Source organism: Neopelma chrysocephalum, unplaced genomic scaffold (genome assembly GCF_003984885.1).
Source record: "Neopelma chrysocephalum unplaced genomic scaffold, ASM398488v2 Primary Assembly neopelma1_76, whole genome shotgun sequence".
Classification (NCBI taxonomy): Eukaryota; Metazoa; Chordata; class Aves; order Passeriformes; family Pipridae; genus Neopelma; species Neopelma chrysocephalum.
Genome location: NW_020897737.1, coordinates 575,515 through 647,603, shown reverse-complemented (window position 1 = coordinate 647,603; position 72,089 = coordinate 575,515). Strand labels below are relative to the sequence as shown.

Below are 72,089 nucleotides of genomic sequence, written 5' to 3'. Positions count from 1 at the left end.
TGTTTATCGAGAAACAAAAAAAATATATTGACCGTGTTCCTGAACAGTTGCTGGTGATAAAAATATCAAGAAATATAGCTAAGATATCATTATCTGCAAGCCAGTTTCATGGGCTTGGGTAATTTATTCAGGATTTTTAATCTTGGGAGATGTCAATCTTATAGCTACGCTAATAAAAATCACAATAGATAGTTGAAAAATACTAGGATCACATCTGTTTCTTTTAGTCATGCCCAAACAGTTGCAAGTTTAATTAAAGATATCGCTCTAAATTTGCCACTAATCCCATATAAACAGATAATTATTTCTTTCCCTCCAGTCAGTAGAAACCATATAGTAAATCTTTCTATGTTTATTCCAAATTTTCTTTCTAGACTAAGCCACTAAACTACCATAATCTCTGCTCTTTAGAGCATTTTATTCTTGGTTCTTGGGTACTTCTCTAAAGGAGTCATGTTTGCTAGTTTTTAGCTTTCCTTTTGCCATTCCTGTTTGCAGCTGTTGTGGATTTATTCTCCAGTGTATTCCTAAAGGACCTAGGCCCCATCACCAGCACATAAGATATATTTGGTCTGCAAGTACCTGAAACAGGCACCAGCCAAATGGCCCAGGAAGGCAGAATTCTTAAGGGAGCAATATCAAAACCACATAAAGCAGGAAAGCACCAATCAACTGATTTGACTGACTGTAATGTTGGGTTTGGTGATTTGCCTTGAAGAAAGTCACCTGGCATCTTTCTTTGAAAAGTAGCTGAACTCTACTTTTGTTTCCCTGAATACAGGACTAGATCACTGTAATTCAAACTTGTGTTACCAGTGGGATATGTAACAAACTGATTTTCAGACATGTAGTTCACTCTGCAAAAACGCAAATGATCAAAAGTCATGAGTGCAGGCTATGTCTTGCATTGTTTTACCTCAGAGTTTTGCTAGATCATGTTTCTACTGTTTTACAGATTGTACTACGAGGACTAAGTGAGAGACAAACAAAGTCACCGTTTTGAAGAACTTTCTTCTAGTCAGAAAATAGAAGGGGCTTTAACCGCATTGTATACAGCAACTAGCACACTGTACTGTGAAATCACTAGTCCATCCATCAAATGCCAGATTCAGTTAAAGATTTCAGCTCCTAACTATCCACTGCCAAACTTGATTAGGAAGCTGGGAGCTTGCACATCTTATCAAAGGTACAGGATGAACAAAAAAAGTCACAGTGCAAATGAAAACTGAGCGTGCCAGAATTCTATCCTCTTAGTGATACAGCCTCCCAGTTTGAAGGGATTATAATAAAAAAATAGAGATACTTGAAATGTTTGCAAATACTCTTCAGTTTATGCATACTTGTTCTGGAACTGTAGTTGTGAATTTTTTCATACCATTGTTGTAAGATTTTCTAAAAACAAAATCCCAGGGAATACAAAGGTTCTTTTCTGTATATAGGTGTGCAAGCCCTACTTACTGGGATGACCAATCATATTTTATCAGTTCCTTATCCTGCCTTGGTAATTTTTTGTCTAGTGCCTCTTTTTCTATACTTGGATCATAAGGCTCTTTTGAGCAAGGACTATTTTATGCATGTCTTTAAAGCATCAAGCACAATGACATCTTGGTCCTTTACTTCATTTCTGGTGTAAATATCAATCTGGATTTTAGATCTTGAGTGAAAGAGGGTTTCAATCTTTTTAAAGAGCAATTTAAATATTGTTATTTCTGTAAGCCCAGAAGCATAACCAAGTAGAAAAAAAAAAAAAAAGGAAATAAAAAGGTTGACAATGCTTTCTGCAGAAGCCTAGAAAGATTAAAGGAGAAATGGCTGCCTCATATTACCATTAATTATGTATCTGTCTACCAGGAGGTGCTTTGTCATAACAGAAATCAAAGTGGACTCAGGACAAATGACCAAACCATGATGCTCTTTTAAGCTGGAGTCATGAAAGCTGTTAAAGGCAACTGGAAATGGCCATATTATCTAAAGTTAGTAACAAAGCTGAACAAAGAATTTCAAAAGCATCAAAACAACATTAAGGTGGGTAGATTTTTTACAGAGAAGAATGATATTATATTTGAGCCATCTGTCAAATCAAACTCAAAGACTTCTAAACCCATCTTGCAGGGTGTAGAAATATCATTGGATGCTTTATATTGGCTTGATGTAAGGCTGACTGGGTTAGTTCATTGTCTCCAAGAGTCACTGGCTCTGTTATCTTGCAAATCTAAAAGAGAGAAGCTGTAATCTTTTAAAGTGAGGGTAAAGCAGTGAGAAAAGCAATACATTTTCTGTTGTCTGATAATACCAGCATGATCTTTGATTTTACTTTGGACAGTAAAGTGACTCCTAGTCCCCAAAGCACCCCAGTAAGTTATTTCTGTCGATCCACAAAACATAATCACGAAGTTTTCCATTGCACATATTCTGTGCCACTCTGAATCTTGAAACTATTTATATTATTCTAAGATGGAAATAAATTTCTCAACACCTCAGTATCAAACTGCAGTCAAACTCTTGCTGATAGGAGAAGAAACAAACAAAAATTAAAACTAACTGAACAAAAAACCCTACACCTACACCTCAAAAGGTGGCAGATCTTGCTAGACTTGGTGATGACTCCCTTTGCCCTGGTGCACTCTGCTCCAGTCAAAGGTAAATTGGCATAGAAGTGAGTTGTTGATGGTAAGACACTGCCACCTGGTCCACCAGGAGGGATGAGGGTGGAGAGAAGGTGACCTTTTCCTGCAGCAGGAGAATCAGAAAGCCCTGGTTCCCTAGCCTCTCCTCTAGGATCTCTGACTGATTGCATCCTTTCCCTTTCCAGGAGACGAAGATATGCAGTCAGGTAAGCAGTGTGAGATGCCTGAAAGGGGGCTGAAGAGGCAGCAGGTCCCCACATGAGGTAGAGGATGTATTCTGCTGCCTGACAGGTCTCAGGGGAAGCGGAAGCCCCATATCCCAGGGGGAAATAGGAGGAGGAGGAAAGAAACTTCAGACTCCTGTCCGCAACTCTGCTCTCCAAACTCCCATTCTTTCTTCAAGCCTCCCAAACCCTCCACGGCTCTCTCCAGCCTAAGTCATCCATACTCTTGTTTTGTGTACTCAGTTATCTAAACTTGTCATATTCCCTCTTTTCTCTTTCCTTTACCTACCTGGAGCCCTCTTTGCAGATACTGAGCTTTCCATGCAGAGCTGAATGTCTTAAGCCAACTCTGGCTGTAACTACAATTCAGATGAGGGCTGTACAATCATTTGTCATTTCCCTATCATGTGGTGGAGAGCACCTCTGCTGAAGGAGTTTTCAGAGCATCCCTCTGTTCACAATTCACTCTACTCTGATCTTTGGCTAGTCATTTTAATGAAACCTGGTGGAGAGGAAGGGGAGAAATGGCAACTGCCCCACTGATTCTATTGCACTTAAGCCCTTCCATGGCCCCAAGGCTGTTAGATCAAGACTTGATCCTTATCATTGCTCGTGTTTCCTGTAACGACCATGCTCACACTGGCTTTGTCTGAGCTGCAGCTAGGGGTCAGAAAGTGCCTGGAGCAGGTACCCACACCTTGGAGCTCAGGAACAGGTGCCACATGGCCACTGTCGGCTCAATCCTGACCTTATACACAGGAGGAAAACAGAGGTCAGAGACTTTATCACTAAAACAATGCTTGAAAAAACATTTTTTAGACCTTGACCACCACAGGCAGACACTTGCCTACCCAAGGCCACAACATATTCCCTGGGGTGGATTAACTGGTGGGATTGAATTGGATTGGACCGGACTGGGAGCAAAAGACATAGTGCCCCACTATGCAGTGCCACTAAAATCTGCTTTTCTGCTTTTAATCTATCAGTCTAACTTCCTTTGTCCTTTAATCACTTCCAATACATCTCAGTGATACTTTTCTTTAGTCTCTTCATTATGGTTTTCTTAAAAGATAAATGGATGTCATGGATTTATATCTGCTATCAGACAGGGCTATGCCCTGATTTATTAGTGAAGACAAAATTATGCAATAACAGGCACTTTAAATGATATAAAACGTTTCCTTTCTCACTGTTTAAAGATTGAATTTTTTTTTTTTGGTAAACAATGATTTTCACTAAGCCCAAATGAAGTGAATTAGTCACAGGAAACCTATGAAGAGTCTGGAGAACTTGAGACAGATCCTTTGTTAAATTATAAACCCATTTACTCTGTTTTCATTTGTGACAATAAGTGAGAATATAATATGGATTTCTAAAGACTTTAAATCAGCTAAATCCCTGATACTATCAAACGTGATTCTTGGCTGTCCTGCATGGGACCGGGATTTGGACTTGATGATCCTGATGGGTCCCTTCCAACTCAACATATTCTATGATACTATGATTTGGAATTTACTCTGTGATCTAACTTCATCATTTTCTTTCGAGCATGACTCCTTCCTAATCCTCTGCTCTGCCTTCTGTGCCTGTTTCTGTTCTCTCTCTTCTCCTTTTTCATCGGAGGCATAATGTTGTTTTCCACAGCATGACTCAAAATTTGAAGCCAAAATTTGCATTTGTTTTTTGTTTCCCCACTCCAAGCTCTTCATTCTACTGTTTTTTTGTTCAAATACAAACTGGCTATTTGTTCAAATACATAGCATCATAGAATCAAAGACCTTAAACTTTTCCTTTTCTTGTTATATATTTTTCTCTCTCCAGTGCACTATCAAGGAGATTCACATCTTTGCTGTTCTCTTGCAAGCTGTATGGTACTTCATTCTCAAGCTCAACATTGCTGTCAGAAGTTCTCCTCTTTGCTTCCTGTGGTACTCCACTACTGCTATGGCCAAGAGCAGAAGCACTACAAGATGACATCCAAGTCCACAGGGCTGAGAGTAGTTTCTGAAGGTTCCAAACACCAATCTCATAATGAAAGTAAGATATATGATCTCATAAAAAAAATAGGCAAATATCTAAAGCTAAAATTTGATGTTTAGTTCCATCCCTGAAAAGCAATATTTCTTCCTGGTAAAATCTTCCTGGTAAAAAAGGCTGTTGAAAACACTTTCTGCTACCTGCTAGTGAACTCAAAGAGCAAGGTGTAGATTTAAAAGCCTTTCAGTTCTCAAATGAACCCAAGAAAAATTAAGCATGTGGCCTCTTTCATCACAGTATTGTTATTTAGACCCTTGTTTCTCCTGTGGGAATGTAGCAAACTGAAACTAAGCTCATGCTTGTCTTTTCATGATTTCACTGGGCTTTTTTATATGAAGTTTTTCCTTTGGGAATATCAAGAGCATGCTGTACTGTGGCTTGAGAAGATGCAATCTCCTCCATTGTTGAAAGTTTTCTAAATGTATGCCCAAAATAAGGACGAAACTCCTATCAAAATTTTCACAGGCCCAAAATGCTTCTGTGGCTCCAGCTGGGAGTAAGGGTACAGGTAGAAGTGTTTGCTCTTACTTCATAGTTTCTGGATCAGAATACAGAAAGATATTAAGTTTGTCCAAGAAACAGTGGGTGTTAAGTTTTATCAGTTTTCACAGATAATTTTAGACTTGAAACAGCAACCAAGAAAGCAAAACTTGAACATTTCGGTTGATTCAACAGAGAATAAATTAAATTCATTGTTTACAAAAAATGTCTGTGATGCAGGGAAATATTTAATCCTTTGAAAAAGAAATTACCAGAGAAATAAAAATCAGAATGAAATCCAAGAAAAACTTAAAGCTGTGACTATTTGTAAGCACATTAAGATGCTCATTGGAATATTGAGCCCATAAGATGTTTTCTGTCTTTAAGGGAAAGTAAGTTATCAAGTATGTTATGTTTGTATGTATATATATATATAATATATACATAGGTGTATGAATACATAAGTTGCTTTAAACAGGATGTTCAGAGAGTTATTATATATGGATTTTTTACTAAGATGGAAGAAAATGCTTAAACTCTTTTTGTAAATTTAGTGCTTGTTTTTTCATCCTAGAAGAGGTCCCCTAAAACATTAAGAGCAAAAGCTAATGCCTCCATGTGACTCTTAAAAACAGCATAGTAATACAAGCATCTGGAGAAAAAAAAATATTCAAACAAAGTAAATAGGCCAGATATTTCAGGAGCTAACAAAAATGAGAAAAAACCACCCACAGTAGTTTATATGAGATGGATTTCTTTTTCAGAACTGGATTTTTAAGTTCATGCTGCTCTAATGGTATAAAGAACATTTGGACCCAAAAGCTATGCTTAGATTGCTGAATGCAGCTTGCCTGAAGCTGCTCCCTTACACTGAGATCAAGTGGCATGGAACAGCCTGTATCCATATTATTAAACTCTCTTACCCTACAAAATAGGGTGGCTGCAGCTACACCACACTTGGGAACGGTCCCTGGCCTAGGCTAGCTTCTAGACTGTGCCTGAAAATCATTTGGGAGAGCACCACTTGGCCAAAAGCAAGCCAAGGGGCATTTCAATAATTTAACAATATAAATAATCAAGTCCAGTGATGTGCCCTGGCACCGCTTAATTTATTAGAGCAGACACAGCTGACACAGCCAGCAGCTGATCCCTTAATAGCACAGAGAAAGAACAGATGGCCTTGGACTGCTCTCCTCTCCAAGCAGGGGTGCCGGTAGTGTGCCACAGCATATGCAGGGCTGCACCAGGGGCCAGAGGAAACCCGCTCCATGCAGAGCGAGCCAGGGCTCATGCTGGTAGCAAAGCTGCTGCTTTCCAGCACCGCTGCCTCCCTCGCCTGTGGGGCCATGCAGGGAAACAAGCTACCTTTTGCTTGGTCCCAAGTTCATGGAGGGCTGGAAGATTCTTTAGTAGGCTGCTGGGTCACTGAAGGAGGGTTGGCAGTGGTCCTCTACACGCAGTGGCCAGAGTCTATGCCCAGGGGTCAGAGGCAAAGCTCTCCATGCATATAGACAGGGCATTCCCACCCCCTGCTGTGCTGCTGGGGCTTACTCACTCCAGCATAAACAAAAGCTTTGATATCTGGCTTTTGATTTATAGAAAGGTATGAATCCTTTACTGCTGAGAAACATAGTTCAGCCCAGGCTTGGGAGATGTGCCCCTTGCCAGGGAGCAGTGTGCACCCAGGAGAGAACAGCCCCCCAGGTAGTGGGATCCAAGGGATTTTGTACATCTAGGGACCACTTTTCCAGGTGTCAAAGGCTTGCCGAGGAGCAGGGAGGGAGCTGCTGGGACCTTTCTGTACTGCAGTAGAAACTAGAAGCAGGCTTACAGGAGGAACTGCACTGTGTACTGCAATTTACATTTCTTAGTGGTGGCTTGTTTTGCTCCTGAGTAGTAGTATAAGTATCTGTGGTGTTCATTTTTCAAAAATTATCTACTTTTTAGTAGAATAGTTTTGTTACTGGACTACTCTTATCGTTAATTTTTAATGAATGTTTGGAAAGACGGCAATTACTTTTTGTAGGTCACTGGATAAAACCTGACTTTGCCTTCAAGAGTCTTGTTTAAAGAATTGTAATGAACTAAACCACAAACATTTAAATGACATAAAAATTTAAAAAAAAAAATGCAAGGCAGTCATGCATAGACTAGCTCCCAATGTGAGATTCAAGATTCAAATATTTTGTGTCTGTCCCTATGTTTTTGTCTGGAAGGAAAATAGGCAGCCCTGAGGAATTCAACAACTATTCCTCATTTGCCTCACAGCACTCTTGCTGTTAAGCCTCCGTGGATGAGGCACGTCATGGGCCTCAACTCTTTGTCAACTATCTGGTTAAGGTTGGCACTCAAAACTCCTGGTCACCACTGAAGGCTGACCCTCATCACTAGTGTCCAGCCTCACATCTATCACAGCCTGGATAGTTCCACTCAATCTTCCTGTTAGAAAAATCTGCCCTCCAACAGTCCCCATTGGCAGCCATCGGCTGAGATAGGAAGCATGAATGCCATGCTAAAGTATGGAGACGTCCTCAGAAGCTTGTCTCGACACAGTCTTTATCTTGCCCCCATGAATGGTGGGAGAAAGATTTTGTTTGGACTTTTTCCTCATTCCCATTAATTTGCATTCACATGTTTTGGCTGTTTAGGTTATAGTTGACCCTTCAGAGATCACCATACATCTACAGAATGATTAAAAGGTTTCAGTGAGGAGGGACTGACGTAAACCTGACACTATGGCATGTGGTATGAGGCCTGAGGATCCACCTGGAGCCAGCACATGGAAAGTGTTTCTGAAATCAGCAACACAGGCATGACCTTAGATAATCTGTCTGCAAAATGTGAGGCTGGTCTCAGGCTGCTGACATCTGCAGACAAGTTGGCTTGCCTCAGCTGAAACAACTAGAAAATGAAACAATGCCAATGACACTTAGTGAATGAGCAACTAATTTGTTGGATCTAGGCTGCATTCAAGCCTGTGGGAGCTTTAAAGGCACTGTGAACGCAGGTGTCTGTGTCCTGAGCACTGTGTGCAGAGCCTCCACAGAGGAAAACAGTGGGGTTGTTTCACCTCCCTGATGCCCCAGCCACTGGAACAGATCATCATCAAGGAAAGCCAATTGGAAAGAAGCAGAAGCCCAAGCATCCAAGTGCACAAGCCATTCTCTGGAGTTCCGAAGCAATTTCCTGGGACAGCTCCTAGGGATTTGCTAGGTGGGACACCTGCACTGACTTGAGGCAAGAGCACTGCGTTCACCCAAGCAGTTGGTTTTCAGTTTGGGACTGTGTTCCTGAAAGTGCACCTGGAAACCTCTGTCAGTTACATGGGACCACACTACCTTTTTAACCAAGCTCATTGATCACCCCAACAGAAACACGTTACCGCAATTGCTGAAAATCTCATACCACTAAGCCTCCTGTTTACATGTGCAAGTGTCTTATAAACTGTGAAATGGGAAAAGCTAAACTCTATGAATTTCCTCTCTGCTAACCCAGTTTGCTTTTAGCAATGGTAGAAAATGAAATTATAAAAGAATAACAATTTTTTTTGAAACTGGTGACATAAACAATCTCTTGCTCCAAATGAACCTGAAAAGTGCAGCCACTGTTTTTTCATTTTTTCCTCTATACAGATAGAAATCATTCTGTTCCTGCTCTACTCAGAATTTAAAATCCTGGTAGTCCTAGTAACTGAAAGTCCGAAGAAGCCCATAGAAAGGTCTGAGAAACATCCGAAAAGCTCGGAGCAGAGTTTAAAAGAGAAGCATTCTACTTCATCCTTGACTACCATCTTCTTGTTGCTGAGGAAAGAGGCAAGTCTTCTAACTCTCAATATGATATCTCTGTACATTAACTAGTTAGAAAAAAGACTAAATTACTCAAATAGAAATTCAGGACCTAATTTACTGTAATATTAGGCCCCTGGCTCCTATTCTCTTCAGTTCATAAATGCAGATTGGCTAGAGGGACTGCAAAACACAAAGCAATAACATAAAATAAACTATTAAAGCAAAGGACACTGTGTTCCTTTGATTCTCACACACACCCACACACATACGCCCACACACACTCAAAAGCTCCTCGGGAGTAAGAATTCTGAAATGTGAGAAGTCCAATACACAACAAGGCTGTAAAATAGACTTATTACTTTTTTATGTACATGCCCTCTGTCATTAAGCAACTTTTCTTGAAAAAAGGCCATGACATCTACATGTCTTTTTTGCTGCTGGAGAGGTAATTGCTTTTTCAATAGAAGTCCTTTCAAGCCTCTTGCTATACACTGAGTGGCACACTGGACAAGTAATTTTGTGTTCCTGTAACAGTAAATTAGAAAGGCAGCAGACCAGCAGAGTAACCACAAGACAGTCCTTCTCTTACCTTCTAATTATTGCACAGAAAGCACAAAAAACAGTACAATGTCCATCTATTGATTCCACGGTGGAACATATCTTACCCCAAGCTCCTCTGCAACAGTTCATGTCCACATTGCTTTTAAAAGAATTGCAAATCTCTAGAAGGTTAAATGAGACAGTTGCTACGGTTTGATTTTACAGTGAAGCCTTTAAAAAATTAGACTGCTTTTCCATTTGGAAATATTTTCTTGATTATGTCAGAGGCTTGGTTTGCCCTTTTAAGTTTTTCTGCCCTAACCATCCCTCCATTCAGGCATGTAAATCCAGTTGTGAGTCCCATTCACCAAACCCTCAACTCAAGCTGGTAGTTATTCCTGGATAGCACCTGCCTTCTTATAGCACGTTCCAATGATAATATGCCCATGTAAATGGAGAATTATCTGCACCAGCAAAAAATGGCTTTTACCAGTATCATTATTCTTTCAATTTTTAATTTATTTTTAAATAAAAACTTAGCTGTCTAGAAGCCACCATGAATGTATTCTCACTTTTCACTATAAAGTGTCTGATATTTTTGGACAACTCTCCTGCCAGTCCACCTTTGCAAGTTTGTGTCTATGTTATCTTCAAAGAGAGAGGGCAGATCATCCCAGCTACACCATTTGCATAAGAATAAAGACATGATTTTGTACATGGAAAGCAAAACAAAGATTTTGGGACCTGAAAGGGTTATACAGTTCTGAATAGGAAGGAAAGGATTGCAGTGCTCTTACTGAAAGGCAGGGGGAAAAGGGGTTAAGGAAGTCTGGAGCTGTCACCTCCATATTGGATGTTACAGTGCAGAACTGGATTCAGTGCTGAGCTCAGATTGCAACACTCCCCACATTTCATAGAAGACGCTTTACAGCACTGAGAGAAAGATTGCTGAGAAGGCCGGCTGAGCCAGTTTTGACTGAGGTGATTTTCTTTACAGTGGCTGGTATGGGGCTGTGTTTTGGATTTTTGTTGAGCATAGTATGGATAATACAGAGATGTTATTGCTGAGCAGTGCTTACAGAGAGCCAAAGCCTTGTTTGCTTTTCATACTGCCATGATGGCAAGGAAGTTGGGGGTGCATGGGAAGTTGGGAGGAGGCATAGACAGGACAGGTGACCCAAACTGACCAAAAGGATATTCCAGACCATATGACATCATGCTCAGTATATAAAGTAGGGGGAGGAAGGAAGAAGGGGGGATGTTCGGAGTGATGGCATTTGTCTTCCCAAGTTACTGTTACATGTGATGGGGCCCTGCTCTCCTGGAGATGGCTGAACACCTGCCCAACCATGGGAAGTGGGGAATTAATTGCTTGGTTTGCTTTGCCTGTGTGCATGGCTTTTGCTTTCCCTATTAAACTGTCTTTATCTCAATACACAAGTTTTCCAGCTTTTACCCATCCAATTCTCTCCCTGATCCCACCGGTGGGGGAGTGAGCAAGTGGCTGCGGGGGGCTCAGTTGCTGGCTGGGGCTAAACCACAACACCAGCTAACACCAGTTTTATTCAAAAGCATGTGACTTTTCTCAAGGATTCTCCAATGTCTGGCTAAAACTGACTCAGCCTTTTGAAGAAGGGAAAAGGAGTTAAAGTAGGTTTATTATTGTGTACTCCAGTTTACTTTCCTTTCTTGCCCACATCCTCCTTCCCAAAAGTGTCAAGCACACAAGGATGGATCCTTTTGAAGAAGGCAGTTTATTTTCACAACAGCAATGACAGTCATAAGCATGCAAAACAGAAAGCAAAAGGTTAATATTGAAAGCATGAAAATAAACCATTTCCAAATGCACGATTTTACAGCACAGGCAAAGAGAAGTTTCTACAGAACAAATCAAAGCAATGAAAATGGAAAAAGGAACATGCTGAAACCCATACTTCGGTACTTAGATAAAATACCTAAAAAATTTAAAGCAAGCTTTGCAAGCAATTCACTAACTGGTTGTTCAGATTCCATGACTTTTCATAAATAAAATGACAAATATGTAGGGTAAACATCCTGATGCAGCATGTCAGTTTCCCCATCTCCAAATCCAAGTCCAAAACAAATTACTTCCCTTCTATGCTTGGACTCAAAATTAGAAATAAGTAGAGCTGGTGCACTTCGTGCTCAAGAGATTGACTTTCAATTGGCTTGCTGAGTTAGGAAGCAGCAATAAGCTTCCTGTTTGTAGAATATAATCTTACATTTGGCACTTGCTCTCTCTGCAGTCCTCTGGCACAATGGCATCTATTCAGACTGCCTGCTTTAGTTGCTGAACACGAGTTCTGAACATCTCAAAACTGGATTCCTGGCCACAGCAGGCATCATTAATAAGATAACTCAGAGTACCCAGCTTAGGGCTACTTAGCCTGTGGAAAGAGCTAGGCCTGAAAGAAGGCTCCTGAAGAATGATTCAAAGCACTAAAGAAGATGCCAACTTCCCCCTGCAGCCTGGAGGACCCTTAACAATGAAGAAATAATCCTGAAAGTTTCCTTGGGAGTACTAGTGTGTAGCTGAATAGACAATTGTGTGAAGAAGAGGAGAAGGTACACTCCCAGCAGGTGCTTCTCTGAAAGTTTTGCATTAAATGTTTGTGTCTGCATGCATTCAAAATGACAAGCCCTCTCCTGTGGGCACAACATCACCAGTATGTGACTGTTTGGTCTTTGATCTTGTGCTGTCCTGGGGAGTGGAGCCCTGGCTCAAGACGAGCAGCCCCGAACACAGAGTCAGTGGGGAACTGACCCCATTGCCCTCTTCCCAGAGATGTTCCATTTGTTGCCTCCCTAGAGGTCATCTAGCAGAGCCCATCTTCACGCACTCACCACAGCAGCACAGCTCACTTTCCTGAGCAATTCATTAGGTAAGTGAAGTAGACTATATTACAGCCACCCACTGCAAGTTAGGACCTGACGCACTGCTGGCAACACAGCGATACTTTGTTTTGATATATCCTATAACATATATGTGTCTCCATCCATATATATGCCATAAAATATGAATATACACATTCTATATATTTATATACCTTATAATATGTAGATTAAACATTATGTCATACATGTTACAAATAATTGTATTCATTATAAATATTTATATATTCTACATAAGTAATATATATAAACTGAGATCTTATTCAGAAAAATTATAATTCAAAGTTTCTTTCAGACTTTCTGTGCTGCATTTGTTAGAGCATCTGCCACTGTCGGAAACCTTGATCCTGTCCCCCAGAATGGGACCAATAAATATAATGATGGAGTTTGACAAAATATAATGCTGCAGTGAAAATCTCATCAAAAGCTGGAATGATATAAAGCAATCAGTTAAACCGAACTTCTACTTCCTCTGCTTCAATTTTTAAGCATGAATAAAAGTAATATTAATGTAGAACAACCATAATTCTTGCAGCATTTGCAATCTTGTCTTTCTAGTTTTTGATTGGATTTGTTTCATTTTGTGACTTGGTTTTCCCAGTACTGCTTTCTGATTCAGTGCAACGTACTGGCATTGTACATTAAAAAAGTGTAAAATGTACAAATAAATTTCATTCATAGTTCCAGCAAGTCACACTAAAGCTAAGCTGCTCTGCCAAATAATAGCCCCTAAATATCAAGGTGAATTGTACTCTGTTAGTATAGGCAAATATAGAACAATTTAGCTGGAATCAGTGGATGTTCCAAGTTTATATCATCACAAGCAAGTACAGAACGTGAATTAGCACCTAATACTATTAAGTAAGCTTTAGCAATATTCTGCCCATTTGATGAAGTCACAAACATTTTTCAGGTTGTTGTCAGCATGACAGAAAGAAAAACTATGAGACCTACAGCCCTTTTCTTGAAGAGTAAATCATGTGAAATGTGACATTATATTCTCTGTCCTGTGTCAGTCCTCTTATATTTACTCACTGCATCTTTTCTAGAATTCATCTTCTTCATGTTTCTATCTTCCCCTGTGTATGGGGTTTGTGTGGCCAGGTTTTTGTATCGGGGGGCTACAGGGGTGGCTTTTGCCAGAAGCTTCCTCCATTGGCTCCTGCAGAGCCAATGCCAGCTGGCTCCAGGACAGACCTGCTACTGCCAAGGCTGAGCCAAACAGGAATGGTAGTAACGTCTCTGTGATAACATATTTAAGAAGGAGGAAAAAGTTGTTGGGCAGAAGAAAATAGCAGCAAGAGAAGAGCAGAGTGAGAACATGTGAACAACAATGTAGACACCAAGGTCAGTGGAGAAGGAGAGGCAGAAGGTGCTCCAGGCACCAGAGCCGAGGTTCCCCAGCAGTCTGTGGTGCAGACCATGGTGAGGCAGCTGTGCTCCTGCAGCCCATGGAGGACCACCAGGGTGCAGAGATCCACTTGCAGCCTGTGGAGGAGACCCAACCAGAGCAGGAGGATGCCCAAAGGAGGCTGTGACCCCATGGGAGGCCTATGAGGGAGCAGAGTCCAGCCAGGGACTTGCAGACCTGTGGGAAGAGGAGTCCACACTGGAGCAGCTTTTCCTCGTAGGACTTTTGGCCCTGTGGGAGACCCACGCTGGAGCAGCCTGTGCCTGAAGGACTGCACCCCATGGAAAAATGACCCACGGTCCAGCAGTTTGTGAAGAACCATTGCCCATGGGATGGACTCATGCCAAAGAGGTCCATCAAGGACTCCTCTCCCTGAGCAGTAGCAGAAACAACAACTGACTGTAACCCCCATTCCTCATCTCCCTGCACCGTTGGGTGGGAGGAGGTAGAACTTAGAAGGAGACAGGGGTGGGGGAAGGTGTTTCTAAGATTTATTTTACTTCTCATTCTCCCGCTCTGATTCTGTTAGTAATAAATTTAACTAATATCCCCATTTCGAGTCTGTTTTGCCTCTGACAGTGCCGGTGAGTGATCTCTCCCAGTCCTTATCTCAACTTATGAACCTTTGGTTATATTTTCTGTCCTCTGTCCAGTTGCAGAGGGGAGGTGAGAGAGAGGCTTTAGCCTGGGTCAACCTACTACACTATGAAAGAAAACTTTCTTCCCTTGTGAAGCTTTTTTTTTTTCAGAAAAAATATCAGAACATCTGTGTCAGTATCAAAGTTGTTTGCTAGGATTTTATGGTCTTTGGCCACAGGTTATGTTCTCTCCCAAGATGCTACTTGCTTGGCCCCAGCCTCATCAGCAAGTAAAAAAACCCCAAATGCCCTCATGGCATATATGTCTGGTTGTCAAGTACAGACATACCACAGATCTGGCCATAATCATTTGTGGACTCAATGTCTTCCAGGCACCATAAATAAAATTCTCTGTATCATGGACAATAACCAGAGGTCACAAAGAAAAATTGAAAGGACAAAATTTGGTTGTGTACCTGCTTAGTAGCACAAGTTGCTTTGCCCTCAAAAACTGGCAAGTCTTCTGCAGAGAGAAGGCTGTAACTTATAAAATCATGCCATTCAAATTACAAATGTGGTAAATAGTAAAAATTATATCTGAACATTAAGTCACAAATGTAAGACGATTGGCATTTGCTATTTTTTCCTGCATCATTTATATGGCATCACTGATGTCCAAAACAGTATGCAATAGCTGAGCTGAGGTAAGGTGAAAAACTGGTCATTACAGAGTCAGTTGAAATGCATGGCTCATACACCAAGATATAAAATATTTTGAGTTGTATTCTGGCTGTAGGTTCACTGATTTTCCTCTTCAGCCATGGCCAGCTGAGCCATGAATCACCCCATTGCTGGGGACAACATCCTCATTGGTACATACCTTGTTCCAAGAGATGTACACCCCAGTGTCAGTATCTTGTGCCTGTGATCTCTGCTACCTCACAAGTCACCAGCAACTCCTCCAATTCTTCCATCTCGTGGCTGTCCTTCCTCATCAAAGTTTTTAATGGGTTTATCACACAAAAACCTTACCCAGACTAATATTAATCTTCAATACCACAGAGGTCTGAAATTTGATTGTTGTGGGAATTCCTCTGACTTTGCGGCATTTAAATTCTCAGCCACAATCCCGTGTTAATGTAGAAGTTACTGTGTCTTGAATAGGTTTGTGCCTTCCCAGAACAACATTAGATTAGAGCTTAACACTTCAGTATCACTCAGCTTCTTGTCGCATGGCTTTTTTTGCAAAATTAAGTCCAGCTTTATCTAGTACATACTAATGAGTCCAAGCTTCTTCTGTTTACATGTTGGGAGTTTCCTAAGGCTAATGTTACAGGTTGGAAAGTCTACTGTGTATTCTGTTCCAAGAAAAGAATAGAAAAAGCAGAGTGGAAAATTAAATCCTTAAGTAAAAAGACAAAACTAAGAAAATTCCCCAGGTCTCCAAACAAGTGCCTGCTTATTCAGACCTCGTATGTTGCCACTAGACTACACACTGATAAAACCAATTTTGGACTATTTAGACTTGAGCAAAAATTCTGTGAGTTTAGGGAGTCAGCATGAAAATCACTGGCATAATGACAAGCTCCAGCAATAAGCAAATTCAATTAAATCATTACACAGAAACATAAGTATTGATGGAATTTTCACAGCTTTAATGAGGCCAGTGTAGAGTTCACAACCCTCTGTGAAAAGTGTGTTTAACGATGATGGGCTGGGCCATTGAGTGCCATTATTTTTTAAAGTCCTAAAAGGGAGCTTGTCTTGCACTGTGGATGAGTCTAATCAGCATTAAAAAATGTTAGCCTAAATAAAAGATATGTCTCTGCCTTTTTCAGCCTCCCCTTTACTAGCACCAGAAAAGAGAAAATAACAAGTTTTGCAGCATTCTCATGTACTGAGGACTAGGGAACTGTTGGTGAATGAAGAGCAGAGTTCAACTATATCCATGGGTAATGACAATACTTTAAGGGATGTGGGAAAAGGATTATTTTCTTATTTCAACAATTGCTAAGGAAGTTGTCAAAGTAGAAGGAGAACAGGTGAACTGAGGTTAGGGTGTATTAGAGAAAGAGCCATGTATATGGGAAAAGAAGCAAGGTAGGAAGCTCCTGAGTTTAGAAGTAAAGCATGACTGAATAAATCCAGCATATAACTGATGATGAGTTTAACGGTGGATGGCTGAATATCAGAAAGACTATGCCTATCCTTGTAAATCAAACAGATAATTTCAGATTTAACACTGCTAGGGTCCATTATTTACATCATTAAATTCTTAGTGATCCCCAGTATAGTTGAGAAACATTTCAACTAACAGTAATCAGAAGTTTCCAGTCACGGTTCAAAAGTCATCACGGGTAATCCATTGGCATGCGGCAGCTTGTATGAGAGAGGAGGATGGCTTATCAGTGTGGATGCAGGGTATCCCATGTCATGCAGCAACAGCACCAAGCAGCACTCCCAGGCAGTTTCCATGAGTTGATGTAGATATAGCTCTGTTACTCCAGTTATAGCAGTTGTACTCATTTCTGCTCCTGAAGAAAGACAGCAAGAACTGATGAATTTCTGCCCCAAGCCACTTCTTGAGAGGGCAGGACACTGGCATTTATTGCAGTGCTGAGTTCTGGGTGTATGGTCAGAGCTTTTACAAGAAATTAAATCCAAATCAGAAAAAATGTCAGCTGAGCATGTCACGAGATTACTTAATTTATTTCATTTAGTTTACTTGGATTTCAGAACAGCCCTTGAAAACACTAAGCATTTTGGACTTCATATGAAGTCCTCAAGTCAAAATTTTATTAAGATAAAATTCAATTTCCTCTTTAGAGAGTAGACAAAATGAAATCCAACACTAAGAAAGAGAGAGAATAACTTATTTCAGTACTCACGGGAGAAGTGAAATGCTATTAAAAAAATGCACAGTGGGTAAACACAGCTCCACATTCTCTCTCAAATTGCATTTTAGAAATATTTTATTAGGGTTAATGCTACCTTAGAGTTGTATTGCAGAGCTAGGGAGAAAATACTCCTCAGCTTTCAAAGAATTGTGCTCTGCAACCTTCAGAGGATCTTTTTTGATTTTTGAACTTTCAGTGTCTCCACCTACTGCTCTTCCATATCCAGACAGGACCCTTGGTTGAGTGTATATTAAACAGATCTATGTTTTCCTGCCATATAAATACTATTCTATTGAAATTTCCCATGCTAAATAAGCCTTTCTTTGGCTGTTTAAAATTCATCATGTAATATTCAGCATTTGTGGAAAGGTGCTAAATAAAACGAAGGACAAAAAAAAGAAATGGAGAAAAATGCTCCAGGTAAACTTTCCCATCACCTTCTTCATTTATTATCACTGCAAAGCATAGCAAAAAATTGGTCCAGAGCAAAATGATTTATCTAATGTGATAAAGTAATAAAGGTCCGATTCTGATTTTCTGATATTAATCAGTATTAGTAAGAAGTCAGCTCCTCAGTATTCTACACCTTTCTGATAAATAAAATGACAACACAAGATACAAAACAGTGGGGACTATTGCATTTGGGAACATTATTTTATTTCCTCCCAGACACTCATCCAGCCTGTTTTCAGTGTTCCCACTTCCAAGGAAGCACTAAGCTGGGCTGTTTTCATCAGTCCCTGTTCTCAAATGTCTCTGTGCTTCAGGGGACAGTTTGCAGTCAAGGTAGTTTGCTCAGGAAGATGCTGTATATTGTGCTGACTATGGCCTCTGCTCCCTCTTTAAAGAGCAAAAAGAAACATCTGTAGATAAGCCCTATTTTCTGAGGAGATAGAAGTTATAGAAGTTATTACTAAGAGAAGCAAGGCAAGAACAGAGAAAAAAGTAGGATAGGTCCAGGAGGGGACATAGGAGAAAAACAAGCACCGAGTTGCTGTGCTTTTTATAGATGTAGAGGGATTGCCTTTTAAATGTTGATGTTTGCCAAAGTAAATCAAATATTTATTAAGGAAATCGCCTGCTTGGGTGAAAAACGGGAGCTCTTCAGAACAAATGCTGTGTTTACCTGGAGCAAATAGAGATTATTTTTTTTAAATAATCACCCACTATAAACAAAAGTAAGAACCAGACTTTGACACAGAATAGTCAGAGTAATTACCTTGCACTGTAACATTTGGAAATAACCCAGATGTTCCAACATTTGATACCTAATGTAGCTCAGATTCCCACTTGCACTTCTAAATAAGCTGAAGCCACTGCTATAGGTAATGCCAGTAAAACAGGTTGTATTGCACAGTATTCTGATGGGGATGATTTCTGCTTTGTCTTTCTGCTCTGCAGCAGATTATCTTGCAAGCGTTTGCTGCAATGCCTGATTATACCTGATGGAAATATATAAAAAAACCCAGAATGTTCTTGCCAGGAGCTGTAATCATTTAATCTGATTGCTATGGGTTTTTTCAATCCATGAAAAGGACGCATGCAACTTTAGTCTGAATGCCTTTACTGGGGAGGGAAAAAGAAAAAAAAGGGAAAATAAAAAGAAAACAACAACAAAATCCGAAACCACCCACAAAAATTTCTGTGACAGAAATTCCCAGTGTTTGTTTGCTTTGTTCTGCCCCAGTAACATCTCTGTTGCAGACAGCTCTTTAGAAAGCAGAAGGCAGAATCCAGAGAAAATCAAACGATAACTGCATCAATGTCTTTTTCTCTTTACCCAGACTGGAAGCTGTTCCCATAGATATTTTGTGAGAATTTTCCCTCCAGCTAGTTAGGTGCAGAATCACCTTGGGGTTTTAATCTATTTATGAGAGTCCCTGAGTTTGACATAGGAACACACACTGATGCACTTCCCAGAAAAGTCTTGGGTTGAGGGTATTTAAACATTAGCTATATATCACACAGTTTTCAAGCACTTGAACAACAGGTGAAATGTAATAAGGCTTTAGAAAAGAAAGATTTTTATACAGTTGTCCTTCTCTGATGTTATTATTTCTTGTAGTTTCCAGTGCAGCTTATTTGTTATGTTTTGGAGCATGATCATGAAAGCTTTGCTGTTAATGGTCAAAGAAACAGCTGTGAACAAATGGAATATTTTATGACCATTCTTGTAGCAGGGTGATACAATGATTTATGTAAATGACCATCAGAGCTGAAAATTTTCTCTTGTCAATGTGAGTTGACAGTCTTTGACCTATAATAGCCTATATAAGGACTGGATGTTTTCAAAAAGCACAAAAAGATAGTAGTGAGATGGCCAGTTTAAGGAAATTAAACCACTGAAATTCAGTTGTTGTCAAAATGCGTATCCAAAAAAGATTTGATGAAACTAGAATGCTATTAATTCTACAGCTATAGTAAGAGCATTAAATAGGTGACAACCATATTTCCAAAGTTATGTAACGTTTATATCAAGGTCCATTCCTCTTTTTTTGTGTTAGCTTGTCTACCCTCCTGCCTCCACCTCCTTTATAAATATAATGACTTTTATTCAGCCTTATGCTTCTTCCACTCCAAACTGCAGGCTTGCTCCCAGCCCTTCCAAATGTAGCAACTATTACCTCTTTTTTTCCAAAAAAATCTTTACAGTGCAAGTCATGCCAACCTTGTCCATCCCAACTCTCTGCATTCCAGTCAGTACTGCAGCTTCCTGCAGAAGCTCCCGGTACTTTGCCTCACCCAGGTCTCAATATCTTCTCTCTTGTTAGCCAGCTCCCTCTACATCTACCCAGACCACTTAAAAAATCACTCTTTTCCAGATATCACCGGGATTTATCCCTTCCTGCTTCCATTTCTGGTGTATCCTACCAGCTACATGAACAACCCCCAAGAGAACTGTGCACCTCTGCTACCACCACCACACACTTGTACTGCCCCCCACCACCCCACTCTCGCCTGACTCGAATGTTTTAAATAGAAGCGGTATTCTCAATGATTTTAAAATGTTTCATGATTTAATATTCTTTATATTATTATTTTCCAAGCTCTGTCATCAAAATTCATAAAGTGGAAGAGGGAGAAAATGTTGACAGAAAAACTTCTGGCTGTGCATCAGCACAGCCCTGCTGGATTTGTGCTTCTTCTATTTTTCTTGTTTAATGAAGTTGATGGAATGTGGCCCAGTTGTATACACATGAAAACTGTATCTCATTAGTTGATAATCCTCATAAATGTGTCAAATACTATAACTTGTATTAATGTGCTAAGGAAAGACCTCTCCAGTCATTACAAGATAATGAAGACATTGTGATCTCAGTTAAATCTATTGTAGGAAGATATAATGAGCCAAAATTCTAAACTAAAAAATTTGAAGGCTATGTGTCTTGAGAGTTTGAAAAATGTAATGCCTTATGAGCAATGCCCAGACAATGTAACACAATTAATTTTGAATAGTATTTAGATGCCAAGCAAAGGCAGAGTGCCCTACTTCAAAATGAAAAATACAAAATTACAGATTTCTGTAAAATCTAGAGCAATGAGAATAGTAATGAGAGGAAAGGAGTGAAAGCAAAAGAAATTAATCTCTTAGACCCTTGTGATACAAAGCTCTTCATTAAGTTTTTCTGGTTTTATCTGCATTATTCTTGGAAAAGAATTTTGTGAAGATGTTAGCATAACATGTACAGCACTTTTGCACCTAGAAAGGCGTGCTGCAATAAAGACTATAAGAAGAACATGCCTACAGGGAAGTCTGAGCAGCACCCTAAAGTCTTCTGCTTTTGAAACTCACCTTAGTGATCTCCATATCCTAACCACAGGAGATGTTCTAGAAGAAGCACTGTCTCAATTGGAACAGCCTCACACAAGAAGACATGACTTTCCCTTGGCCACTTGCACATCCCACTATTTCCAGAAACAATGGTCTCTTTCAGAGCAAGAAAAAGTGCTTTGGAAGCACTTCCAGGCTGGATTGACGACCAAGGAGAGCATTACCACTGCTCTACATAGTGAGTGTTGTATGATCGTCACTAACCCGTCCTCACTGCAGCTGCGCACATCTTTTGTAACAGACTTAAAGCGTGTCAAAATTACAATCTTTCTTCCAGTCAACAGAGTGATCAGAGGTACCCTTAGGCTACACAACCCCTGAAACCCCTGGATACAAAGGTAATGAAAGTATGTAGTGCAGGCTGTATTCTGTTAACAACCCACAGGTTGGAACTAGACTAGTGTATCGAAAATTATTTATGTCCAAGAAAGCAACTGTATGTGGTAGGACAAACTGTTCTGAGGGTCACCTCATACTCAAAAACTCAGACCTTGGCACACAGCACCAACAGTTCCCGTCTCCTACAAATATGCTGTCATATTGCTGCCTTTTCCTTTTGTAATGCTCACACTTGCAAGTAAACATCCTGCTCCTCTTGCTTTCCGCAATGCTGGCTCATCCATACACCTTCAGAAGCAATGAGAGTGTTTCCACTGAGGTCAATGGCATAAGCTCAGAGTAACTGCAGCTGCAAAGGTGTTACCTCACCTGAAGAGTAGTGCAGTACTGCTAAGATTCTGTGGTAACTATCACTATCTTAGCTGCAGACAGCTTGGCCTCCATATTGTTCAGAGTAATGATAGGTCATGGCTGTTCTGGAAAAGGATAAAACCTAGAAATACTGTTGCATTAGTTCACAAAAGTATTTTCTGAACACCTAGCTCCATTAACCCAATAGTAATAAAATAAGCCTTTATAATTCTGTACAAACTAATCTGGAAGGATTCTGAGAACGATTTTCACTGTTTGTATTCTCATAAATTGTTATTTCCTAAGAATAGAATTATAAATAAAAGTAAAAAAATCTTGACTAAGGAGTTTTACAATGCCCCCATAAACCTGTAAAATAACAATGCAATCGCACAAGCTTTTTTTTTTCCCCCCAAATGTATCACAATGCTGATGTGTTGAGTGGAATTATGTTCTCAGGAATAAACCCTGGAACCACCTCTGGGTCTATCCGCTTATGTCATATTGTATCCGTTACAGCAGCATTGGAACAACTTCCAACTACTTATAGTACAAATAACAATCTCTGTCTCCCCTTCCACAATAGGGTTATGTTCATATTCATAGCTGGTTTGTGTATCTGGTGTCTGTATAGTGTGTATCACAGCTTGTCCAGTGTCTCTGGGCACAACATAGAGTAACTATAACAAGAAATAACAGAAGTGAACCAATAGCTGGTTTTTCTGGTAAGATTGTGTGTTTATACAAGCCTGGGAAATTGAATGGGGAAATATTGCATTTGCTTTTGAAAGTAAGTATTATTTATCACACCAGCATGTTTCTCATTTTGTAGAGGCAGATTATCATCTCTACCACTGAAGATTTCTTGTCACACTGGTTCAATCCCATGTGCATCTCCTTCCTTGTAAGATAAACCCTCCATGAAATACTGGTAGTGAGATTTTGATTTTCACAGTCATTTAATAAAAAGCACTTCATTATTCATTCTATAGGAGTCTCTCTGGAAATAGTAAGCTTTCTTTTAACAGGGAAATGCTTCAGCTGTAAATCATAGGATGTCAAACTCTGCAGATAAAACTTGCAAAGAACTTTTTAATTAAGAGAATGGATGAACAATTCATAATTAATTATTTGGGAATTAATGCCACCTCAATTTATCATCAAACATTTGCAAAGGCAATACATGCACTTGTATGCCTTTTACAGTCTTTATGGTCACTACTGAATGCTGGCCCAATCCACTACAATATGACAGGTATAGTCAGGTCATTAGTCCTTCATTGACTTATCTGCAAAAATTGTATGAAGGATGATGTGAGTAATCATTTAAATGCTTAGCTTCTTTAGGGATAAAAGAACCAGGAATTTCAAACTTTGTGCCTATTAATCACTTCTGTGTAACTGGCTATAAGTTGTTATGCAAAGATTTATGGAATCTCTAAGTACAATTTGAAAATAGTTCAAATTATGATTTCCTTTTGTTTAATTTGTGAAGACCAAAATTTCACTTCATATACAGAGTTTGCCTTCCCTCACCATTAGTTATTTTATTTCCTCATTTTTTATTTTATACTGAAATTCTCAAGGAAAGTCATTCACAGCTAAGAGCTGAGCAGGGATGCCATCTTTCTGCCAGCACGTGTCACATAACCTGTTATGGAGACATTCGGCAACTATTCACCGCAAACTTTCTCATTCATATAACCACACCTGCAGCACCTTAGGAGCATTAACAAGATCCTTCCTCTACCATGGTCACCCAGTGTATGTACCATCACATACATCTGCGCCATAATTTCAGGAGTATTTTGGGCATTCCAAGCCCAAGGACAGTTCCAGAGGATGGAGAAAACTGGAGTAAGCATATATGTGGAGACATTCTGATTCTGATTTCTTGTGAAAGGTAACAAAGAATTACCATTTCCTAGAAGAGTTGCGACTTACAACTCCACACAGTCAGAGCTCTGAGAAAGAGTGAGCAACAGTGTGTGAGAGACAGCAAGGGATCATTTTTGCTCCTGGCTAGTTCAGGCTTCTAGACATTAAAAACCTGTTTCTGACAAAGATGAAGTTTATCAAAGAGACGGAGGAAACAATACCAGAATTACTCAGGTGGCAGAAAGCTTAAAAGTACACAGGATCAACAGAAGCCAGCCCAGCTGTGTGACATGTACCCAGCTTCTTTAGAAAGCTTGGTTCAAAGTTTACATTTTTTCATCCATCAGGATTCTCAGAATTCAGCTGGGACTTCAGGCCAGAATGTCTCAGCCAAATGCAACCCAGATAATGAGACCCAGAAATAGCAATTAATGAATTCTCAAAAAAAAAAAATTGCTTTCAATGTTAAACAACCAGTTTCTGTACAAAGACATGCAATTTAGATTCACCAAAATATTTTGAGAATTTTCAACACTGTTCTATATCAATGTTAGCCATACCTGAGGTTCTCACGCAACTTTTATTCAGACTGAGAAGAGAAAGATTAAGTGAAGCCTTCAAGATTTATGGGAATTTGTGTCTCCCAACTCAACAGTATTTACATGTTGCATGCAGGCCACTCCTTTGGGCTTGCATGCAGCTAGAGTCTCCTCTTTTTTCCAACGTGGGAATTTTTGGTGGAGGAAATCTGAAGGATATACACATTTGTCTGCAGTTTCTGGCCTGTTGTATGTGAGGACGTTCCTGAGGTTGTGTTGTCTGTGCATAATTGAACTCAACAGCACTAGCTCTAGAACTAGATAGGGCTGCTGGAGGTGTGCTGTAGAACAAATCTCATTCTCCATGCTGCCCTGTTGTTCCTATACATAAGCAAATCAGCGGCACCCCCATAAGCAGTAGATCTAACCTTTCTCAATAGCAGAGGTCTTTCTGTGCTTTTACGATGCAACGTATAAACACATACTTCTGACATTTCCAAGACTCAGATTTCAGCTTTCCCGCCCAGAAGCAGAAATCAGCTTCCCATAGATCACCAATAGTCAGAGCGAGAGCTGAGAATATAGTGAAGGCAAGATCAACACGACTCACCTCCCTCAGACCACATGCAAGCTTTCTTGAGGAAAGTTGTTTCCCTTCTTATGGCCTCATTCCTAGGGAGACCCCCACCGTGGTGGGTCCTCAGGTACTTCTGCACAAGAACAAACTACACTGAAAGAGCAACAGCAAATGTTTCAATGCAAACAACAACCTAGGAGAGCATTCTCACTGAAATAACATAATGGAGGTAATTATACAGAGGAGCTGGGTCCAACTCATGATTACAAAAATGAAATAAAACAAACTAAAGATACTCAAAATACCTAATAATCTACCTATTTTTTTCATTAGTCATTCCTACTGCAATAAACATGCTATTTGTTCCCCTAAATTGGTTTCTTCCTCTAAGCTGGCCAAAATATTTGTGTCTGGAGTATTGCAGTATCTCTGCCTAAGCCAGCAGAATGGCTTGCCAAATAATATCTGTGGACACATACAAAAGCTGGAATGAAAAACAAAATGTAGGTGCTGGCCTATAAACAGGAGTCAGGCTTTCAAGGTCAGCTAGAGGTAAGTGGTTTGTTTGTTCTCATGGGGGTAAGTATTAAGCCTGTGAGGCTTAGAAGAGAATTAAGCCCAGATGTTTCATTTTCTAAGGAAGTGATGTACTCAGCAAGCTATTCTATAATCAGCAGGGGCACATTCATCATGACTTTTCATTGCCACCTAAAAGAGAGAGATGGTGTCCTTTTTTTGCAGAACAGCTGCAGATAAAGTTGTCTCCATGCTGCAGTTTCTTCACCTTGTTCTCACCTACCGCTAAATACACAGCAGAAGTACCTAAGCTTGTATCTATGTTTGGTCTAAGGTCAATGGGGCCAGCCAGAGAGCTTAGCTGAGGTACTACATAGGACTTTGTCTCCTGGAGATGCAGATCTTCAATGACTATAAAGGAAGGACAGGCACTTCAGCTGGAAACTTGATAGGAAAGTTGATAGAATAAACGCAGATAACAGTATAAAGGTTTTTCAGGTAACTCTCTGGGGCACCCAATTGTCTCTCTGAGTTGAAGAGAAAACCACAGAAATGGCTTTCAGCTTTGGATCCCATCTTGTGGATTAAGGACCTAAAAGTCACCAACCTATGTCTTCTAGTACATCTGTCTTTTTTTTTCCCTCTCCTCCCTGTTAGTCAATACCTCAGTCACGTTCAGGCGTCACAGATCTAATGTTGATCCCTAAGGAACTACCCTGGAAAACCTCAGAAACCCTGATACTAAAGAGCCATGTGTAGCTCCTCGGCTGCAGAAGACGTACAAGAAGTTCAGATGTCACTCTTACATTTAAGCTATACCTCTCAAGGCCGTGCTGGCCCCAAAGCCAGTGGGTCATTTCAATCCTTGGCTGATAGAAGAAGCTGCTGAGACTGACTTTGTTGGTTTGCAATCTGACTGCACCTAACTTAAGAGCCATTGCCATCTCCTGCCCCTGTGTCCGGAACATTCTGTAGTGGCATAACAGGCATCTTGTCATTCTCAGTCCTGTGGAGACTGAGCAATGCATTTGCAGCATCAGGCAGCTTCCCCTTATTTGGAACAGGTTAGCATGAGTACACACCTAATTATATTCTTCACTGCTTCTCAGTGCACTTCCAGTCTCAGTTCAAAGCATCTGTGACTAAAGCCTTTCATAGTAATAGAGGATATAGATAACATAGAACAAACCTTTTGCCTTGTAAAAGACCTCCTGTAGCAGGGAAATCAGTCAGCAAAGCTGTTGTCAGTCTCAGGATCTAGGTGCAGCTATGTGTAGAATTACTATCACCCACTGTACTGAGCACAGCCATCTACAATTATGGAAATTCCAAAGGTCATGGAAACACCATCACTGAGGCAATCTGCAATAATAACTCAAAGTGGCTCACAAACAAGCAGCCAGCATTAATAGCTGTGGACACAACAGGTAGGTACAAGAAATAATAGAAGAAAGACAGAAATAGAGGAAAGATGGAGGGCAATGCTAGCAAATCAAACACCTACAAAGCCTGACAAGGTATGTAGCTGAGGGATTTTAATTGATCTCAAAGTGTTATTTAGCTCTTCTGTGACTAACCTCTGGTCAATCAAAACCTGACTTTTAAGTTTATGCAGAAGTTAACACACACACAATGATGAACAAACCTGATTCCAAACCACAGGATTTCCACAAAGTCTTTCCACACATAGATGCCTATATTTTCTGGGAATCTGTATACCCATACCTCTCAGGCAGTTCATGATATTTCAAAGACCAATGAAGAAATAAATAGTGAACAAAGAAAACCAATAAAAAACTAAAAATTCTTTTAGGATGCCAGTTGTATCCCTAATATACCTTGTTTTTCAAAGCAGAGGGGAAAAAAAAACCAACAAGAAACCCCTGACCAATGCATTATTAAAATGATGAATGTTATTTAGTCATTACTGATCCTAAATAATTTGCACATTCTTACAGCACTAACATACAATTGAGTGGATAAAATATTAGTTTGGGGCATTAACTTGGATATCATGAGTTTTGTGGACTAAATTCTAATAACTAGGGGGGCTGGTATTTCAGTATGTCTATGTGTGCATTCCATATGCATTTGGGAATCCTTTGAGAGTTAGTAATGTTACAAAAACTGAAGGAGAAAGGGAATAATGAAGGCAGGCAGAGGGCCAGTTTAAGCTACATATAGTTTGATTCAACACAGCATCTTGGGGCCACATTCAGATCTGAGGAGCTCATCTCAACCACACACTTACTTTGTATGCAGTAGCATTTAGGCCAGGAGAATTGCTGATGGGGTGGAAGCTACTCAGCCTAGACAGAACAAGCACAGGATTTAGGAAGAGATCTGGTCCCATCCCTCACTGCTGTTGTTACTTCCATTTGACTACACAATCCTTACCTCATCTGATCAAGGCACAGAGTCTCTCCTTGGGCAAAGGAATCATATGGCCACATATTCTGATGTCTTTACAGTCTTCAATCTTATCATAATTTCTTCACGTTACCTACTGACTGCCTGCATTTAAAGCACATCTGATGTTATTAATGAGTTTTCTCAATTAAAAATAATTGATGACAAATGTGAAAATTCAATTTTTTCTATAGAAGAGAAACATCTGTATGTTCTAATTAAAACTCTAAATGTTGTTGCTGTATAATAATGCCAAAATTAACAAAGATACATAAAATAAATCCGATTACTAAAGACCAACAGAATGAAATTCAAAGACAAGATGAAAATGTATCATTATAATGTTTTATTGTGTATGTATACTGCACACAATTACCACATAAAATTCTAATCTAAATCATCATAAACTTCTATGCCACATGTTCCAGTGTTAAGTGTCCAGGAATGGAAATTTAAGAATTAGCTGAGTGTTCAGTTGTCTTTTGCTTTTCGGACTCTGGAAATCTGCATGGTTCAAGATCCTTTTGTTTGCTTTCAAGAAAAAGGGAGAATTTGTGCCATCTGAAAGGTGAGACGAGACAGCATATTTTAGCAAGACAAAGGTACACGAGTCAGAGCTATTTGGCAACTCTTTTACTCCTTCGGAGCAAGCAGTTTAGACTCCCCCAGCACTGCTGTTTTAGGTGGAAGGTTCTGCATTACCATTTACAATGCTGCCATCTATTGACGTCCGTGGGCTTTTATGTCTTATAATCTATTTTCCCTCAGCAACTTCTTGCACTTTTATTGTTTTTCGTGATGGGATTTATCTGGCTAAACATACACAACTGCGATAAAAGCACCTTGTGTGAATTGCCTCAGGCTTCCTCGAAAATCAGTGGAAGAAAAAAGCACTTCTGGGGTGTGATTCATTTCTACCCAAAGTAGATAACCAACATATATCAGATGAACAGCACCCAAAAAGCACTACTGTGCTTTGCCCGTGGCTATAATGGTATCTGAAGAGTGACTAGCTCAGGTGTAGAGATCACTGTCAGACTGTAAGTAAGCACATAAAGACAGCAAAAGAAATGCTACTCCCTTACTCAGTGAAGAAAGTTTTCAGGGATGCTGCTTGCTGATTTTTAATTCATTGACTTGTATCCATGTTCAATGAGGCCACAGGTGCTACAGAAGACATATGCTATCTATCTACATCTAACTTTGAATAAGAGTAATGTCATTTGGTGTAGATATCCAGCTCCACTTCTTATTTTCTTTGGCAGTAAAGTTGTCTTTAAGATATTTCTACCTGTCCCCCAACTCTGCCTCTAGTAGCCTGTCCCTCAGAAAGCTAAAGGTGATTAAGTGTCACACTAGTTTCGCGCACACAAACTCATGCACACACTCGCTCCCTTCCACACCTCCTGCCCCGAAAGGGGTATCAATCTTCTCCTGTAAATTTTATGAATTGTAGCTTCAAATTATACAAGAGCTAGACCTAAGTAGGATCTGTTTTAATCCAAACATGGAATTTGCACCATGGTTGGAAATCTGCTACAAATAATGTATAATATGATTTTGTCTTAATAAAGGACAAGCAGAGTCAATAACTGCAACACTTTGGCCAGCCAATAATTAGACCACAGTTCTAAAGGTGACTTTTCTTGGATTATATTTTGGATTATATTTAACTCAGTAGAGCATCACTTCAATAACACAATCTTCACAAAATAATGGTCTACATACAAATTCTCATAAGTTTAGCAGAAGTACATTTGTGTGTAACAGATGCAAACTTCTTGAACAGCAGTACAAGAAAAATAGGTTACTGCCTACTTTCCAACTTCCTATCATTGCCCCACTGTTCTGTAAACTTCCACCCCTTCAGATCTGATGCCCAGAATGCTGTTTTCGACTTATATAAGCAGTAAAGTGCATTGCAGATTTAAACTTTCTACATTTTTTTACAAAACTCCAGTCATTAAACTCATTGCTTCTTAAAGAATAAGTTAATTAAATTAATTGGCTAATTAGTGAACCAGAGTGGCCAACAAATGCTTTCTAAGATGTCCAGACTTGACAACTTCAAATGCTGCTTCTCATGAAGAAATTTCCCAACTCTAATAGCTGGTCTAGTCTAACATTTCACTCTCTTGCCAGGAAACATTTGCCAGCAAATAATGTCCTTATTTTCAGCCTATTGGAGCAACACCGAAAGCTGCAGAGAACACAGTCATGGGAGAAAGTAGTTCCAAAGGGACATGCTGCGTTATGGGACACCATTGATAAAACTGATCAATCAAACCAAAGCTCCCCTGTCATGTATCTGGCACTCAACCTGCAAGAGAAGATCTCATGTTGGGATAAACAGGAGCTGCACTTCCCTCACCAGCATTAGCTTTGAGAAATAAATTGCAGAGGTATTCACTCCATTCCAGACCCAGATTACATTTTTCATGTGTCATGGGTGTAGAAGAAAAGTATTTACAAATCAAAAATTAATGTGAGACCTTCTCTAGTGTTGGGTTGTTTGAGGGCCTGCATAAGGGTGTTGTATTTAAAAGCAAAAGCAAATTTTATGTCAGGTTGCTCCTTCTCCTCTGATAAGGTAGACTTTAAACTCATTAATTATCTACGTGGGTTTCCAAGGAAAACACAGCTCCTGGAACAGCAGATATTTTGTGGAGCAAAAGATTCAGAAGTGATCAAGTGAAAGTGATCAGGTGAAACAGAGAAAGAAATTAGTCTTCAGCAGGCAGGAAGTTCTAATCTAACTGTTCAAAAATGTATATAATCAGAGGTTTATTTAATGTAATAGTAATGTATATCTTGTAAGACAGATAACTTTTTTTGTCATTCCAGACAATAACTGTGCAACCACAAATATACATAAGTAAGGCAGGTAGCAGGGAATAAGTAGGAAGCAGTGAATGAAGAGAATGTGCATTTTATAAGTAAGACTACCCTAAAATAATAGTCTTTCAAACTGAAATATTACAGAATAAGAACAGCATGATTCCATTTGCAAAATCTACATAGCGTTACTTGAAATCTTTGCTTGTGACTGATAAGGTTAATAAAACCAACACATGTGCCAAGTCTTTGTGCAGTGTGCCTTGATGCCTTTCTCCCACACAAAGTACAGCAATAATTCATGTCTTCATTTTAATATATATGTAACATAAGAATCACTTCATTGAGTCCAACCAAAGGCCACGCTTATGTGTTACAGCCCATCCATGAGTTGTCTAGAGAAGGGCACAAATGATGGGGTGGCATGGTCTGGTGAGAGTATTGTGCTATTCAATACAGTAGAGCTGAGGGGTTTATTGACCATGAAGAAACACACAATAACATTATGGCACCTATGAGAGAACTGGGTTTGTTCAGCCTGGAAAAGAGCAGGCTTAGGGGTGACCTAATTACAGCTTCCAGTATCTGAAGGGAACTTATAGGAAAGATGGGGCAAGATTATTTACAGGAGCATGTAGTGACACGACAAAGGAGAATGGCTTCAAACTGACAGGGTAGGTTTAGACTAGATATTAGGAAAAAATTCTTTACTGTGAGTGCTGTGAGGCACTGGAACAGGTTACTCAGAGAAGTTGTAGATGCCCCATCCCTAGAAGTGTTCAAGCCCAGCTTGGATGGGGCTCTGAGCAACATGGTCTAGTGAAAGGTGTTCCTGCCCATGGTAGGGGGCTTGGAACTAGATGATCTTTAAGATCCCTTTCAATTCAAACCAGTGTATGATTCTATGATCCTATGATTCTATGTTAATAGCAGACAAATTTAACATAGATAATGTGAAATGCTACACAAGGGAAAACACAATGGCTGTTCCACTGGCCATGACAGGTCCCCAAGGGGCTGTTCACATGAAAATAGTAGCTCAGTACAGAACCTGAACAGAAAATTTAGAAATTAATTAGGGAAACAAATAATAACCAAAGGGTGAAGTATGACAGTGCCACACCACCACCACCACTACAGCACACCCAGGTTTTGAGTAACACTTCAGCTTGTGGAGCACTCTGGGACTAGAGGCAGTAATGAGACTGGGGGGGGAGCAGGAGCTCACAGTTTGTCCAGAGAAGGGCAGCGAAGGTGGTAAAGGGTCTGGAGCACAGATCCTATGAAGAGCAGCTGAGGGGGTTGGGGTTGTTTAGCATGGAGAAAAGGAGGCTCAGGGATGACCTTATTGCTCTCTACAACTGCTTGAAAGGAGGGTGTAGCCAGATGAGGGTTGGCCTCTTCTCCCAGGCAACTATGACAGGACAAGAGGCCATGGTCTTAAACTGTGCCAGGGGAGATTCAAGTTGGACATTAGGAAGAATTTCTTCACAAAAAGAGTGATTAGATGCTGGAATGGACTGCCCAAGGAGGTGGTGAAATCACCATCCCTGCAGGTGTTTAAGGAAAGACTGGACTTAGCACTTGGTCTAGCTGACATGATGGTGTTCGGTCATAGGTTGGACTCGATGACCTCAGAGGTTTTTCCCAACCTAATTTATTCCGCGATCCTGTAATTCTGTGAGCTCACAGCGCCATCTCCGTGAGGGGCAGGCGGCCCCACGGCGCAAGTCCCCCTCCGCAGAGGCGGCTGCGGGTCCCGGCGGCGCCTCCCGCGCACCACGAGATGGCGCCGCGGGGCCGGGGAGCGGCCGGGCGGAAGCGGCGGGGGAAGCTGCGCTCGGCCCCGCCGGAACGGAGGGAGGGAGGGAATGCTGCAGCCGGCCCTGCTCGGTTCCATTCGCCCGCCAGAGCCTCAGGCTGCCCGGGTGGGTGCGGGGACGGCGGAGGGTGGTGGCGGGAGCGAGAGAGCCAAGGGCTCGGTGGGGAGGTGTGGGAGCCCGGGCGCCTGGCGGGGCGGAGTGGCGGTGGTTGTGGCACCATGCGGTGGTGGTAGCACCAGGCGGTGGTGGTGGCACCAGGCGGTGCTTATGGCACCTGTACGGGCGCGGGGCTTTTCTGTTCCTTTTCTCTGCAGCATGTCGGCCCCGGTCCCGAGGTGGCAGTGAGGAAGCTCAGGCGAGAGCAGTGCTCTGTGCGCTGGGGCCGGGGTAGCCGGGGCACAAGGCCTGTGTTCCTGCCACCCCTCGGATGTAATTGTTTGCCCTATTTGCAGAGGCGAGAGCTGCCCATCGCTTCTGTGAGCCTTAGAGTCACTGGCCAGAGTCTGGTCACGACATGTGTGCCAACAGGAAATGAACTATGCTTTCAAAAGCAGTAGCGGCGAAGTCTCATTCTTCTCCTTGTTTCTAACTAAACTGACCGGCCATACACGAAACATATGTTTACTGGGGCTACTGATAGTTGTACAGCTTTTAGCACTTTGCTTTTAACCTCTGACTTTTGGCCCAAATAGCTTTTGGGTTTATGTCCTGGACCTCAGAGAATAAAGACCCTCTTTTGGGTAGCCACAGATGATTACACTGTCTCAGCCTCTGCTCAGGCCAAAAGACCCATAATAAATAAGCTAAAGCTTGAAAACATTACTTTGCCTTGTGTGTAATTTGTATCCCTTCCATCCACAGCAATTGCTGCTGTTGTTGTAAGGACACTGGTGTGAACATCATAGTGATAGGTGGGTCTTCATAGCACTCCTGTTGGGATGAGAAGCAGCTGTAACTCTACTGTAAGTGCTGGACAGGTCTTGTATTTACAGCCATTCCCTAACAAGAATCAGTGTATAGTGTTGGGAATTTCTACCCCTTCTTTTTTAAGGGATATAACTTTTGCTGCCAACTGTCTCAGCAATCACAGGCTTATATTTCTCCATGACTGTAACTAGGGCGCTTCAGTATTAAAGTTAACGTCACAGACTAGCAATGCACAGTATTAATCTGAAGCACAGGATGTCAAACCGCTTTTCAGACATTTCCCTCTTCTGTTGGTAATTCTACACCAAGAATAAGCATCAGAAGTATAAAATTAAATAAGTGTTTAGGGGAGGATGCACACACTTGCTGAAATCAGGAAAAATGTACCTGGAAAAGTAATTCCTGTATGCATATTCTACTATCACGTTTTACTGAGCATCTCTTAACTAACCATTGCCAGAAGCTGGATGCTGAGTTAGGGACAGCTCTGGCCTGACTGAAGAAACGTCTCACAGGAGGGACAAAAGCAGCAGTGGGTTGAGGGGATGGTCAGCTGTCTGTTGTTTGGGGCATTTCTGACTCAAACATAGTTGGTGTTTTCAGGAAAGCTTTGTGTAAATGTGTTTCTTGAAACCTGCTGAATTTAATGACAGCTTATCATAACACCATGCAACAGTTAATTAATTAATCTTCTGTTGATCAGTGTTGTGAATAGTTGAACCCTCACTGATCCCACACTGAGCTGTGAGTTGTCCCTGTAACCTCCAGCGTGGCCACCGTGTGGCAGCGCTGGATCCAGCACACTGCTAGTCCCAGAGTGGTCCCAGAGTGTGACTTATTTACCAAGTTATAAACCCCAGTGTGTCGTGGTTGTGTCTCACGATATGACAGACAAGGGTTCAATTTCTGTTGACTCCAAAGGAATTAAATGCTGTCATTGCTTTGATCAGATTTGTTTATTTTCACTGATGCTCACCTGCCTCAAGCTGGCAAGGGGACAGGCGTGTTTTGACGAAAGGGAGTACATCCCTGGTTAATTATCAATGGAGAAATACTTTAAAAATGTGAAAAGGAAGTAAATAATAGTAATAAAAAATTCCATCGTTAATGAGCAGCAGAGGCAAACAAATCTCCTCATTTTAAATTCTATAGTTGCTGGTGAATTTCATATGTTCAATTGCTTCAATATTTTATTTTTAAAAGTGTAAGCTATAGAAGTAGACATATCACATTTGTTTTCTGCTGCTTGTCATGTTTCTGATTTTATATAGTTTGTTTTGGAAGAGTAATTCGGCTGAAAATAAAGCAAACTCATTTTTTAATTTAGTGTCCAGGCTTGCAACATTGTTTTTCTCTGCTTTATATTTGTAGTCTAATGTTTCATAAATTATTTAGGAAAATAATTAAAGTTTCTGTATTTGGCAAAACAGGTTTTTCCTATTTGGTAAACTAATATAGCTGGGTACGTTTACCAGGGTTTTTCCCCTCCTTCCCTTTCAGAAAGCATATGTACATGTTGTCTATTAATAATAGAGTATCAGACTTCACCACTTACTGCTTTAAAAAGTGTATTTACATTAAGCTCGAACCTGATTTCTGTTTATGCTGAAGCTAGTTCAAAGAATTTTTTGTTATGTAGGAATTAGAGTGAACATGAAAGTTAAACACGTACTTTTTCTGAAGTGGAAAATGAAAGAATCGGCTACATGGGCTTAGGTTTCTAAGTATGAGAAAAAGACATTATGGCAACCTTTACAGCATCCAGATGTGTGTGGGAAAGAGACAAAAAGTGTATGTGCACATCATGAGAGAGTGGAGATATAAGTTTTGAAGAGGACTATTGTTAGAAGTGAGATGTTTGAAATGCACGAAGAGAGATGGCACAGGAATCTTTTATGCATGTGTGGGTTTCAAGTGTTAGAAGTAATCAAAGTGTTTTGCAGTGACCTCAGTGCTAGGTTTCCTTCTTCCTCCAAGCAGGCAGGAGAGAATAAAGTGAATTCATGTGCTTTAGTTGCCTGAATCAGTGCCTGGATCTTCAGCCTTTGCTGGCATGAGTTGTCCCATCAATTGCAATGGGACTGCTCGTGTATGTAGAGCTTCTTGTAGATAAGTTGGTGTTACCAGGGATTTATGAGTTTGAGCTTAATGTGGGCTTTGGAAAGGACAGAAATTTGCCTTTGTGGTCGCCGCATGATTTGCATTTTGTTTGGATAAAGCCCGTCCCATTGTCCTTTCACACAGTGTGACTGTGTGAGGCAAAAAGCTGCTCTTCAATCAGTATTGTTATATATGAGGCAGAACGCAACTGGTGTATGTACTGTATTCATATGCATTTTGAAAAATCATACTTTTATGCTCTTATAAATCTACAGCAGTTTTAAGTGCTGTCTTGGCTCCATTCCAGTGTTTCTGGGAATAGTATTTGACCATTTCTTAGGGGTAGCAATAGGTACTTTAATGTGCTGAGTTTCTTTTACCTTTCACTGGCACTCACCTATGAAAGTTCAAGTTGAGGGTGAGAGTATCAGGAGAAATATGTGGATGAAGCAGCTAATGTCTTGATGTAATAAAATAATTGCCAAATAGGGAGGGGATCCAGAATGTTTCTCAGTGATTCCTACTGGTAAATCACAGTGAAAATGTTGGTAATTAAAAATCCCGCCTGGTGGTTGTAGATGTTATGTTTTCCCTCTTTCCTCCCTTTTTCCTTCTTTTTTTTCCCCCTCATCTGGTTGCCCCTCTCCTTTTAGCCTTTTCCTCCCATTTAAAAAATATGGCTGCAACCTGAATTGACTTGTGTTTTCTTTATGGGAGGCAGGATCAGAGGCTGAAAAAGAAAAAAGTGAAATAAGGGAGTGTATGAAGTTATAAGTGCACCACAGGTTTAAACAGAAATCTATTGCTTGAGTGGAGTCAAGATGGGTTGAAACGTTTAATGGCAATTGCTTCTTTTATACAAGCCCCTCTGCAGACACCGTGAAAAAGAGAGAACGGTGTGTTTCCTTCAAGTGTATCATTTTTGTGTGGTATTAATTTGGAAAATAAAGGTTGTAGAAGCATGAAGTGTGGGAGAAAAATAGAAAAGAAAAAGGTAATGGGAAAAGTGTTTGGTCCCAGCATTTTAGGCTGCATTGTGTGGAAGGCTCCGTTTTACCTTCCTTACTGTAGTGGGTAATTGTAAGGAATGGGATTTTTACTGATGTTAATCAAAATATATAAATGAGAGACTTCAACTAGGCACAACAGAGAGGGTATGTTTAATAGTTGTAGGCCGTAGTACTCAAATATAACAAACTATATTCAGTGCTTGTGGCAATCTTAATACATATATTACGAATTAAAAAGCTACTGTTTTCTTTTCTAGTTCAACTTGATCATCACCAGAACAAACTCTACAAGAGATGGTAAGAGGTCTTTATGGGTTTCTACGTGATAGCTTAGTTACATTTAAATACAAAATGCATACAAACACTTATTGAACTGTGAATGCAGACATGTAAAAATTAGATGTGAAAGTAGCTAAATTGCTTTGAAAATGGAATTCAGATTACAACAATGAGTGATTTGTCTACTCCTGGGAAGACTCCAGAGACATAATAGGAAAATAACAGAGGACTCTGATCATTTGCCTTAGATTTATAGCTTTTGTTTCCTTGAGGAAATCTCTTATTTCCATTTATTCCACAGCTGAAAAAGCACAGACACAGAACTAAGTTAGACTAAAAGTGTTCCTTTCCCTTTTCCACCCCAATGCAAAACATTTCTGTAATTTCTTTTTTAACAGATGTATTTTTAAAATTCAAATGTAAGAGGGATTTTCAAGGGTCACTTCCAACAAAGAAAACCCACAAAAAGTAGTTGGACAAGCACCAGGATCACAGTTCTGTCTACATGAACTGGCTTTTTGTCTTTCTTTCCCCTAAATTAACAACTGGAACTAGTCAGCTAGACAAATCAACCAGCTGGATTCCAGAGCTTTCAGTAAGGTCATCAATGCCCTTTTTAGAAACATTGTAAAAGAACTGGAGAAAATTTTTGAGGTTTAAAAGAATATACTGTCTTCTTTGGAGATACACAGAATGTAGGAGATACCTGCTTTTGTCAAGCTTTATGGTGTTTCAAAACTGGATTTTAAGGTATTTTAATATTTAAGGTAAAAAATAGACAAAATGTTTTAAAAGTAAGCTGTGAATGTGTTAGATTTGATAACAGGACATTCTCATCTGTCTACTGAAGGATGAGGAGTCAGTGTGACATTCTTAAGCAAAGGGAAACAGTAATTAAAACATAGTTCATCCTAGCTTTTAGATAGTTTGATGATTAAGAATGAAGAAATTCCATATGGAAGGCAGATGCTTTTCTCATGCCCACTCATTTTGGGAATAAATAATCTAAACTTCATGATCTGGTAGCAGTGTAATGTTAGACCAAGAGGAGACTAACAATGAAGTTTCAACTGCATGAATTCTTACTTTTCAGGAAAGATAAGTTGTGTGCACTTTTAAATTATGTATCTGAGCTCCATACCCCTTCACAAATACGTTGTAGTTTTTGATCAGAAATATCTTAAGGAATGTAAGTTTGTTGTGGTGGGTTTTCTCTATGTAGTCTGTTAGCTGAAGGTATTTTGTTTCTGAGAGCACTTAGCAATGACCTTAAAAAGAGATAGCATTTATTAATTTATAGTTACAATTATTATTCCAAAGTCACTAGTATTTGCATTATTACCTGAGAAGCAGAAACTGAAAACAAATGTAAGTAAACTAAGTTAACCTCTCTTGATAGTGTTAGCATTAAATGGAAAGTATTTCTTGGGTTTGTTTTTTATGTTTTGCTTTGGGATTTTTTTTTCCCAAAGAATCATTCTTTTAAGACTATAGAATGGTGCCGATCAAGGAAACAGACTTAAAGATTTTTGTCTTGTATGTCCTTTAAAAAAAAACCTTAATAAAGGACTGTAAATGTCATATTCATCTCTGAAAACCTCAGTTAATCTTGCCATAGTTTTGAGTGTTTGCCAGAACATGACTTAATTAAAATTTTTCAATTTGAAGTACAGGCTTTCCATTTTAGCCCAGATAAAACATTTTCTGTGGAAATTAAGACGTGGGGGGAAGGAAAAAAAAGATTTGCTGTTTAGTTTACTTTATGGCCTTCTTTTAAGATCCTTTATTATTGCACTTTTTGAGAGTAGGATGAGAAGGGAGATGAAATGGCTTGTATGAAGGGAGCTTAAGACTAGAGGGACTGTGGGGCTTTGTAGTTGCTGGTGAGGTGAAATCTGAACAGCGTAAAACTGTTTTTTTAGGAAAACTAAGATTTGCTGGAAGACAGGAGAAAGTGTGTTACAGTATGTTTCGTTCTATAGAACTTTTTCTCCTTACTTTATCAGTGACACTTAATTACCTCTTTTCATGTTTTGGTTGCTGATGAGTACAAAAGGGAGATTTACTGGCAGCTTGCATTTGACCAAATACAGTCTTGTTTTTGATCGAGGCAATGATGGATATATGAACTTGTCTGAATTGCCATTTGACCTTTTCTGAGAAACTTTGGCAGGCAGAGACAGGAAATATGTTACTGGATAAAATGAATGCCTTTGTTTAATATGGAGGAATTTTAATCTCCTGTGTTTTTTGTCTGCGGATTTGAAAATCAGGTGTGGGTTGTAATACCTACACCTTGGAACGATTCAGTTCTTACAACTCACGCGAGTGGCTAAGGAATTGTGGAATATATCCACACAGCACATAACCTAAAAAGAACTGATTCCCACTGTAGTAGCATGAACACTTGGAAAATACCTTCTGGATACTACAACTCCTCTGTTGCTAGTTCTTCACTGGTAGTTGTGTTGATGCAAAAACAATCTCTTGTAGGAGTAATGAAGTGTAGGAAGTAATGCACGTGCACTGTGTTGTCGTTTTTCAAGTCTGCACGTTTTATCATAGGTAAAGGATGACTAGTGATTAAAAGACAGAATTGTGCTTGCATTTACAGTGTTTCTCCCTTAATTATTGTTTTTCTCTCTCTCTTTGTTTGTGGCTCTTTATTAAAAAAATAAAAGGGGGGGTTCAGTTTTTTTTTTGTCTTTCCCTCTCCCCCATGTTTTGGCCACAGGAAGACACCGAGCCGTGGTATTCTCAGAAGGTGTACACGAGATACTGGAAGCACTATAACTTAGCCATGCGCTGGATGCGGAGGCACCAGAAAGCCTACAGGAAAGCCATGGAGTCCTTTTATCACCTACCGTGGCATCCTCCTGCAGCCTCTCCAAGTAGCCACTACTCAGACTGGGATAGGAATGATCTCCCACATACCCGAAACTATTCTTCCCACTGTCGACCACATGGCAGAGCTCTGTATGGTGGGGGAGCTCAGCAGTGCACAGGTGCCCACCGAGGGAGGGAGGATGCTGAAGAACTCTCTGAAATGGAGGAGGATGCTGAAAGAGACTCCAAAATGGAAGAAGGCTCTGAGTCTGAAGGGGAGATAGAGTATGACTTGAGTAACATGGAGATCACAGAGGAGCTTCGCCAGTTTTTTGCAGAGACGGAGAGGCACCGGGAAGAGCTGCGTAAGTCCATACTTGTTCTGTGTTTTCTGGTATTTGATGGCCATAACACGGAGTGCAGGATGGCTTCAACTTTTACAAGTTTTGCAAGAATTCTCAGAAATAGGCACTGCAAGTGAGCAAGCCAAGCAGAATGAAGTAGGCAAAACTGATGGCTGCGCTTCAGTACCATTTATTAGAAATAAATCTGTGAAAATGCTTGAAAGTTTTTTGGTGAGGGAGAGAGAGAGAAAATTATGACTGCAAAGAAGATAATAACGCATTTGTTCAGAGGACAATATTAATCTTCAATGCTGAAGAAAAAAAACAGTATTTTTATGGTTAAATCTAGTTAGCATGCTATATTTCTGAGAGGGGAACCCACAGGAAATGCTTTATTACATCGCTGAACCCTAGAGTAAGCCTCAGTGTATTTTATAATGTGGAGCAGCCATTTTGTTTGTTATTCTTTGGCTAACCTGACAGTAAAATTTCGTGACCCTTTTCTTTCCCCCCTGCATCCTTGTCATTCTGTACTGTACCACAAGTTTCTCTTTGTTTCACATCTTGATCTGGACCCAGGTCCTTTAGGAGGGATTGTAAGCCAAAGACTTAAGATTTTTCTCAGGTCTTGATCCTCGGAGGTATTGGTCATCTTGTTTCTGTGAAATCCTTAAAAGAAACAAAGGATTATGCTGTACTTTGTTAACACTTTACTCATATACAGATGTTGCAGGCAAATTTACATGCTCTTTTAAGAAAGCAGAACGATGAAAATAACTTTTCACACATGAAAATGTAGTAAATGCCCAGAATGAATGCTTAATAGAGGTTTCTCTGAAAGAGAAAATGTTCTAAAAAGGTATAATAAAAGGAGGGAAAGACAGAAATGGTTTTATTTTGAGTTCTTTGATTAGAAGGTATCCGATGAGCTGAAACAATTCAGCCTAACTTCACACTTCTCATCAGTATGATGCACAGTTGATACAGTTAGCAGAGGAAAGTGAGTTAAGGAGCTCCGTTGTAGTGCCTGACATGAATCCCTTTCTCATCATGCTTTTGCAGAATCAGCTTAGTGTTCTCTGTTGAAATGTTCCTTTGATGAGGTACATGATGCTTTAAGGTGCTGGGCTGCTTCTGGAAATGCAGAACATTTTCTTTGGATTTATTTTGATTGTTATGGTTAGTGGTGTTTAAAGGTATGCGAGTGATTAAAGCGGTATATTGGGAATTGGGAGATCTGGGCTCAGAGATGTTCTCTGTTGCAAATATCCTGTATGACCTTGGTATAGCTATTTAATCTCTTCCTGACCCCTTGCTGGCTGCTCTTGCTAAAAATATGATTTAGTTCTTTGTGATGAGCAGGTGAATTGGGAAGAGGTTTGTGACTCAGAATACAGATTTTACTGCTTTTCCTTCCACCACAGTTGTACTTGGAGCCGTTTGGAAGGATTAGGTCTCTGCTGTGTGCTATGTAACAACCTAGTTCTGCATAAGTGTAACTCCATTCACTTCAGTGTCACCGTGGCAGATCTTCATGCAAATTTAAGTGGGCTCTGGTCTTTAGCTACTGCATGCCTCAGTTTCTTTAGTAGCTTCCCTGACAAAATGAGGATTGTACTAAGTAATTGTCTATAATTCCTCAAAGCAGGAAAAAGTAAAGAAGTACTTGATTTAATTGAAATTTAGAAGTGCCACAGAAGTCTTGGGTGAATGGTGCTATCTAAATGCTAATTTTGTGAGTAATTAAAAATACATTATGATCTTGCTCAGAAATAATTTTTTTGTGCATCGTGAGGGAAAAGGAAATAATAAATTTTTTATTCTGTTGAAGTTTCTCAAAGAAAAACATAAGCACCAAGGAGCAGGGGAAAGTCATTATTTCCCTGATGGTGTCGAAGTGAGCTTGTATGGAGTTGAAGGCAATACTACTGTACTTTAAGAGGTAGTTTTACTAATTTTCCTGATTGCTGTTTATGAACAAAATTAAATGTAGAGGTTCATTAAGCTGTGATCCATAATGATGCTATCATGTTATATCTTTCATACTGTGCAGAAGAACAGTTGTCATTCTTTATTGATGCTTGAGAAGATGGAGATAATGCATCCACAAAAGAAATCCGTGGTTATTTCAGTATTTTCTTCTTAATGCCTTTTCCTTTTAATCCCAAACTGCATGTCCTGGGCTGCCTCCTCTACCTGAGGAGCAGATTTGTAGAGAAACTTGGGCACTGTAAACCTCAGAAATGCCTGAAATTTAGGCCTCCATGTCTGAAAGAGGCATTTGTGATGGTGAGGTAAAAGTTTTACATATTTTTTGAAGAGAATGGAAATGTTTGGGTATATCAAAGTGGAATACCAACAGAGATCTTGATGATCAGTTGAAGTGTAAGCCACCTGTTAGGGAACATTAAGGGAAAGGCTGTGCCTCATGTTTTCTTCCTCTGGCATAAATAAAGGGCTCCAGGTGAAATTCACAGCCTTTGACCCCTGCACCTTGATATTCACTTGAGAAAAGACACCCAGCATGCTCTTCCATTAGAAGAAGAGTTTGCAAGAGTTTGATACATGTTTATCTGCAACTTACATGGGAAAAAAACAGCAATGGGACAAATAGAAAATGGAATTTGGCACATAAGGAAGGGGATACTAATCTTTGTGAAGGATAAGTTCTGTTAGTCTGGTGTTTTTCAAGCCCTGCAAAATTAGGAAATACTACACAGCATTAATGCAGGTGTTTTGGACACGCATAGTGAGAGTCTGGATTTTCCAAGTAAGATATAGTTGGTTCCCACACATGATCCACATCTTGTCAGCATGTAGAAGGATAATCAAATAGACTAAAATGAATACTAGCTGATGTCAGACTCTTCACTTAAAATGCCTGATCTAGGGCCTGCTGGAAGTGAATGTGATCACAGACATCAGATCTTGCAAACTTTAACTGTAAAAAACTTAAATAAGCCTGAGATGTAGGTGGCAATGAGATGACTCAAAGATCTTGGAGGTGTTTTCCAACCTTAGTGATTGTATGATTCTCTGGTTCTATGAAAGACCTTTGTGCCTGGATAGTGACATACAAGCCTTAATGCTAACTGCAAAGAGAAAAGTTTCAGAGATAAGAAAGCGATTGTGTCAGACTAGCCAAAGAAGAAAACTTCAGGTTCATTTCATTTTTTGGTAACTGCCGCAAACTTGAAGAACAAGCAGATTCCTTACTTCAGTAAGCAATTGTTTTGTTTTGTTTTCATAGTGGGCTTTTGCAGTGATTGGCTGACTTGCAAAGTGAGGGCTTTGAAACTGGCAAACTTGCTGCATGATTTAGCACTTCTGCAGTGATACAGTTCACAAGCAACCTCTTCTACAGCAATCTCTTTTTTTTTGCCTTGAATTCATGTCAAATTCTTACTTGGTTTTGTATTCATGTCATGTGTTCCAGTCAAGTTACATGTTCCTGGAATGTCCAGAAGTAATTGCAAACAACGTTTTGCTGAGGCTGTATGAACTCAGACATACTAATACACTACAAACTTATCTAGATATATGGTGCATTTGGTTAAAATTCCTTACAGACAATTTTAATTCCCTTCCTCTTCAGTTGTGTCTTCATACACAATCATAATTATATAGTGATTCTCCCTTTTTAGAGGATTTTCTTGTCAGGCTAGTCTGTTGTTGTTCTGGTTCTTCATGTAACTGGGGATCCTAATAGACTATGCTCCTTGGGGGTATTTTTAGTTGCATTTAAAAGTCTTCCCTCTGGCTGTTGGAGAGCATGAAGTTGTTATCCTGGGTTACCATACCTGTCAAACCTAGGTAGGGTACCAAATTCTCCAGGCATCCAGGACATAAAGGACAGAATGCAGTAAGTTGCCTTTTATATTTGCAAGAATTAAAAGGGCAGAAACCAAGAAAGGAAGATTCACAAGCCTAACAATTCTGTAAAATGTCTAATTGCACATATTTATTACACTTTTAAATGTAGCTTTTGAAACATGTAGTTTGTCCTTATGTAGTTTTTCCTTGTTCCCTTTTACATAAAAGAGAAAACACTGTAATTGGGTGAGTGCAGCATTGCGAGTACATTGAGAACCATTCTGTAGTAGTTAACAGGAAATGAGACAGTGTCCTTTATTTAAAAACAAAGAAAAGGAAGGGAAAGTACCATCATGTCAGTTCATTACTGAAGGATAATAGTCTGTCATTTGTTAATGCTCTGAATAGTTTTTTCCATTAAAGCTTCTTTTTGTATTGCCCACACATACCCTCCAGCTTTTCCCAAAAATATTGTTGTCTCAACTTAAAATTTTCATGCTAAATGGAAAACTTTTCTTTAAAAAATGAAAGGAAATGGTGGATGAAGATGTTTCTTTCGAAACTGCAATTTGTAGGTTTTTTTCCCTCAGGTTTCTTTTTCTCTGAAAGACTGTTGTTGCCACTGCCTCTTTCATGAAGAAGGAGTAATGGAATTTTCTGTGTTTTGAAATTTGTTTGAATTGTACCGGATCCGTGAAGCTTTTGGTTTTGTTTAAGGCCTGCATGCAGCTTTGGAAAAAAGACTTTGATTCAGGGAGTTTGCAAGTACGTTTTCCTTCTTTCCTTTGCTTTTGGTAAATGTTTTTGCCCTGTTTTGTCTTTTTCTCCATCAGACTGTAGCTCAAATTCTTGAACTACGAATTCCTGGTCTCCAGCATTTCTGTTTCTTCCTCCCTGCCCTAAGCTCTCCAAGCATTGTGGATGGTGAACTTACACATATCTGATCAACTTCTTTGGCTTTATCAGCCTTGGCGGACAAACTTTTTGACGGCCAAAAAGCTTTGTTTGGCATGAACTTCCACCACAATCTTTAGAAGTTGAGTTGCTGAAGCTTCTGAGAAATGCCTGTGAAATAAGAGCGCTCTCTGCAATGTGTGTGGGTGCTTGAGATGCTTTTGAAACATGTTTTTATGTGAGCTGAAGAAGAAATGTGAAAGTCACTCCATTTGTACCACACTCCGATCTTGATGATTGAACCTTTTACTGTGTAGCAGCAGAATCTTGTCAAGTGCACACACTGTGTCCAATGTAGAGGCTGTGTTATTTGGTACTGGCAGCCAGGAGCTGAGAAAATGCCTCCTTACTAGAGAAACAAGGAAAAGTGCCACAATTTTCACTGCTTAAATATTAAAAACCTATCGGTACTTGCAAAATTGAAGAGTCTGAATTGCATTTGGACAGCAGCAGTTGGGCACAGTTTTATATCCATTTTGTGATAGACAAGGTTTTCTTTGTACTAAGAGTATCAATTTGGGAACACAGCCATTTTTAAAATATATGATAGTCAAGAAAATGTCTTTGGATCTTATGCTAGGGACAGCATTTGAGCTTAGAATGTATAACTCTGCTGTGTGATCCTGTGTCTTTCCTGTCAAGCCAACACATTTTGCAACAAGTGGACGTTAGGCTGTACAGGTGTACTTGCTGCTGCAGGAAGCAATGGAAGAGAGACACTATAAAGCTTGAGGAAACTGCACTTTTGATGTCATTGGACCAAGTGCAGTGAGAAGTGGATATCCTCTGCTGCGTGCTCTGGAGAGTTGTGTGGGAGTTTATATATATACCTGGAAATTATATGTAAAGTCTTTCTTATTTTTATGTGCCTCAGGCTGACTGACAGTGTTGGCAACCAGTACGAGGCCAGGCTTCTTGTTTTGCTGCTAAGGGATGCCACACGTTTCAGCTCCTAGGTGGCATCTGGGGATGCTGTGGACTAATCTCTCATGTGTGCAGTGTGGACCATTGGGTGGAGCTTTGGTCTGGAATGCCACTTCCCTATCTGCCAATGGCTGTACTGGTCTCGGTTCTCCCTAAGCTTGCTGTGGAATACTGGTATTTGAGTTACAGCAGGTTAATGCTAGGAGTGTGGGAAAATAAGCTCATGTGGTTCAGTATAACTGTAGGGTAGACATTGCTTTAAGAGGAATGCCAAGATGTCAAATGCCTTTACTTCCTCTTACATTTAAAGGAAATGAAGAATGCTGTCCTAATATGAATGTACTACACTTCAGGAATTTGTGTCAGAAATTGTCACCCTTTATTTGTCTGTCTGCTGTGTTCCTGTTATTATAGTGAGATGGTACATATGTCAGGTGACTTCTTGAGAGGTTCAATTTATTTATCTTTATAAGGGATTTTGAGTACCTCAGCAGGAAGTAAGTAAAAGCCTCAAGTGCTAGAAGGATGAACAATATGATCTGAGAGAATTGTTCTTTACGGACTTTAACATGTTATTCCTGTGCCCAGAACACTTCTTGTTGACATCTTTGCTGAACAAATACAGGATTGGAGCTACCCTGTCTCCCAGAGGGCTATTATCCCGAAGTTTTTCATGAGGCAATAAGAGAAGTCTGGTAAACTTGAATTGTTGCTGTTCTTGCTAAATCAGTGCTGTGGTAAAATTCCTTCTGACTGGAGTTGTCTTGAGGATATGGGAATAAGATGTACAGAACAGAGACAGGTCATTGCTCCTCTCAGCTGCTGTGTCCCTCACCATCCATGTGCTAGAGCTGCTTTTGATAACTGTTTCTTCCTAGTTTCTGGTCACAGAAGGATCTCCTGGAAACAGGTCGGTAGCTTGCTCTGATGCATTAGCTATTGGAACTTTCTGTTTACAAAGAAAATACATGGGGTAATTCAGTTTTAGATGAGATAAGCAGAGTGTCAGTGCCTGTTTTGTGTCCGTGGGGTTTCCAGGGTTTGAGGGTATTGCTGTGACATACCTGGCCCCTGCAAAGTTTTGGCAAAGAGCCAACAGGTGGGCCCCAGGGCTGAGAGGCCACATGTGGAAGAATGAATCCTTCCCCAGTCTTATTGTAAAAGCAAAAATAGCTTTCAGAATGCTGTTCTGGAAGATTGCTTCATATGGGAGCAGTTTAGTGTGGGAAGATGCAGACACTACTTACACTCGGAACTGGTCCTGGTAATTTTTTGAAGGCAGGTCTGCCTGCTTGCATATTCCATTAGCATCTGCAGCTGCTCTGAGTGGCTCCTCTAGTCTCCCCTTCATTCTTTGTCCCTGCAGGGGAGCCTGTGAAAGCAGCTGCAGCTGCTGTGGAAAAGAGCAGGTGAGACCATGCTGACAGACACAGCTCTAGAGAAAAGTGGCATAAAAGCATCTCTGTGCTAATCACTTGACTAGGGCAGTCTGTCTTCACAGTTTATCCACTTTTTCTTTTTCCCTAAATTCCTCAATTACTGGTTCCATCTGGGTGCCACATGCAGCATTTCTGGATCTCTAAATGATTTTACTTAGGAGAGAGCTCTGTCGCAGTTTTCTGCTGATAAATCTGAATTCATCTGCCATTAATGTGATACTTTCAACCTCATAAGTGGACAGTGACAGTGTGGGCTATGAATTAACACAACCTATTTTGGTATCTACCTGGGGGAACTGTTGCTGTAGAAAGAGTGTTTGAAGTTTCAGGGTGTTCAGCACTGGAGTAATTAAGAAAAGCAAATGTCAGAGACCAAGGTAGAAATGGATGTAATGATGATGTCTGCTTTCTGTGCTCATTATCTATGAAATCTGCTCAGAAGCTACAACAGAGCATGGCAGCAAAATGCCTCAAGCGTTACACATTTTAGGTCTCTCTGTTATAAAGCAAACCTCTTTTACAGATTTGCTTGGAGACACATAATTTACACCTACTGATTTTAATTGAGTGTTGTTAATTCTAAGACTTCAGAGGCACTGTTTGGTTTTCAACTTCTCTTACTTAGTTTTATCAGAAGCATCCAGATGGAATTCACATCCCTCATCATTAGGGAAATGTGGGTGCTGTGATGGCAGAAACTGAGAGTTCGGAGACTTCCATCTGCCTGGGTCTTTTCAAAACTCAGTTCTTCTCATGCTCAAAATCAAGTGAGAGAGACAGGCAGAGGCTGTTACGCCACCCATCTGAGACTTGAGTGGCCTGTACAGGCTTCCATCATGGCCTTGGATGTGCCACCTGGGACTAGATCCACAAAAGCTTTCAACATATGTGGAATTTTAGAAACTAATATCCAAAATAATAATCTTTCTTTTCCAACCATGCCTTCCAGGAAGAAGGAAGCTAGTCATTTATACCCAAAGGATGATGCATCTTAAACCCAAAGGTTTGAGGGAACATTGTTCCTCTTGTTTTTGCAGGGGCTGAGTTGAGCCCCTATGCCACCTTGTGATGTGATCTACTGTGAAGCCTGTTCCAAGGAATCTAAAGCACCTCCTGCTCTATGAATTTGTGTCCATTTTCTTTTTATTTAGAAATGTGATACAGGGGTAATGGCACTTCCTTGTCACTCAGGAAAATAGAGAAGATTGACATGGCAAAATACCAAGAAACAGTTGTACTGCGGCCCTATGAAGTACTCAGTTCATCAGTATTACAGTCGGTGCTGGCCTCCAAAGTACCCAAAGCTGTTTATGTGGATATTGGAATTTCCCCCTGATGTTTTGAAGGACATGTGTCTTAAGTTGTCATAACACTGCTCTGGTACGCTGAAATCATGGAGGTAATGTAAAGTGACAGCTAAATCTTAAATGAATATGTGTACTGAAATAAATAACACGGGTGTTACACTATTGAGTGTTATTATTCACATTAGCTGGGTAAGAATCTCTTGGGTTTAATTTCATTTGTAGTTGCTGAAGTGCTTGTTACTCTAAAAGTCAGCTCTGTATTCACAGAAATTGGAGGAACTTTGCCAAGAAATGTAGGTCTCCAAAGAACATGCTGGGCCTCAGCATTTTATGGTTTTTCAAATACTAACAAACTGATGCTGCTGTTCTCTCATTTTGCACAAGCCTTGCAGAGCACCTTCATTTCTAGGAGCTCTGCAATTTCTGATGTGGTTGCCGAGCAGAGGGTTGGAGGACTCGCTTTAAAATTCATCAGTTGTCATTTCATTGGGATTTTTGGCCACTGGTATGATGGGAAGGAGGCTGAAAAATGTTGAAGAGTCCAGACTTTGAAGACTGCATCATGTGTGACATGTTGATGGAGGAGGTGTTGAGGTGGTAGATCACAGAGCAGCTGGCTGACTTTGGAGGAGTGCAGAAAGAAGTATCTGCCTTTTTCTGATCTCTTCGTTTCTCCCGAGGTAATGCTGGTGGTGTGTAGGGAGTTGCATTCCCTGCTTTTGTGTTCTCCCCTTGGCCTTAGGTACTGACCTCTGTCCTGAACAGGCTGTCAGGCTAGATGGGCTTTTAGTCTGATGGCTCTCCTTGTATAAAGTCTTCTCTTCATCAAGTCACTGAAACACTTGCTTCATGTGTGAATTATCCCATTGAAGTGACAGGAGAGATGGAGCTCCCGAGTGCTAAGAAGTACAACTTAACTTTCTGAAGGGCGGGATGGCAGCTGCCTCTGAAAGCATACAGTGCTGACTTCTGCTCCAGCACCCAACCCTGGAATTACTTCTGAAGTAGACATTTTCCATTTGCAGAAGGTAAAATAAACGGACATCTGCAGATTTCCTCTGGCATATTTTCCCAATGTTTTTTGTTGTGTTTTTAACACTGGGCATAGCAGTTACCCTCATGTATTTAAGTATATTTCATTTAATTTACTAAAGTGCTGAAATGAGCAATGAGAAATGGAAAAGGTCATAGTTTCCAAAGCTGCCCCTCAGCCCTTTCTTTCACGAGTTGTGATATGCTTAACTGATTCCTTTAGTTTGACCCTCTTTCCAAATATCTCTTTCCAGATGCAGCACACACACAGTTTACTGGCAGCATGGAGAAAATATGTATTTACTTGCTGAAATTAATTTTCTCTGGATCAGACCTTGTTATTTAATTCTGCATGTCTGTGGTAATATTAAATTATGGACGTGCCAATTAACTGAAAGGTCAGTTCGTAGCCTGAGTATACTTCCTTCCAAAAAATCAGCAACATGGCTACAGGTTGCTCTCCAAAAAAATGTTTTTCAAATGTTTTTGATAACATGGCTTCGTCATATCAGACAATAAACCAAACTTCACTTCAGCACTGTAGTCTGTGGCTGTAGTCAAGAGAGAAATTTCAGTGTGAAGTTCAAATGTGTGAGTTTGATTTAGAAGACTAACACAGGCTGCTTCCTTTTTATTTTCCTGAGAACATCAAACTCAGTATAATTTAGCTGTCTAGCGCTCTGTGCATCGTGAAACATGTTCTTCCAAGTGCATATGCTTAATTTCTATTCAAGGTACCCATAAAAAATTATTGTGAAACTCATGTTTCTTCAGCATTCTCGTTTGCTTTTAAAGAAGCACTTTTAAATTTGAACATTTCCTTGTTCCAGTTCCTCTGACTGTGCCATACGTGTATGTGTAGATATAGTTATATATAGATTTAAGTAATCCTTCTGTTTACACTAGCAGTGTTGTCTTTGTCTGGCATCAGCATTGTTGCCATCAGTGACAGATTGGAGTTGTTTTGGGGGATGGGAGTGCAGAGTCAGCTGGTCTGTATTTAGTCTTATTGCTGTAGACTTGATCCTTACTAGAGGCATCTGCCAGTGCCTGATCCTGTACTAATTTCTAAGCAGTGGTCGGTCATCAACTTCCCAGCAGTTTAATTCTGTCAGATGGCACCAGCACAGTCTGAACACCTTGGTGCCTCTGGTGTGATACAGACTCTGATTACGCTGGGCTCACCCGTGTGTTTTCTATCCTAGATGAGCGAATGCCTGATTATGAATTACATTAAGAGCATTCAAATTTCTAGAGCAGGCTTTCACTTGAGGTTCCACTGGACTAGCTTCGTGTTCATAGGGTTTAATTGTTTCAGTTCATTTTCTGGTTGGGATAAGAATATCCCTTTTTAAGGGTTTCATTGTGAAGGTAAGAGAAGAAAATCAAAGAAAGGTGATTTGATGTTTAGCTGGGCAGTAACCATTGTAGCCTAGTGCAAGTGTAAACATGGACATGAGGGCTTATATTGTTTCCATGTAGGATTGTTGGCAGTTTGTTTTGGAAACCACACAACAATCCTTCTCAGTTTTTAATCCTATTTCTAAAACAAAAATCGGCCTCTTTATTCTCCTGTTAGCTGTAAAACTTTCTACCAGTTACTTAACCCAAATAACAAAATAATGAGGTAATTAATTCTTTAAAACATTCAGGTAAGACGGATTAATTACAGTGAGGCATGTGGTTAATTAACATAAGTATGATACATACCACCCAGCAGCTAACCTGAAAATGGAACACCTTGGTTCTAAACTTCCTTCCTTCCTTCCTGTTCATTTTTATTTCAAAGGTAATTTTCTTCACTTGCTTTCTTGGTAAGTAATTTTGTCTTGTTTCTACAGAGCTGTCCTTTTCAAAATGTGTAGAAAAGTTGGATTACGGTGAAAGAGAAGGTATCGGTATACTTCAGATTTGTAAAATCTGTTTGCTGTCTGCTTAGACAACTTGTTGCAACTGAGTCTGTCTGAGTGCAGTCTCTCACCTGAGACTATTTCCTGCTCTTACCAATAGGTTTCAGTTGGGCTATGTTTCAATCTCAGTGCCAAAGCCAGGTTAAGCAATTTTTCTTTTTAGGCATTCGATCCTGCTCTGGTGTTGCCAGGAACTGAACTGTACCAGAACTAAATATAACTTGTTGGGGTTGGGTTTGGGGTTTTCGGGGTTTTTTTGTTGTTTTTTTTTTTTGTTTTGTTTTTTTGTTTGTTTGTTTGGTTAGTTGGTTTTTGTTTGGGTTTGATTATTTGTTTGTTTGTTTGTTTGTTTGGGGGGTTGGGTTGGTGTTTGTTTTTTTTTTTTAGGATTCATTGTGTGGCCCCTTACACAGTTGTAACATCATCCTTGAGGGGCCTGGGAGCTGGAGCATGCAGTTAAGGGAGAAGGAGGGGAGAAGAAATTGCCTAAGCTGGTTTTGTAGCTGAGGAAAGGAAAATGTCCACGGGACCATGGTTTCAAACTGCCATAAGCTTGCCAAGGAATCACATCTGCTCTTACTTCAAAGCCTGTAACAGAAAATTTTCTTTTTTCTTGAGAATATTGCTTTGCTTGTAGATATATGTGGTGAAATATTCAGTTTCTTTTAACTTATTCCCTCCTCAACTAGCAGATGGAAATTTTGTCAGTGTAGATACTTGGGGCTTTAATACCTTCAGCATCTTTGTGGTGGTTGTGACTCTGTTGAAAGCTTAACATTACAGGCAATTACTCACACTGGAAGTAATTTTTATTCCAAATCAGTGTTTTCAAGCCAGCTACAGCATTTGATTTTTCTGTGTAGATGAGACTGCTGGCATAGCAAGATATGGCCTAGCTGTCTTTGGAGATCAGACTTCTGTTAAAAATGGGAAGGGGAAAGTTACATGGTGTCATGGGGAATCCTTTCATCAAGTTTTTGCAAGCACAAAGTTTTAAATTTAAGAATAAGTTTAAATGGAATTCTATTTTCCCCAAGCCAACTTATACCTAGAATGAGGCTGTTCATTCTGCTATAAAATCATCATTTTCTTTTTTCATTATGTCCACAGTTTCTGTAAGTTACTTAGTGTTCCAAGGTAACCCTCCAGTAAGCAACACCGTGCTGTTTTCAGCAACCAAGAATATTTTATCTTTACAGATGTGGGAGTGAGTCACAATTGTTTGTATCTCGCAGGCTCCCACTGTTGGAAACTCTTATCCTGCAAATCTTTGCACTTGAGAAAGGGTAGTACTTGAGATGTCAACCCTCTGGAAATCCAGAGCTCTGTAGAGCTCTGCAGAAATTAAACTCCTTGAATATCCTGTTTACAAATCCTCAGATTTAAATCCTTATTTTGTTGGAATTCCTTTAGGCAAAGATTTTGGTTTTCCCCATGGTATGCCTGCTTCCTGCAAGTATGGGCACAATAAAAGGGTCTGATTCTATCACCTTGGGAAAACTCTTACGTAGGTTTGTGGTAAAGGTATTTAGCTTTTCTAGGAAGATGAAGGAGCTGGCATTTTGCGAGAATCCTGTGTGGGCAGAACACTTAACACAGCAGATAGGCTCGTGGGAAGTGGCATTCAAAGAGAGAACTAGGAGTTTTTAATCAGTAGAAATGGGTAGTGTTTTTAACTCTGGTAGTGTGGGCTGCTCAAGATCAACTCAGGTAGCATTTAAGATGAAAAACTCAGAAAGTGCACACGCAGCAGTAACAGAAAATAATTCATCACTTGAAGTAAGCAAACAGATGTGTGAAGGGGGTATAGGTCAGTCTGAAATCATGGAGAAGAAAAAACACGTCGGGACTGGGTAAAGTGCAGTATTTCCTTGAAGAATCATGAGCTAACTAAGCAAGAAACTGAAAATCAGTAAAGGCATATGACACTTAGGAGGAGCAAGTCTCTTACTGTAGCTACCATTGTGTGGGGCAGCACATGGCAGACTGCTGAGGGACCTGTGGGGAAAGCTGGCTGTAGAAGAAACGTGTTCAGATTGCATATGGTCGCTGGCTACAGTCAGCTAGGGGTTGGATGTATAAATATTGAAAGCTAAAAGTGGTACGAGAAACCACACAATGCTGGGTACGAATCTTTCATTAAAAATCCGACATAGATAATTACCCTCCCTACTTCTGTCTCCTTTTAATGTTTCGAAGTCTCTCCATGGAGACATTTTTCTAAATCAGGGAATTTATTTGGATTTTGTTTTGAGGTTGGTTTTTTCCTTGTTTTGTTTTGTTTTGTTTTTCTTTTAATAAGAAAAGGATAAATTCCGGAGAGGAATTTTTTTTATTACTGCTTAAGCTTCTCAAAGGATATTACAAAGAAAGAAAAGTGAAGTGGATCAAACTTACGGCAAGTGTGTGACATTTGCATTTTTATAAAAAAGGAGAAATAAGACATCTGAGTTGCTAAGGGCTTGTGGGGAAAATAGCTTATGTCTTGAAGGGCTTAAGTCATTGTCTTGCTAAAAGTATATAAGGTCATCTGTGTGCATATGAAGGCCCAAATGCAGTGAATAGTTAATATACTAGTTACTGTTAATCCTGCTTCTGGCAGACCCTGGGGATAGAGGTAGTTGTCTGTATTTGTTCACTTTCATTTTCAGCTCGTACACGCCAGATTGAAAGTCATCCATAAAAAGTGGGAAAAGTGATGGAGGGGAAACAATAACCCAAAACTTTCTTTCAAAAGGCCTGGAATCACTGAGAATGCAGTATGGGTTAGTAGCTATGCTTGTTTTGGCTGGGGTAGAGTTAACTTTCTTCACAGTGGCTGGTATGGGGCTGTGTTTTGGATTTGTGCTAAACACAGGGCTGATAATGTAGAGATGTTCTTATTGCTGAGCATGGCTTACACAGAGACCAAGCCTCTTCTGATTTTTGTGCTGCCACACTGACAAGGAAGTTGGGGGTGCATGGGAGGCTGGGAGAAAACACAACCAGGACAGGTGACCTGAACTGACCAGCAGAATATTCCAGACCATATGACATCATGCTCAGTATATAAACCTGGGGGGAAGAAGGAGAAAGGAGGGGATGTTTGGAGTGATGGTATTTGTCTTCCCAAGTCACTGTTACACATGATGGTGCCCTGCTCTGCTGGAGATGGCTGAGCATCTGCCCAACCATGAGAAACAGTGAATTAATTCCTTGGGTTAGCTTTGGTTGTGTGCATGGCTTTTGCTTTCCCTAATAAACTGTCTTTATCTCGATACACAAGTTTTCCAGCTTTTACCCATCTGATTCTCCCTCTGATCCCACTGGTGGAGGAATGAGTGAGCGGCTGTGTGGGGCTTGATGGCTGGCTGGGGCTAAACCACGATAGATCTTGACTTTTTTCCTTCATGGTTAAAAAATTATATTTACTGTGTTTGGAAAAAGGTGTCCCAACTGGTTTTGGCCAGGTAATGATGACTTCCCAGCAGAGCTGGACTTGGTAGGAATAAGTTAATTTTGAAAAGAGCTTCAAGAGAGAGAAAGAGCATCTTTGAAAAGAAATGGAACTGACCAATTGGGAAAACGTCAGCAGTGCTTTTCCTTTGTGTAGGAACCAATTACCACTGCAGCTGCTTGCCTGCCTTGTGACCATTTGCAAAATACTGTTCCGTGACTGGGAGAAGCTTGCCAGTAGTTGAAGCTGAATGCTGTAAAAGAAAGCATGTTTATTTTAGTCTGTGTGAACTGGAAGGAGGAACTACTTAGAACTGTGCAAAAATTACTTGTTTCATGTCTATAACTTGGCAGCACAATGACGTGTGAATTGGGAATGTGAAACTGATCTGAGGATGAGCTGGGGACTTCATTGCTGCAGCTGAGAATTAGTGTTTGAATAAACCTTCCTACCTACTTCATGAATGAGTATTTGGTGCTTGCTTCAGAGAAATTCTGGTTGCCTCAGTGGGCTCAGGGCTATGGACAGTTTATAATTTTGTTGGGTTTTTTCCATTGTCAGATGCCTGTTGTCATCTTTTCGATGAAGAGGTAATTGCACATTTAGCTCAAGATGGACTGCTTTGTATTGTTTTTAAAGTAAACTCTGAGGTAATGGAAAGAACCCAGACTGCTGCAAATTAGAGAAGTTCTACTTACCAGCCCCTGCCCCACCAAAGAAAGTTTAGTGTTCATCTGAACAGGACAATACTTTCTTTGCTCTTACGTATTCCTTATATCTATGTTTGACTGGAAATACTGCTTTTGGAAAAGCAGCATTTGGTTTCATTACTTCTTTCCTTGATTGTCTTTGAGTGCAAATAGTGCTGCCAACTGTGAGGTGGTCAGACACTGGGACAGGTTGCCCAGAGAAGTTGTGGATGCCCCATCCCTGGAAGTGCTCAAGGCCAGGTTGGATGGGCCTCTGAGCAGCCTGGTCTAATGGCAGGTGTCCCTTCCTATGGCAGGGGGTTTGGAACTACGTGATCTTTAAGGTCCCTTCCAACCCAAGCCATTCTGTGATTCTTTCTGTGACTGTGGATTTTGTCGCAGTAGTGTCTCTCCTCAAATAACGGATTTGAAACTGCAACATGTTCCACACAGCTGCAGTAGTATTACCAGCAACAGCTGTCATGTTCTATGCTCAAATTCGGCCTTTGGTGCAAAAAACTATGGGTCCCTGTAGCCAGTTTCTGTCCCAAGCCTCTGCCTGGACTCTGTAGACCTGATTTATGTGTCTGAGACTCTGTAATGCAATCACTCTGGGACTTTTTTTAACCAGTAGCTGTGGAATAGCAGAAGTCAGGTTAGAAAGTTAAGGGCAGTACATCTGATTAGTGTAAAGTAAAACATGTGCTCCAGATGTCCAACAGGTAATTTTGAGAATGGAATTTAAATTGGTATTATTATTTTGATTGTTACTAGTAGAATCTGCAGATTTATGAACTACTCTGTGCTACAAAATGGAGATTGATGTGCCCTAAACTGTAATCCACTCATCCATCATAAAGCTTCTGCTACAGACCTATGTAATTTCCAAACAGAAGAATTCATTATCTATCTCGAGAAAAATTGATTTTTCTTAATAATAAAGCATTAATATGTGCAATGAGCTATCAGAGAGCATTCTATGGCAAGCAAGCGAGGAAGCAGCTGTCTCTAGCATGCAGCTATGGAACTAAAGAATAAAGAATTTCCATGGGCAATACAGAAGTACAAGGAATTATCTTTGTGGCCCAAGAGAGTTAACAAATAGGAGTTCAGTTCATTGCCTTGCCAGAGTTTTACTGTGGAGAGACATTGGTGTCCCAGGAAGTCGGTTTCAGTGGGACCCAAGTGACCTGTGTAGTCACAGTCTGGGTGCTATACCTTGTTCAGAGTGCTGAGCCCTCTGTAGGCAGTGTTAGCTCCTCCTTTAATTCAGACCTACTGGTTAAAATGGCCTGACACCAAATAAATCTGACTCTTCCAAAAGCACATATGGACTCTAATGTATATTTCCATGTGAATTCTGGCAGTGTAGCCAGTTCAGGGTGTGCCCTTAAAGCAAAGTCACAGAAACGGCTTTTTGGAGCAGATTGCTAATAACTCCTCAAAGCCTTCTGTCCTTTGTCGACCAGCACAAAACTGTGAATGGTGTTTCAGATGACAGGACAAAAGCTTTCTATGTCCCTGTCAGACAAACAGATCCCAAAATTGAAGTTTCTGATTATATTCTTTAAAATATCTATTTTATGTGAATGAGGTATAGGAGATAATTCCTTTAGGAAGGCTGACAGGCAGTTGGCTGCTATATATGCTGTACTTTCCAGTATAAAAATAATTTGCAGATGTTTGACACAGATCTGTCAGGATACTTAACTTTGGGTTGGGGTTTGCAGATGTCATGTGCGTTGTGGAAGCTAAGTCTTTGCCTTAAGGGGAAAGAGGGAAGAGGTACATGGCAGCAAACACTGAGAAGCGTGTCCTGTGTGCGTCTAATGCATTCTGACCTGTGGACACTGTCCTTTTTGATATTTAAAAAACCCAACTGCTGTCATTAGTAGTGAACTGTGTCTCTTATACAGTTTTGAGGACAGTCCTTTGTTATTGGTAGGCAAAGGAGTTCAGCTCCCAGGTGATTTTCTACATCTTGTAGAAATGTCCCGATAAGAGGGACTATGCTGTTTTAACTGCACAGAGCATTATTTGTTTCATCAAAGCAGCACCCAGGAAGTGGAGGTAAGTTTGGACATGCAAAATCAAGTTCTCAATTGGGCTTACCAAAGAGAATTTTTGTTGACAGATTGGTCCAAATGTTTTGCCTCTGTGAATTGTTTTAAATCCTCTTTAAAAGACCTGATGCATGGATTTATGTTGATGGTGTTTTATTTGTCTTCAAAGCAACAGAGTAAGGCTGCTAGCTGTGAACTTCTCAAGCCTTGAGAAACAGATGAGGTTGGATAGTTTACTAAATACAGTGCCTACAGCTGTGTGTCATTGAATGCACTTAATGGCAGACATGACAGACTGATTTGTTCATTTTCATAGAGTAATAACTGATTATATTTTGTCTTGGCTATGATTCAGCTAAAGTTGCATTGTCCTATGCATTATTTCCTTTCTCAGCTGCCAAGTCATTACTTTGGAAGCAACTCTCCTGTTTGTTTGGGGTTTTTTTGGTTGGGGGAGTGGGTTGGGATTTTTTTGGTTGAGTTGTTTCTGTGTTTTCTTGGTGGGGGGAGAGGGATTGTGTTTCGGTTTTTGGTTGTTTGGTTTTTTTTGTTTTTTTCAGGGCATGTGTATGTTGGGAAGAAATGAAACAATGCTAATTTTTGCTTACTAGTACTAATACAGAGGTTTGCTACAATTTTAGGATTCAATTACAGGGTCTTCTTCCTTTCTTCCCACTTCTTCCAGCCTGCCTTTATTATGATATTTAGTAGGAATGTGTCTTTATGCAAAATGAGCACAGCTGCACCCTAGAATGTGTGAATTTTGGCCTTTTAAGACCCAGCAAAAATATGAATATGTCATATTTTTAAAATCTAAACTGAAGCATGATTGGTTGATAGCTCAGTAATTTACATCTCTTATGGTTTGTTTGTCTAGGGAGGCAGCAGCAGCTGGAAGCTGAGGACCCGTACGTGGAGGCTGATCAAGACCTTCACAGGAGGACAGAGCGTTCTGTGGAGCCGCCTACGGAAAGACCTGGGGAGAGGCGAATGGCAGAAATGAAGAAACTATATGGTGCTGATGCTGCCAAAATCCAGGCAATGGAGGCTGCCATGCAGCTTATCTTTGATAGGAACTGTGACAAAAAGCAGCCCAAATACTGGCCCATTATTCCCCTTAAGCTGTGAGTACCTGGACTGTGCTCTGACATGGCACACAACTGTGCCTCAGTCAGGTTGTGCTGCTAAAAGAGCAAACTGCCAATTTTGGTTTTGGGTAAGCTTTGGGGCAGAATCTGGCAAGGACAGCATGTGTGTCTTTGGCCTTTGTTTCTTTTACACTGTCTGTCAGCAATGGTCACTGTCTGTTCAACCCACATACAGTTGTCAAGTAGTAATAGGAGGGATGGGAATATCAAACCTGTCTTAAGTCATGTGTTTACTCATTTGATACCCACCTGCCTTGACCATGCTTGCAAGAAACATCAATGTCTATACTCAGTGAACTGGGAAAACTTAAAATTATGCAAATAAGAAAAAAACCATAGGAATTGTCTGCTCTTACTGTTTAGGAATTTGAGTGATCCCATTTTTTAGTCTTAACATAGTAGCATTTGGATCCTGTTTCACATAGCACAGCTTGAAGTGTTATGTCTGCTAATCTTGGATTTTTTTTGAGAACCAGGAGCCTACTGGCCAAGATACAACTTATCAAATTACCATAGCCCAGACGTTTGAATTCTTTTTCAAAGGTTTATAATAACGCAGGAAGTTTTTCTTCCAGACTGATACTTGTCTGACAGAAGTTTGACTCCAAAGCAACATTATATGGAAAAATGTTTTAATGAAGGGGATGGGAGGGTGGGGCAGAAGTCTGATGTGGTCCTGTCTGTTAGAGGTCTGTTTAGCAGAAGAGAAACTTAAGAGGACACAACATTATAGGGGACAGTGCATGCAGTGATTTTTGCTATTCTAATAAAAAGCATCTGACAGGTTTGAAGCTTTACCGAAGGCTTATTATTTTGTTAGACTGCATCTGAACAAGGTATATGGAGGTATGAAAGACAGGTAGTCCTGCAGGCTATGTCTGTTTTAGGTGCAGCTTTCCAATGCCCACCTGCACATGACATGCACAAGACTTAAACACAAGCAGGTAGATGTGCCTATATGTGTACTCCTCCATCTGCACAGGATGTTTGGTTCCATTTCTGTCGCTCTCGACTTTTGGTCAGTTGTGTTTGCCCCACTAGTAGCTAACAAGGTGGAGTGAGGCACAAAAGTGGTCTGTGTAAGAGAGGCAGAACTGGCCCCTCAAAACCAGTGACTCCTTAAAAAATGGTACCATGAATACTTCCAAGGACTCTCGGTGAAGCACTGCTGCTACATCTCATTGTGTGCTGAGGGGCTGTAGTTTGTCTCTCAGCGTTTCCATGCCAGGGCAAAGGAACCTTCTGCTCATTTAATAGTGACATATTCATCTGTCTTTCTGGCAGCAGAGGAAGGTCACAACTAAAATTCTAGCTTCAGTTTATTCCCAGTGTATCCAGAGTATCTCTGAGGCATGTGTAGTTCATAATGCACACCAGCAGTTGCTGTGCCCTCTGCAGCAGCCAGCTGCAACAAAGCAAGTCTGCAATGCAGTTTGAAATATCTTTGCATTTACTAGTAGTTACTATGTTTTTTCCAAGCAGCATTTCCATGTCAGTTCTACCTCTTTCACTTTGGTTCTGACAAGATGAAGTTAAATTGAACACTGATGTTAAAAAGCCCCCAGTCTCCAAGACTTATTACTGGTGTGATTAGTCTGAAAAACTTCAGTGAGACAGGAGAGGGAAAAGGGTTATTAACAGTCGTGCATTTGTCTTCGCTCTTGTTTTTGGTGGGTTTTGTCAAAAATTTGGTGTTTTGTTTAGGTTTCCTTTCATTGACCAAATAAATTTTCTTCATAACACTTTGTAATTTACTTTTTTTTTGTATAAACAAACTTCTATGCTTAGGGCACTTCAGTTCTCATATGCTAAAGCTTTCTTTTAGCTGCTGCATTGTTTAAGGAAGATTGAACTTGGAGCAAGAACAGGTTTAGCATATGGAGAAGCACAAGGAGTGTTGACAGGAGTTTTCACAGGAGTGCCAGTCAGTATCACAAATGTATGGTATTGTACAAAATGAAGGGGAAGGTTGCTGCATCCACTGGGGGAAAACCCTGTCCCAGATTAACATACATAAATCTCTCTGTTCCTATTTGAAGTGTTTCCAGTGTGGTGATGGTGTGTTCTCTGTGCAGTTCAGTTCAGAAAAAAAGGAAGAATGGGTAGGACTGTTCTTGCTTTTTAACACAAGTCCCAGTTCTTACTGTGGTTTATTCTACCCCTAACTGTTCTTCTAGCAGAAGCAGAAATTCTGGTCTCCAAAAGTATTTGTAGAGACCTCATACAAGACAACATTGAATTCCTTTCCTATTTCATATAAAATATAAAAGAAATTTCCTTGCCTTTGGTTCTTTTACTTATTTCTAAGAGGGTTTAATATACTTCATGAGGTTAAAAGTATAGAGAACTGGATGAATTGTTCCCTAGGAACTATGTACTAAGACCTGAAAGGGAGGAACACACTACTGCAGACTTAAGAGTTGCTGCCAAATGATGTCTTTTCAGGGGATGGACTGTTGCTGGTTTTTGGCCAGGTGTTCCATTTTGCTGATAATTGAGCAAAACTTGGAAATTCTTTGTTGCAGTTCTTTTACTCTGTCTCCCATGTCATTTTAAATTTTTAAGAAATGTCTCACATAAAAACGTGTGATCATGGAAGAAATGCAATGGCAACTCAGAAACACCAGTTCAGTCATCTATAACATTCACCTTTCATGCCCATATGTATTATGCTGCAGTCCTCAATCATGGGAACATGTGCACTTTTTTCCCCCAAGACACAATGTTATGCCACCCACTTGACTAGAATGCAACTGTGATGCTGCAGATGTGATTCTTCCTTGTCCGCAGCATTGCACCTTTGCTTTCGGTTGTGCCAACTGCTCATATAGTCCTGCCTGAAGGGAATTCTTTGCTTGCTGGTGGTGTCGTTTCTCATGAGCTTTTCTCAGCTCCAGCAGAAGGAATTACAGCCTGAAGTCACAACTTGTTATACAGTTAGTCTTAATTTCAGAGATTGGTTTCCTCATTTGTTACGTGCAAATCTGCAAATCAGCCTTATTTTTGGGAGAAGAGTTTGTGATTGGCTGAAGACACTTCCGAGATTGGAGAAAAATGTTATAGGTCTTCTCTACTGAAAGTATTCTTAAAAGAAGTTAAAAAAAACTTTCAGAACTGGCACAGTATAAATGAAGCTATGACTTCTGTGTTTCCTACCAAAAGAAAAACTGCATTGGTGACATTGTCAAGAGCTCTTGTTCTTCTAGAATTATTTCCCCGTAAAGCAGCTGACGGCTCAGTCTGTCTGTGTGTACAGGCAGCCTGAGAAGAGATTCAACCATTTTGCTGAGAGTAACTTTTCTCAATCAGCATAATGGGTAAGTATTCATACCTTTTGACAGTGGTCTTGTTAATGACTCGTACTTGGAAGAAGCTTTAATAAAAAACAACCAAAATTTCTGTAACAGCCTTTATGAAGGATAAACACTTACATAATCCACATGGATTTGTTCCCTTGTGTCTTTTTCCCTTTGTAAAAGCTCCTCGCTCACTCATTACATGAAATACATTGCAAATATTTGTATCTTCATCTCTTGTTACATTAATAACGATCCAACTCTGAATAGAAAATGAGAAAAGCAGGACACTGATTCAGCTGCTTATATTTCGAGTTTTAAGTGTGATTTTTGGCATAATGGTCTGAACACTTTGGCTGAAAGAATTACAGAGGGGCCAAGATTATTGCCCAAAATGTGAAATACAGTCTGTCAAAAGGAAACATCCAGAACTCTGTTTTCCTTGTGATTTCTTTAAAGTTTAAGCTCCTGGGAAATACGCTATTTGATAAATAATACATTCAGGCTGTGACAAAATTCTGTTTTCATGTTTGTGTGCTAATTAATCAACCGTCTACCCTGTCTAACCTGTTGTCTCCTGTGCTCCCGTCTGGATAGTCCAAAGGAAAGAAACTCATATGGGCTCTTTCCTAGGTAGAATAGCAGCCTGTGAGGGAGTCTCGGCTGCTCCTGAAGGGTGGTTGTAGCCAAAGTATGTTCAAGGCTTCACATCTCTTCATATGTTCTCACAGCTGGAGTTGCTGAGCTGGTACACAGACATGAGTAGACCGTGCCGTTGCCATCGGGGCATTGTCTTGGCGACCTGGCTGTAGTAGCAGAAGAATTGCTTGGACTCAATCTGTTCTTTGGAGCACGCAGACATCAGCCTCAACTTAATTGCAACAGGGCAGGAGCGGCACAAAAGTCTTGCTTGGCCAAAAGTGGAGAAAGCTTGCTTGTCTGGAGCTTGCAGAGTGTAAATGAGATTCTCTGAGCATAGATTCTATTACAGTCACAGAAGGGGTTTTTTTCCCCCTTTAATCATGAATCTTCATCTTTTAAGAAAGCAAACAAGCAGAGTAAGAACATACATGGTTTTTGAAAAGAAAATACTTTTCAGTCTAATTGTGCCAATATCACTGGTTCCCTAAACTAAATTGAGATCTTTTGCCTACAAGCCTTTTGAAAAGCCAGAATGTACATAACTTCTATCCGCATGACTTTACAGCCATCCCAAAGACCTACCTTTGTGGGGAGGAAGGGATGAGAAAAATGGAAATGATGGATAGGGATTTTTTCCAAATAGGGTTAGAAGTGGTCCTCCTTAACTTCTAGACTTTGCTTTAATAAAAGCAACAGTTTCTCAACTTAATGAAGATGTGAGGCAAAAGTCTCTGAGGGGCTGTTGAAAATGAAGTTACATCACTGTCTTGGGATGTCCCTAAGCTGCACCTTACTGAAAGTTAGGAAGGAGTGACAAAATACTGCTTTATTCATGGAGTTTTCATATATTGTCCTCTAGACAGCTGCCATTGGGTCATGCCATAGGAAGATAACTAGATTTCTGATCTGTTTATAGAGATATTTAGAATCTTTCCACGTGCTTATACTGAAGATCAAGATTGAAATACCAGGCTTGAGTTCCAGCTTTCAGCCATCTCATGCATCCTTTATTTCTAGATACAGAAATTGCTCCTATGACTCAACTCCACCAAAGTTTACTGTCATTGAGGTCCAGAGGAGTCAAGTTGGAAGAGGCCTACAGCTGCGCTGTTTAATGTAACCCAGTTTATTTGTTACTTGGACCAAGATTCAATCAGCCCTTTTGGTCTAGACTTGTACAAGCATCCAGCAATAAAAAGTCTGTGCCTTGAATTTAATTAGTTCTGATTCTCACATAGCTGTCTTAGTCCCATCCTTTGCATTGGACAGGAAAAGATCCGAGTCATCATGTCTAGTTTCTGCTACCTCCGGCAACCAAATCATCTAATGCAATGCAGAAACTAATTAGGAAATTCCATTTCCTGTCACCTCTACTTCTGCTAGTTAAGACTGCAGGGCCTGCTTCTCACTTGCAAAACATAATAAAATATCAGGAATGCCACGAGTTAAATTGTCCTTTGTCAGAGAGCTCCAAAAAATGTAGATGCGGGTACAGGTTATGTATCTTGGGGTTTTTTTGTGTTAATTACAACTATGTAATATCCTCCCCCTGGACAGACGGAGTGGAGTTACTGTTGCAACAGAAATAAATGCTTGCAGTATGTTTTTATTTAAGCAATAACTCATCAAAGGCCACACTTCTGATCTGTACCATATTCCATGAAGTGGCTGAATAACAGCTGAAGGCTCCCATTCCACTGTCCTTTCATGAAAAATGCTGAGGTTGACCTAAAACTTAAGCCAGTTATGCTGCAATACATTTGAAACACACAAGTTTGATGAGTTGCTCCAAACAGAATAATCCTTACATGACTGCACCATATAAATCTGAATATAAATCTGGACTGTAAAGCAAGAGCAATCAAAAAAATAGGCGTTACATTATTGCATTTGGGAAGATAGTTTAATAGTCATTACTTTTTATCAATTTTCTATATATCTGTTGATGAATTTAGAATTTCCAGTAATGCCAGACCACACTGCACTAGAGAGAAGAAAGTATTTGTTGAGCAAAACAGGATGTTTTCATTTGTACTGCTCTGCCACAGAGCTGTGTCTCAGCAGTGCCACAGTTGGTTTGTGGTCCTGTTTTAGTCACTGTCCTCCCTGTTTTCAGGGGCACACAGGCACCCTGTTTTCCTTGGCACCTCCTCTGAGAAGCCCTGTAGCTGAGCAGCTCTCCTGGCAGCTGTTTTTATAATTTTATACTGGCCTTGTGGTCCTTGTTATCTTTTTCTGCTGGCTGTTGAACTCTGAACATGCAAACGGTTCTGCGTGCTCTGAAAGCCTTGATGCTGAGTGTGTGATACGTGTGACATGACAGTTCCATGACAACGGAACATGATCTCATAAATGCTTGATGATGAATTCATTTCAGGGACACACTAGAAAGAATATCTGCACTGTGCTATAGAAAGTCCTTACTCCAGAACTACTCTAGAGAAAATGACAGACAAAATTAAGTGTTCAGTTTTCCCTCCTTTGCTTTTTCTGTTGAGCAGATCCCTCTTCAGGTCACCTACAGCTCCAGCGTGACAGCATAAACATGTATCTCCACCATGCAAAAGTGCTTCTATGGATAATGTTCTAATGAGATTAGATATTTGCCTTTCCCAAGTGTGTTTTACTATGCAGACCTGCTTTAGAAAGATGTCCTGTACTTTCCCTGTCACCAGCAGTTAAATCTTGTTTGCAAGGAGAAAAAGAATTGCCTTATTGTTTCTTCCCTTCAATAGCTGTTTTAGTCTAGCAGTGTTACTTGCATTATTCAAGTCTAGCAAGATGAAATCTGTTTCTATGGCATGGCTATGGCTAAAGTTTTTTTGTGGTAGGTACATTGATGATAATTAGCTGCACTAGTTACTTTGTGGAAACTGTCGTTCCTGGCACAGCCTGCAGTGCCATGGTCCCCATCAGCATGACAAAATTGGTCACTTCAATCCAAGAAGATACTAGGTTCTACTGGAATAAAACATATCAACTGTTTATATTGTTGAAATTTTTTAAAAACCTTACTACAAATCAGTAATTAAACAATTTTGTTTTGCTGTTTTAACTTCCTTCATGCCAGGCCTATGAAAGTCTGAATTTATGTAAAACCACTATAATGCTAGAAAACATTAAGCAGAATCTCAAGTACAGTACAGATTATTTTTTTCCTAGTAGGGTGCCCAAAATTATTATAATAATTGTAAAGAAAAAAAAACTTGTGTTTGTTGGTTTTACAACATTATTTTAATTTCCTTGTTTCCAGAATTTAAATTTGAGGTTTTCTTTTTTAATATGCTTCTTAGTCAGGCAACCTTTAAAATATCGAATGGCTCAGCAGCCTCAAGGCCTGAAATAACATCTGAATGTATATTAAATGTAGGAAAAACACCTACACTTCCTCTCCCACCAGTGCCATCCCCATGAAGCTACTTGGAATTTAAATGGTTATGCATTGCTACGCATTTCTCTGGCCACATACAGAATACTTTAGATCTCCATGGATCCAGCTGAGCAGTTTTGTGGGCCTCTCTTTTCCTCAGTCTTTTTCAGCATACCTTTGCCCTTTTCTTGCTCCCTCATCTTTTTCACAAAGGCTCCTTCCTAACTTGTATCCCTCCACCCCAGCAAATACTCTTCTGCAGCCTGATGGTGCTCTCTCAGCTCCTACCCTCCTGTCTGCCTCTCACCTGTAGGGCAAAAAATGTTGCCTGGACACTCAGTAGCCAGCAGAGCAAACAAGAAGGACTAATCTGGATGACCAGATTTTTCTGGTCAGTGCCTCTGGCACCATAAACACTGAAAGCAGAAAGTGCCAAGACCTTTCCTACAGCATTGTCCCTGACCCGTCAGTGAATGAGGGGAGATCATTCTCTCCTCTTTTCCTACCTAAGAGACAAAATTTCCTTACTGCTGTGCAAGTGGTGGGAATTGTGTCAGTGCCAGTTCATTTCTCCCCACTCCAGTCAATCACCCAAAGCCTTTCTAAAGTTGCAGTGCAGTGAACCACCACAATCCTGTTGAACACCAGGGGAAGTTTTTGTAAGACTTTCCCCTAGTGGGAGAAACAATTGCTGGATACAGTGCCTGGACTTCACAATCCATCTGTTTAATTTATAGTGTGTCTCAACTGTACATCTCTGTCAACTCCACCTCCAATGGCAAGGCATAACTGTAACTTGGGAGCTCAGCCATTTGGAACACCAACCAGGCAACCGTGATCTATTCCCACCCAGTAGATGAGGATGTTGCTAAGGCAGTTTCTTGTTGTAAGAATGATTTTATCTCTTTTTCTCTCTTTTCAGCCCTCTTGGCCAGCTGGCATCCCGTTTTCTACTTTTCCAGCAGGCATTGGTTCAGCTTGGCGTGATCCTTCAGAGTGGGAGCAGTAGCCCATTTAGAGCTTAAAACACATAAAGACTAACTGGCTGCAACCCCAGAGAACAACCTTGCAAGAGGCTGATGAGGGCACTTAGCCAGACCATCTCCAAAACACTATTGTTAAAAGAACCTGATATGCATGTTAAGTAAACATCAAATATGCAAAATCCAGCACACTTAACATGCAGCTAATAGCATAAGGTAGTGGACTCTATCTCCAAATAAATAATAGCACCCTCCTACCCACAAGCAGTTTCAATATCTTCTGTTCACTTTCATTGCCCTGTGGATGGGTCATATCTATAATATAATAAAACTCCCACAGGCTCCAGCAGGACTAGGATTTAGTGTTAAACCCTGGCTAAAATGAGGGGAAGAAATTTCTCTAATGCACAAACAGGCAAGAACTCTAGAATAAATGTGATCCAGGAAGTGATTATATAAAGGCATCGATAATTTCATTTGCATATAAAATAATAACAACAAAAACAGAAGCTAAATTATCCCATATATACAGAAACCCTGGGTGTTCAGGATTGGCTATTCATTATTCTCTTGTCATATAAAGCAATTCAGTCTGCAGCTGCATTTCTCTTACAAATCCAATTCAATCAAGAGAACAGAAACATCATTAGCAAACCCACTGATTTATCCACCAGTAAAGTGCTGATACAGGCTTCTGTTCCTGCTGCTAATAAATTTTCTGCATAGGAGTGTTTGCTCTCTCTAGGGATCTCCCATTATTCTAATGGCTACAGGTTTCTAACTTTACCACTGGAATTTTTAAACCTGGAAGTCTATAATAGTAGGGTTCAAAACCTGTGGTAGTCATAGGAAAAAAACTACGCAAGCCATGTATCCAGTTGCCTCAGAGATGTGGCTAGATGTAACTGCAGGTGAAGCAGCACCTGGTGCCTTAGAAAACTCCTGTAGTAAGACCTTTTTTTTCTTTTCTGAAATACAACCATCATCTCCTGTTTTGCTCATCACTTCCTCTCCCTATTTCCCTCAGTGGGTTTGCCTGCAGAGCCTTGCCTCCCTCTCTGTACCTTTCCCTGGCTCCTGCTTGGTTTGGTGCCTTAATTGCAAGCCTGCCAGGCTCATTTACCTCTGCCTTAAACCTCTCTTCTGTAGGACTGCAGGAAATGCTCTGAAAACCCCTGGTAGGTGTTGTCTCCTGTTCTTCCTGCGCGTCATCTACCGCTGGGGTTCTGGGTGGTCACCTCCGAGCTCATCACAGCACCATCTCATTCATGCTTTCATATACATGAGCTCTTACACTCTGTTTCAAGTCCTAGGCATGTGCTTCTGTGTCCTTTTCAGGGTGGACTTCAAACAGGGAAAGCCCATGGGATGTTAAGTGACAGTTGTCTTTTGGGAAGAATTCCCCAAGCTGCAGTTTCCATAACTTCTTTAATACCCTTGGGTCATTTTGTCTGCCAGGTTCATGTGACATTTGGTTTGCCTGTGGCCCTTTCATCTTTTAAACACAAAGAAGCTGGAGGGCAGAATTAATGTTCTAGGCTATCTGGCAGTTGAGAAACACTCACATTCAACCTGAGCTTTATTTTTTTAAAAAAAGTACATAAAGTAAGAATCCATATCCACCTATGACAGTAGAATGTGTTTAATATAGCTTTAATAAAAAGTTTTATTACATTCCTCACTTGGTATGGTATTATTTTTCTATTTGCTGAACAAGATATCCAGGATAACAAGAATCAGATAACAAGTCTTAAAAAAAGAGTTCTTTATTTAAAAAATACAGGCTCTCCTATCTATCTTATATATGCTATAAATAAAAGATAAAATTATTACCAGTATAATACACTTGACAGTTTCATTTACTTACTTTTTCATCTCTCCTGACTGAAGAATGGTTATGTATGGATGAGTAGTGTGTTCTGCTTTTATATTTTTAATCACATACTCATGCATTTGCAAAAAATTTGCTGTCTGGACTGAAAACAGGAGGAAAATGCTCATGTTTAAAATAGCTGTTTGGATTTTTTTAAGGAAAAAAACACCATGTTTATTAGTCTAGGGAATGAGAAGTTTAATATTCTAAACTAAATATTTAATATCAAAACGTCATCTCATTGTTATTTTTCAAGTTCCTCAGTTGCATTTATCCTGGTTGGGCTTGCTGGGAGGGCTCTCACTCATCTGACCAGAGTGGTTTGTGCTGTTTTACCCCTGAGTTTCACATTTCTAGCAGGTCTAATATGCTTGGCTTTCTGTGAAGTCAGAAGGAGCCGAAGCATTTTCATGATGTCAGCAGATCTGAAACCACACCTTCCTTCCAAAACCACACCTTATGAAGCTGATGGAGAATATTGTGCATTATTCCCATTTCCATTACCTCCCAGTGAAAAACCTACAGGGTTTTGCCAGCTCCTGTAGCTCCCACAGCCCAAGACACCCATCTTCTGCAGCCTGTTGGCACTGTGGGCATGCCAAGCACATTACGCCATTGCTGGGTCACTGAGTCATCCCCATCTTTTCTCCAACATGTTACATTTTTGTCACAAACCACAACTTTGGGTATAGCCATTTGCCACAACTGGACTGTGCAAAGCAGGAAGAGCAGTACAGAAGCAATAAAACATAGTGGGGGGGGAAGAAAAATCCCTGCACAAAACCCCGAACAGCATTTTGGAACATGTATTAGTAGAAATCTAAAGCTGAGTAGTCCATTAGGAGTAAACTTAACTCAGCTTTGTGATACTGTTTAAGGCACCATTCATGTTTACAGACCAGCATTAAAACCTGTGATGTTATGAGCTTGTGCCTATAGACACAATTAAAAAAAAGAGAACTAAAATTAAATCAGCTGGTTGTTACTCAGCCTCCACTGCCCAACTAGATCAGGAAAAGTGTTAAAATGACTCCTGAAATTTTTCTTCACAGCTCTTTGAGTTTAATTTTCAGTTTGCAAAAAAAGGCACCTGAGAATGTTCTTAAACTCTCTCTGTGCCTGCCATCAAAGGAGTTTTCTACTTCAGAAAAAGAGAGCAAGCCTTGTCTCAAAATGTACTTTTGCCAGGAATTCTGTCCTGATTAGGCTGCCTTGGAGCACTTTCTTGGGTGGGTGCCATACTGAAGTTATTGGATGGCAGCCATGTGTTCAGCATTCTTAAAATAAAGTCTATTCCCTTAATTTGCAGTGCAACAGAAAACTGAGGTTAAGTCTATTGATGCCGCTGGAGAGTGGGGCTAACATACATGTGTATGCAATTATTTTCAGGATATTGCAGTGAATACATATATGCTCACACAGAAGTTGCTCTGAAGTTGAGTACTAATGTTCCTTGGGTATGCATTTTACCCCTGTCTGGTTTCTTCATTCACAAATTATTCCACATTCAAATCTCCCCACTGCTACTGATGAAAATGTTGGATAATCCATACATTTGACTCAGCCCCTCCTAAAGACCCTAGACTGGCCTCTCCAGCCCACATGATCCTACTCCACAACAGGAACTTAGCAAAGCACTTTAGAAAAGGTTTATGTCCAAGCCTTCTAGACTGAACTCATCTATGACCAATCTCAAGTGCATTTTTAAGCCTAAATGTTTTAGAATGAGGCAACTGGAAAAATGCCTTCACAGGATTATTGTATCGTGATTCACAGAGCAGGAGATAAGAAGACTTCTTTCTCTCACTTGGAGAAAGAGTTGTCAGCATTTCTCATTTACATTTCACAGATTCCTCAGGGAGGATGAAATGAGATGGGCTGCAGGTGGAAGGAAAGGTTGTATCTACTTGTGTTTTTTCTGTATAACAGTAATCTGTTTTTCAGATATGTTAATTTACTCTTTCACTCATGAGCTTTCTGCTCTAGATAATGCTTTACTGAGACCACTCATGCTCTTCAGACCTCATACTATCTCCTACATGGTTGCCTACCAGGTGTGGGTTATCTGTGTGGCATGCAGAGAGAGAAAGGCACAGAAGCAAGAGTGTATATCCAGAATAAAAAAAGCTAATATTGTAATCTTCCCTCTGGTGGTCCTCAAACATGGATCTCTCATGGACGCTCACAGAATATCCATGCAAATAACTACAAAATACTGTGCTTAGGGTAACGTCCCTCATGCAAGGAAAGTGAAAGATGGTTCTTTAGTTGCCAGACGTCCCAATAAACACACTAATCTTTCATTTCCGATGATGTCTCCTAAAGTTTTTTGTACCTCTAAAATCACAAAGCAACGTTGTTTATTCTACAAGTGACTTGGGGTATATGAATACAGAGATGAGTCTATCTTTTAACACTGAAGATGTATTTAGTACTCCATAATTAACACCAAAATGGTAATCACTAATTTTCAGATAAAATTAACTATGCTGCATTGGGAAAAAATATGCATTCTGTTGAATATATAATTATATATTTTCTAAAGCAATCACAGCTTATATTTACATATTGAGAAACAGTTGTTGGAAATGTGACCTACTTGGTAATAAGAAACAGTTTTCGTTTTGAAGACTGTTTATTTCTTATAGTATCATACCTGACTGTTAAATTCTAGAAGGAGTATCTAAATGCTGGCTAAATTGCATCAAATTACTTCTCATTTTTTATCTTTTCCTTTATTTCTTTTCCCTCAGACTACACAGTACCAATGATCTGAACAATTTTGTTCAGCATTTTGCTGGATGAGCTTTGCAAACAGCTCTCTGCACTGAGCACTAAGAAAGGGGTTTGGTAGCAGCAGTTGGAGTCTAAAGTGGATCAGCCTCACATAACAGATACAAACAACCCAGGAGAGCATGAGTCATTCCCCTTAGTCTACACTGAGATGCTGAGAGGTGACCAAAAATGTCAGCTCTTCTTTACACACATATGAGAGTATAAAGTGATTCAGTTGTCACCTTACTTCTCTTTAAAATCCATGGCCTCTGTAACAGGACTTTGAACAGAAGATCACATGGGAGAGAAAAGTCCCAGTAGGCCTTAACTGTACGTGGAATCACAGAAGCTCAAT

General features: G+C 40.2%; 1 protein-coding gene across 3 annotated transcripts; it reads left to right on the top strand.

The window, feature by feature from the left end:
* The first annotated feature begins 32,585 nt into the window (after positions 1-32,585).
* On the top strand, positions 32,586-60,827 carry GEMIN8 (gem nuclear organelle associated protein 8). 3 transcript variants are annotated; one of them, XM_027689152.1, is made up of 5 exons: positions 32,599-32,699; positions 33,456-33,556; positions 36,889-36,928; positions 39,645-40,101; positions 58,525-60,827. In XM_027689152.1, exons 3-5 carry the CDS (start codon positions 36,926-36,928, stop codon positions 58,773-58,775), a joined length of 711 nt encoding a protein of 236 aa, XP_027544953.1. In that variant the 5' UTR covers positions 32,599-32,699; positions 33,456-33,556; positions 36,889-36,925; the 3' UTR covers positions 58,776-60,827. The 3 variants fall into 3 exon arrangements, with proteins under 3 accessions (XP_027544952.1, XP_027544953.1, XP_027544954.1); XM_027689153.1 differs by having other exon boundaries at positions 32,607-32,699; positions 33,456-33,505; XM_027689151.1 differs by lacking the exon at positions 33,456-33,556 and having other exon boundaries at positions 32,586-32,699.
* Positions 60,828-72,089: the final 11,262 nt, after the last annotated feature.

Excerpts from the sequence above, each read along its gene's own strand:
- GEMIN8 (XM_027689151.1), top strand. Across the intron at positions 40,102-58,524 it reads GAGGCACCGGGAAGAGCTGC|GGAGGCAGCAGCAGCTGGAA; the intron begins GTAAGTCCATAC and ends TTGTTTGTCTAG.